Below are 63,049 nucleotides of genomic sequence, written 5' to 3'. Positions count from 1 at the left end.
ATATCTCTCGGTGTTGGACATAAAATTGTTTTGATCTGATTTCTTTTTTTTCTAAAAAACCAGATAATCTTTGGCCTTATCCTGGCTGCCGCTGTGGGAACCGGCGTACCTGCAGCCAGGTACCCCGCTGGAGTCGACCCCAAGACCTGCCCCAACTACCCATACTGCGACAATACGGCCCTGGCTATGGGACACCATGGTGCAGTAGCACCATACGCCGCACCCGTCTACTCCACCTACGGCCACCAAACTGCCAGTGCGCGCGGTGCCGAGTACCCTGCTGGAGTTAGCCCACATTCCTGCCCCAACTACCCCTACTGCGGACCCACGCCGCATCATGCATATGCCGTTGCTACCAAATGGTCCGGATTGTCCCACGGAGTTATGAGACCTGGATTTAATGGTGGCTATGCCGGACCCATCTTTAGACATGGAATCACGGCAGATCATTATAGTGCTGGTGCTCGCTATCCAGCTGGTGTAGACCCTAATTTGTGCCCCAACTATCCCTACTGCCAGCACTGAAAATGATGCTATTTTTTCAATAATTCCACATCCTGAAAACAAATATGCCTAATAACAGTATTATACCTTTGATATCACTGATGAGCTATTCTATCAATCGCCAATAAAATCATAAAGAACGAACAAAGTGTCTCTTTCTAGTTAGTAACACTCTCTTAATATATTCATCAACTTATATGTTTTTTCAAGACTCTTATGTTACCTTTGGTGGCTCAATATAAATAAATGGTGTCACAGCCACCCTTTATAGTGCTTGTTCCCGATTTAAGGTTGGGCAGACCCAGATTCAAGGCCAAATTATTCCCATAGCCACCACTAAAAAGGAGCATGATCTATATCTCTATGAGTTTTATTTTTTGTCTTAACCCTCATATGGATTTACAAAATTAGTTACGTCGTTGGATTCTCGGCGCCGCAGCGGCGCCGCGTCATTTTTTGCTATTATCTTTCAAAGTTAGCTTGAATTTACAAGTTTTTTGATTGATAATGGTAAATACATCTATTATCTTTATTTCTTACCGTGTTTTGCTAGATTTAAACACTTATTGTTGAAGTAATAACAAAAAAAATTGAACGCTGCATTCTTTTCCATTTCTTGCCGTAATGCTCTTTATTTCAGTTCCCTTTGTATGTTATTTTTGAGTGAAAGTTTTAATTTCGTGAGTAATTGTTGTTTGAAATATTTTTATGATATGCAGAGCTCGGCAAACTCCGCTTTTTAATGTTTATATTGTTTATAATTTTATGTATCTAAATGCTAAAAATGATGACCAAATAAAATTCGTTTATGCCCAAATGACATAATTTTGCTTCAATGCGTCCACCCTAATGTTATATCTTTGCAGTGTATATAGAAGGATAAGTTATTAAACGTTAATAATGGAACAGATGTAGGTTAAGTGTGAAGAGACGAATGTAACTTTCGTGATTTTTACAAGATTCTGGCGATCAAGACAAATCTTACGAATATTCTGGGAGCTTATGTCCTGAAATTAAAAAAATCAAGTCTTATGGCTTTTGAAATATAAATAATATGGGATGATAAGCGGCGTGTCAAAGAACTCAACGCTTCTTTGGAGATGGAGCTAGAAGAGTCGGTACTCTTTTCCTACCACGGAGCCCCATTCCCCCACTGGGGACGTGTAGCCCAAGCGAAAGGTTTCCTTAGATATGGACGGGTAAATGTTTTGCGTGGGAGTGCATAAGATTAGGTTTTACTCCTGGATTGGTGGGAAGTCCAAAAAAAAATAAATTCTTAGAAGTATGTGTTATTGGTGGTAGGGGAGAAGGTGCAGCTGCGTGAGAAACTGTTGAAAGAATGCTCTGGGGTGACAAAAATACCCTCACTTTGGAAGGACTTCCCTTACATTTTCTTTCCGTTTCCTTTCTTAGCGTTTCACTGACCCAAACATTGAGACTCTCCATACTTTCCCACTAAGCTCCCTTATTCGTCATTCACCACCTTCTTACCCCCTCCCACAAAACTTGATTGAACTTCTCACCACCCTAATGACCCACCGAGCTGGACCTTCTTGGAATGAAGGGAGGGCCACCGCGGGGCGTTTTGACAAGGCTTTTGTTCCCTGTCCTTCATGCAGCGTTAGAAGGATGAAGAAAAAGCAGGCTTTTGTATCTAATTGCCTCCTTGCACTCCCAACCTTTTTTGCGATAAGGATTTTCTACTCCTACCTGTCCTAACGATCTGGGTATTCCCCGATCCTTGGCAGTCTACACACTACCGCCCCTTCACCTCAAAACAACCTCCTGGCATTCCTTCTCCTTTCTCCTTCTCACTCATCCCTTTACGTTAGTAACACCCCCAATGCATAAAACATCTGTACATTTCAGTACACATAGAAACGAGATATATGTTTACAAATTTTCACCTCATGGTAAATTGTCTTTTCATCTATTCATAATGAAACGATTTTTACCATGTAAAGTCTAAACTCATCGTCAGGAAAGAGAAATTATTTTCTATCACGAAATTAGTTGGGTAGTTATCTTGATTGCACCTCAATGGTAAACTGTCACGTCATCAGTAGCTATATAAACGCCAGCAATTTTGTATATACTATCGTAGCCGCAAAGGGATTTTTTTCGAATGAAAAGTACAAGACATATAACAATAACTGTGCGATGTGTTCTTCAAGGGTAGTCGGTGAAACTTCTGAACCTCTTGGTAAGTTACAGTTACTCATTCAGCGAAAAATATTCACACAACGGTGAGGAAGCATTATTCTACGAATTCGGATAATGCATTGTGTTAAATTTTTCTTAGAATTGCTGCTTGGAGTAATTCTAAACAGAGTCACTCTAGTATTTACCCAAAGCTGACTATCACCACGGCAGTAACGTGGACGCGGAGCGGAGAAGGTGCCCAAGCAAAACTAAGTCGGAAGCCATGGAAAAACAACTTTGAATAGGCATGAGTTTCTATGAATAATTCTCGCAAAAAGATGAAGTTTTGTCAATGAACATTATAACGAAGCAAACGTAATGATTCTTAGCTAAAAGAGAAAGCACAATTGGTATTGTAATATTTTCCTTTTGTTAAACAATTTCACTTGGTTTATAAGTTAAAAATTAAATAATAGGATTAAAATAGATTATAGCATTTCATATGAAACATTATTGCTTTGACATTAGTGTTGAAAGTGCAGACCCTGACGTAACGATGAGGAAATTCTCGGTCCAAGCAAAACTAAGTCGGCGGCCAATGAGAAAACAACTTTGACTAGCCATAGGTTTTTATGAATAATTTTGTAAAAAGATGAAGTTTTGTCAATGAACATCATATTGAGGTAAATATTTTGATTTTTAGCTGTAAGAGAAAGCAAAATAGGTATGGTAAAATTTTCCTTTTGTTTAACAATTTCATTTTGTTTATAATGTTTAAAAATATAAAAAATATGATAATAAATATATTATAGCATTTCATACGAAACATAAATGATTTGACATTAACATTAGGAGTGCAGTCAATGACGTAGCGACGAGGAAATACTGAGCGCCGCAGCGGCGCCGAAAATCCAACGACGTAACTTTTTCCATTAGAGGCCAATAAAATGTAAACTATCGACACTATGCTAACAAAATTTTATACGTAGACGTAAAAGGCAGAAAAAATAGACTACTGAAAATTTCAGAATGATCCATTGGAAAGGAAAATTTTTACACCACTTTTAAAACCACGAGCGCCGCTAAGGCGCAGAGAATCCATATGAGGGTTAAGGAACTCATTCAATAATGGCAGAATTATCTCTTAGTCATCACATCTTACACACCTGTACTACAAGTCATGAAACCAAATAAAAAGAAATGAAATTTTACAAACCAACTTTCTTCTTTTTTCTTCTGGAACACAATAATTTTCCCAACTTTATTACATGAATAAATGCGTTACATATAGGGAGTTCAATTTTATCGCGAGGTAATCTGCGTGATCTTTCAGTTTGCAGTCTGGGAAACACATTGCTCTGAAAACAACGAAACAGTGATTTGGGTGTATACCTCGGTATTGGTGGCTACTTCCATGATCATGAGGACCTGTGTAATGCGGACCTGTGCAATGATTATTTCGATTCGCATATCTATTGGGATGTCTGTGTAATACGACGTAAAATTTGAAATGCGTTATCAATTCCCGTGAATGAATTATTATTATCATCATTATTGCGGTCTTTGGATTCTCGTTCGTTATTAAATAAGTGAAAAGCTTACGTTGATTTATTTGGAAATTGAGGTGATTCAAGGCAAATTAATTGAGAATACCCGTTTACACACGAATACACGTAGGGCGCATTACCGTGGATTAGACACGGCCTGAGACTTTTCTAGCGAAGAATAAAGAGCCATGTTGAAATGAAAAAATGCACCAATTAGGCGAGTAAACTTGCAAATTGCAAATTCTTTAAAATTCATACCTTTTGAATTACGAGCAAAAAGTCGAGAAAGGAATTAAAGTCAGTGCGAAGAATATTGAAATTTTTCTTCTCTCTCAAAAAATTCGAAATGTCGGATCTGTTTTTTTACATTTTCAACTTAAAATGTAGGCAATGAATTTAACAATGCACAAGCTAAACCATGCCTAATTATTATGCATACCATATACAATAAATATTTACTACTTACATTTAAATTATTCTTCATTCATATACTGCGAACCATACATTAGAAAATGAACTTGCTTTAAGTGCTTGTAAACCCAGAATAAACTTCACTATGGTGTTGAATAATACTCGCCACATCATTATCACGCAAATAAAATGTGTGAACAGTTTTGGGCAATGGAATAATAATTCTATAGATAAAAATACTACTCTTTAATTAAAATTCTCTAACAAGTACATGGAGCCATTTCTTATGCATTAAGCCTGTTACGAGATAGGTGAGTTCCATACAGCGGTCGTTCTCATTTGCATGCATCAAGGAACAAATACGTTCAGGAATTGGTGAGACGGAATTTAAAGCAATACATTGCGTCGATACGAGAGAGAGGAAAAGAGGGAAAATTTTCTATACGTGTGATAAAAATCTTTTATTATATGACTGCCAATGGAAGTGTGGCAATTATTTCATGACAGGATGGAATACTTGGGCAGAAGGTATTTTGGTAAAATAGCCGTTGAATAGGAATCTTCACTCATATTCAGCACGAGACATCAAGCTACGGGCATCTATCTCACATCTTAATACTTGAAGTAAATCCCGTAAAATGTCGCCCTCGTTGGTGAGTAAATAGTAGCCATTCAAATCAATCAAAACAAATCATCTTAGAAATACGCTGATTTTTTTGCCAGATACATTGTTTTTTGTGAAGATTTTCGAAAATACCACGGTAGTACTTGTAATTTACTTAAAAAATATTTTTTTAATTTTTTCGAGAGCAATAGCTGAATTTATGATAAAGATTAATGGATTTATTGATACATGCAAAAAAATATGAGACAGCATATCCATTAAAATATTTTTGCACTGCCAAGGGTTCAATTCTATAAATAATCACAGAAATATTCGCTGAGTAGAAATAACATCTTTAGAATTTTCAAATATTCAACAAAAAAGTGGTCTAATTAACTTTTATCAACTTAGTGACTTTTAATAGATCGTGATAATGAACCATGTAATTGCAGTCATTGAATTTCGAGAGGAGTTTTGACTCTGCAACATTTTAAATATTATAGACATAATTTTACAAACAAATCTACCGTTGACAATTTAGTTTTATGTGCTTTAATATTTCTTGGGTAGTCATTCTCGTTGAAGCCGTCCAAAAATTGAAATATTTTCTGTATTGCAAGAAATCCCTCAATAGTGAGCTGATCCACGTTTTTAAATGTACTGCTTAGAAATATTTTTATGAGAATAAAATAAATAAAGCCTCTTTACACTGATAATGTAGGTCCCATCCAGTTGATATAACAAAAAAATAACGGTATTTTCATTATTTTATGATTTTTTTTACCTTCACAGATCGTTCTTAATGTCGTTGCGACAGCAGTTATGGTAACTGGTGTCCCAACTGCCAAATTGAAAGCAAAATTGTATTACGCTACAATGTTGGCGAATACGATGGATACAATATCTCTCACAGAAGAAAATTAATTTAACCTGATATTCTCTTTATTCTACTCTCCAGATTATCTTTGGCCTTTGCCTAGCAGCCGCTGTGGCAACCGAAGGACCAGCAGCGAGATATCCCGCCGGAGTCGTTCCACACGCCTGCCTGTCCCAACTACCCCTACTGCGACCACGCTGCCCTGACTGTGGAACACCATGATGCAGTACCACCATACGCCGCAAATGTCTACTCCACCAACGGACAGCAAGGTGCCTTTGCCCACGGCGATGGTGCCAAGTACCCTGCTGGATTTAGCCGACATTCCTGCCCCAACTACCCATACTGCGGGCCCACGCCAGTTCATGCATACGCTGGTGCTTACAGATGGTGCGGATTGACCCACGGAGTTGTGAGACCTGGATTTTCTGGTGCTCAAGCAGCACCAATCTGGGGATATGGTGTCTCAGCCGCCCACCATGGTGCTGGTGCCCACTACCCCGCTGCTATAGATCCACACTCCTGCCCCAACTGCCCCTACTGCCAACTTTGAATTGAATTACGTGTTATTGCACCCAAAGTATTCATATTTGAAACCAATTTATCCTAGTCTGAGATACTTACTCCAGTTAAAAAAAAACATTTATTTGTGTGTAAATAAGAAAACGTCGATGCTTTGTTTTACAAAGCGCATTATACGAGATTGATTTCTGTATCCTTGACCGCATAAAGCCTTCCAGGGTAAAAGCCTGAGCAAATGTATATTATTTTTAATAATAAATGAAGTTTGTATACTTTAAAAAATCACATCTTTCTTTAATTTCCACATTTCTCACTTCTTGGAACTAGCTTCTTCCCCCACTTCTTGGGATTTGATATCACAGTGGATAGAATTAGATACAATCGATAAATATTTCGCTTTATATAGATTATATAAAATCTACTAAATAGGCTATTAGGCTATTAAGCAGAATAAATAGACTACTAAACCCATTGATTACCACTGCTATTCTAATATCGCTCTTCCAAATTAAAATGGATCACATAGCTCCTACTCATCCAGCCTTCCTCCGTCTGTTCAAAATGTTATCATTAGTAATAAATATTTCATAAAATAAGAGACCGTACAGATGCTGTCCACGTTAATTGGGGTTATTTAAAGTTAACTGTCCCAGAAATATAGCCATAGAACTTTGAAATACTGTTCCACTGGGAAGGAATGGAGAATAATAGCCCTATGGCGCTTTTAACACGTGAAATTACATCAATGTTTAAAAATTGAGGGGCATAAAGCAGGTGACAAAATTCACATTGTTGAAGTCCTCAATAAATTCATGGAAAAAGGAATAGTCAATAGGAAAATGTAAAGTTAGCTCTAGTTCATATCACATAATAACATCACGTCCTATTCTAACAAACTCAATAAAGAAATTTCACGCCCTTACAATGAAAAATAATGTTTATAATGTTTTTTTTTCGGATATGATGGATCGAAAATAAGTTCAGAATGTGAGGGAATGCCCAAAGATTGTTATGAATTATTTTTTAAAATAATGACTATGCATACACTAGAGAATAGAACACTAGATTTCATCAGCGTCACGGTTGGTACACGAACAAGATGTCAACCGTTAAAAATTGAAAAGAAAGTGAAAGAATGGTTATATTATATTATATACTTGTTTGAAACACGGACTGATTAACCAGTTGGAAAATAAGTAAAAACTACCATTCTCAACGCTTGCAGAAAATTTTCATCATGGACTAATGGTCAATAATAACCTCTTCTATGCCGAAGGAGTTTATCCGAACTTTCAATGCTGCTGTCAATAGTGAACAAAGGGTGTGGTTATGCGAAAATAATTTTAATGAAGTTAGGGTAAACAAAGGATTACATGGTACATATTTTGCTGCTATGAAGAACAGATGGTGAATTCTTGGAAGAGCGTAAATGAAAATCTTCCCAAGCACAATCAATAAATACTCAAGTAATAAAATGGGATTTTTCATAACTCATGGCGCAAGTTCATTATTTATACAGTTAATTTAAGAGATATATTGAGTTTAATATACACCTAATTTGAGGTTGAGATGAGGTAGAGACCAAATATAACGCCCGTGTCTAGTGGTGGAGCATGAGTTGGTTTTTTTAATGTCACGGTTTAATTAGCGAAAGTAATAACTACTCAGTACCTTTTCCATACAAGGTAATTCAACCCAAAGTGATTTCAATACTTAGTGTATTACTCTCGAGGGTACAACTTGTGAATGATTCAGTAAGGGCAGAAGGAGGTTGGGTTGAATAAATGTGGCATGGAAAATTAATGTTGTTGTTATATCACGATATCCAAAAAATTTGAGCCAATGACAATCGAATCATTTCGATTTCATCTTTGCAAAGGAAAGAAATTTCAGGATCTTCGGAATAGTCTTAAATCTACTTGCACCTATGATATAAAAATAAATGCTAAGAAAATGAAAGCCTCGTCTTCATAGTAAGAAGTCATAAGGATGATATATGTGTGTATTGCGATTAATTATGCTTCCTTGGCCAAAAAGTAAAATTGTTGAAGTTCAAAATAAAAGAGCCATTCGGAAGGAATTGAGAATAGTAGCCCTAAGGTGCTTTTAACATGTGACATAGCATTACATTTACCGCGGAAATGGAGGGCAAAATTACGTAAGAATTCACATTATTGAGGCCACCGATGAATACATGTAAAACGAAAATGGAAAACTAATTGTCGTTCATTTAAAACGACAAAATGAACGACAACATCACGACCAGGACCATAAAAATATAATCCACTTTGCGGATATAATATTGAAGATTTTATTAGTTCTGGAAAAAAGACCCACTCCCCTTAAGGAAATTTTTTTTTCCTATCGATACATTTCGATTTTACTAATTCAATGAAAACCGATTAAATACATTAAAATAGATCTAGCGGAACAAAAAACTAATGTGGGAACAAGAGACCGTATAGCCTTAAGAGAGGAATTTAATATTGATGTAACACTGATTATTACCCAGCATTACGCGAAAATTGGAAAGGAGATCTTCGGTATAGGATTTCTTCATTCGTGATCAGGATCGCTGATTACGCCCTAGTTTATGGGGAGAGAGAATAATTTTTTTCAAGGATAATAAATAAAATGTGAAATTTTAGTATAAATAGTCGTTGTATGGAAGGAATCAGTAGCATTCAACATCAGATATCAAGAGAGATACTTGGGGCCAGTTCGTGCTCCGGCTATAGAGGTGATTCCTGAAAAATGCCTTCCTCATTGGTGAGTGAATAATTATATGTTATTGCAAATAGTTTTTCGGAAAGTCCACGTTTTTGGTTATTTTTTTTAACTCTCTCAAATTAAGCTTTCTACGAGTGAATTTCTGACTCTATCTTCAAATCAACCTAGTTGCGGTATTTTATTTCATGATGTCATTGAAATTCAAATCGTAATACATATTTATTTGAAAATGAATATCAATCGCCAAAAAAATAATATACCTACTGCAAACAAACTAGTAGCTTTTTCCTAGTCATAAACTCTTTCGCCCTAATTTCCTTCACAATGCGATTTTTCAAGACCGCATTCTGGAAATGACTAGCATTCTGGAAAGGTGAACTATTTTTACAAGTTTATCTTAATAATATTCCTTCTTTAAGTTTATGATCGATTTTCAGGCGTGATTTTTATTCTAATGGCTGTACTTATACAGCTGCGCTTTGGTTGATATATAATTCACATAAGCAGAAATGCCCATGAATGATTGGCAGTCATTATTTTACTATTTGGATCTTCACACTTCTTAGATAATATTCCTCGCCTGCGTGGCAGCCGCTGTGGGAACCGGCGTACCAGCAGCCAGGTACCCCGCCGGAGTTGACCCCAAGTCCTGTCCTAACTACCCTTACTGCGACAACACGGCCCTGGCTGTGGCACACCATGGTGCAGTAGCACCATACGCCGCAAATGTCTACTCTACCTACGGAAACCACGGTGCCATTGCCCACGGTGCTGTTGCCAATTACCCTGCTGGAGTTAGCCCACATTCCTGCCCCAACTACCCCTACTGCGGACCCACGCCACATCATGCATATGACGGTGCTTACAGATGGTCCGGATTGACCCACGGAGTTGTGAGACTTGGATTTTATGGTGCCCATGCGAGACCTATCCTGACTCATGGAATCACTGCTGATCGTTATGGTGCTGGTGCTCGCTATCCAGCTGGTGTGGACCCTCATTCGTGCCCTAACTACCCCTACTGCCACCACTGAAAAGGACACTAATGTTTTTAATATATCCACATTCTGAAGAACACAATGCCTAATTACAGTATTATATCTTTTTTATCAGGACCTAAAAACTGAGATATATTCTCATTCGCCAATAAAATTATAAACAACAAACAAACTGTCTTTTTTTACTCTGAAACCCTCTCGTCCTGTTTTTATTCAATTACAAGATTTCTTCAAGACTCTTGTGGTGTGTACGTTGGTCCAATCCAGATAAACGGTGTCAAAGCCACTCAATATGGCGTACGTTCCAACTATATAATTGGAGTAGACCCGCATTCAGGCCCAAACTATTCCCCTTGCCAGTACCAAAAAAGGTGCGTTATCTAGAAATCTATGAGTTGTATCTTTTTGTCCTTGAGAATGCATTTCCTAATGACTGAATTATATCTCAATCTTTACATCGTACATACTTGCACTGCGTGCCATGAAATCAATAAATAATTAATAAAATATTACAAACCAAATATCTTATATTTTCTTCTTGAAGGCAATAGTTTTTGAGCGGTTGAGTGAAAGTGTATAAAAGAAAAAAAGTATGCAGCATGTGCCATATTAAAATTTAAAATTTCGGATGCATTTGTAAGGGAGAGGGTCGGTAACCTGCGGTAAAATAGTGTCAAATTCAAAATATTTGTTTACAGATATTTAATGTATTATTTGTATTTGAGGAAATAAAAATATCATTATTATCATTATAACTATTTAGTTGTTTTGAAAAAGTATAGGAAGTTGTTGACGCATAAAAAAATTTGTCTTCTTTGCAACTTTTTATTCTAAATGTCTTACGAGGACATCGTTCATAGAATGTTTTACTGCTAATTGATATCTTGGAAAATCATGGTGGGAGACCGTTTGATTACTTTCTAGATTACTCAGAAATATACAAAAATTTACTGCCCTTAGTTGATAGATTACACTACGAAAACTATCTTCTTGAAGATATCGAGAAGATAGCTTTCGTAGAAGAATTTTAGGGAGGGAGGGAGGAATTGCCGTATTAAAAGGCGGTGAATAAAAATCATCACTCATATTGAATACGAATCATTCTACTATCCCATCACATCCTACTACTTGAAGTGAATCCTGTAATATGCCGCCATGATTGGTGAGCTAATCGTAACCATATCTTTGAAATTCATAGTCATGTCGGCCAGCTTATTATTGTTATCATTAAGGTGCTTTAAGTGTTTGACACAAAATCAAAAATTACGCGGAAATCGATGAGCAAAAATCACATAAGAGCATTCAAATTATTGAGGCCAGCAATTAATAAGTACAACAGGAAAAAGTAAAATCAGTGGTTGTCAATTATGGAGGACAAAGTGCATGACAAATTCTCGGCCAGGACATGAATGAATTACATGAATGAAAGCTGCTTTTTGCTATCCAATTTGCGTATATGATGCATCAAAAAATACGTTCTAAATGTGAGGGATTGGTCAATGATTGTTAAGAATCATTTTTCAATAAATAATGTTCATGTGAGAATGAAACACTAGACTTCATATCCGCATACATACTTTGACATTTGAACAAGATGTCAATTATAAAAAAAGGGAACATGTATGGAAGACTGGTTATATCATTAATAGATTTAAACACAGACTGATAACAAGGAATGATTAACCGGTTGGAAAATGAATATAACAAGACGGCTACGGTTCTTAATACTTGTAGAAATTTTTCATATTAGAGGAACGGTCAATAATGTCGTCCTGCAATATCACAGGAGAAGTGTAACTATCGATTTCTGTTTGTTTTATGTGTTACTGACCATAAGGTCAATGTTTTAGATTTGTATTTTTTACAGAGCGTAGCTCAAATCTATTTTTTAACATCAAACCTCTGGCTAGGAAACAGATATGCTGATTTTAATAGTGATCACTGGGGATGGTTATGCATACGAAGGGAACAAACTATGTCAAGATAATTTCAATGTTGTGAAGAAGAACGGGAAGGATTAAAATATTTATGCGGATATACAAGCCTCAGTTTTGAAGCCCACGGTTTCCAATGGAAAACAAGGGTGAAATATTATGATAGAAATTGATCTGATTTCATTGTACTCACAGTATCAGTATCAATAGTATCACAGAGTCAGTATCAATAATATTGGACTGCAATTTATAGGGTGCCACAACATAATTTTTGAAAGTTTTCCTAACCTTTCGTCAGGCGCAATATTGGAATTGCTGAGTTTAGGCGCAATGTAATCATTTTTAGATTTCAGCTTGGCTCAGTAGTCCACCTTTAAATTTTAGAGCACAATTATTAGTGTAGTGGAACTCAGGCTCCTTGCACACACACCGATTTTGGACGGCCGGCAGATATTTTACCGGCGAAGCGATGCTTGCACACACGCCGGATTTTTACCGGTCAAACGACAAGTTGCTATGTTTTTGAGCCGGCGGCGGTGATCCACAGTGACAATGGCCGGCAGCTAACCAGCATTTTGCCGGTGCCGGCGCGTGATCGGTGTGTGCAAGCTCTCACACCCTCCCATTGTTCACTAAAGGAATATGGACAGCCGATATTCAACCGGCCGTCCAAAATCGGTGTGTGTGCAAGGGGCCTTATATGATGTCTTGCATGCTAGGCATAGGGACTTTACATGCCCTCATACGGCTCTGGACCGTTTCAGCAAGGTACGATTGAACGTGCTCTAAAGTCTATAAAGCATTATAATATTTAATGTATTTTAGCATGTGAATTTTATAAGACCAGTGTTATTTTATTTTGCCATCTTACTTATCTAATAATGCCTTAATTATGCTTTAATGCGCCACTCATTTGCATCATTATGCCGAATAATCCGCCATTGATCTGTCGACATAAATGCGAAAAGGGAATGGCTGCATCGAGTACGTCAAAACAAAAAAGCTACATTGAGCGCCAAGGGTCAATGACGCCTAGTGGCACGGAGAAATAAAAAAAACTCGTGCTGTGCCGGTAAGATGCATTACGCCCGACGGAGGGTGAGCGGTTAAAACCTATGAAACCATCCTTGAATATCTTCTAAATTAGTAACTATAGTAAAAATTATACTTTGAGACTTTTCTAGCTATGGCGATAGAGCAAAGGCAAAATGCAAACAATAAAATACCACGGTGATGAAATTTAAAAAGTTACAATATTTTAAAAATTGATATTTATTGAATCACGTGTAAAAATGTCTGTAAAGAATTAAATTAAATTTAATTTGAGGAATTTTGAAAAACATTATTCTCTCTCAAAAATTCAAAATATAGGCTATGTTTAGGCAAAAATACTACTCTGTAATTAAAGTGGTCGAACAACGATATTGAGCGACTTCATGTATGCGTTAAGCCAGCTACGGGGTAAATGAGTTTCATATAGCACAGTGTCTGCCCTTTCATGCACCAACGAAAAATACGCTGAGCCATTGGTGAATAGGAATTTAAAATTAGGGGCACGATTACCCCAGAATTGCGTCGAAACAGGAGAAAGGAACAGGAGGGAAATATTTCTATACGTGATAAAAATCTTTGATTTTGTGACTGCTATTGGAAGTGTGGCAATAATTTCATTATAGGATGGAATGGGAGGGCGGGAAGTATTTGCGTATAAATAGCCGTTGGGTAGGAGTCATCATTCACATTCAACACGAGCCATCAAGAGCCAACGGGCATCCGTCTCACATTCTAATACTTGAAGTGAACCTCGTAGTATGTCTCCCTCATTGGTAAGTAAAACGAAAACTGTTTTATATTATAATTATGTCGAGGAACATTGGTTTTTTGGTCACAAATTTTTGTAAATAATATAAAAGCACTTGTAATTCAGTGAAAAATATTTTTCAACAGGTAACGGCTGAATTTATAATTACGAATTGAGGGATTTTTGATGCAAGGGAACGAATACCAAAGGGAGTGTACATTAATAAAAATTTCAAATATACAAAGGAGATATTTAAAAACATATCATACAATTATTTTAATTACATTAGCAATACCATACGAAAAATTCTCTATTCTTCATCAACACTGTGCGTGTAATTTTATTAGCTAGGAATAGTTAAACGCAATTAATTTTTACTTTTCAATCCAGAGTCATGTTACTGCGAGGGTTGAATTCATTCCGCATATATAAATATTATGAATAGATAAATATTATAGATACAATTTTCAAAACAAATCAACTATTAAAAATACTATACTTTTATCTGCTTAATTGTTTCTTGGGTAGTCAATTATCGTTGGAGCCTTAAAAAAACTGAAATATTTTCCAAATTGTATTTAATCCCTCATGATAAAAATATATAATTCAAAAATAATATTATGAAAAAATGAAATCGGACCACTTAATGCTGATTATTTAAGTTCCATGCAACAGCCATCCAGTTGATGTTGCAAAGAATCACAAAACTTTTCAATATTTTATGAAATTTTTTACCTGTACATATTGTACTTATTGCCTGTGTAGTAGCCGCCGTGAGAACCGGAAACCCATCTATCAAGTACACAAATTAATTCACTCAATAACATTTTAGGCAAAATCGAGGGCTAAAATATCTATCTTCGTCGGAAATTAATATATTAGGCCAAAATGTAGGCGAATACGACGGATGCAATATCTCTCACCGTCGGAAGATTATTTTGACCTGATATTTTTTTTATTCTGCTCTCCAGCTTATCATTGGCCTTTGCTTGGCAGCCGTAATGGGAACCGGCGTACCAGCAGCTAAGTATCCCGCCGGAGTCGATCCACGCGCCTGCCCCAACTACCCCTACTGCGACAACACGGCCCTGGCTGTGGGACACCATGGTGCAGTAGCACCATACGCCGCACCCCTCCACTCCACCTACGGGCACCAAAGTGCCATTGCCCACGGTGCTGATACTGAGTACCCTGCTGGAGTTAGCCCACATTCCTGCCCCAACTACCCATACTGCGGACCCACGCCAGTTCATACATACGCTGGTGCTTACAGATGGTCCGGATTGACCCACGGAGTTGTGAGACCTGGATTTTACGGTGGCTATGCCGGACCCATCCTGAGACATGGAATCACGGCTGATCGTTATGGCGCTGGTGCTCGCTATCCAGCTGGTGTGGACCCTCATTCGTGCCCCAACTATCCCTACTGCCACCACTGAAAAGGACGCTGCGCTTTTCATATTTCCACATCCTGAAGAACACAATGCCTAATTACAGTATTATCTCTACGTTATAACTTGAAAAATAAGCTATTTAATCAATCATCAATAAAATCATACATAAAAACGATACTGTGTTTTTCCTGTCTTAAACACTCTAGTCCTAATTTAATTCATCTGCATGATTTTTATATAATCTAACGCTCTACCCTATCAAGGTGAATAATTTTTTCTCCGTGGAATTTTTGCATAATTTGTGCATAAAACAATCACCATATCTTGTCCCGGTATACTTAAATTTCTATAAAAGGGAACCAATTTTGTAAGATTCTCCGGGTTATTTTATTTCTATCGGTTTTGATTACGTAATTGCTTGTGAAATCGCCATTTTTGTAGAATCTGCGTTTCAAGGAACATTCACGTATATCCATGAAGCCCTAAATGATAATGAATTTGAATTCAAATTCTAAAATAAAATTCAGGCTTGTGATGATGGTGCTGGCACATGCTACTCAGATGGCGAAGTCCTTCACTCATTCTTCAACGACCAATAATGCCATAACAGACAGTATTATGTCATTTCACTCCCGCATTCCACCTTTACAAGTATGACAGGAAAATGATTTGAATATGATGAATATGCTAAACTGCATTTTAGCAGAAAAAGTCCACAATTTTTTGATTGTATAGTTTTGATAGCATGATTGTCTTTTGATATCACTAAAATGTTTAAATTTTATGTTTCGTGAGTAATTAATATTAAAAAATAATGAATTCCACCACCATTTTTTTATTTCAATGGCACAATGGTATCCTCGTTTTCTTTCTCCGTATCCTCGCCATTTTAGTTGATTTTAGTTCAATGCACCGTATAAATTATGGACCTGCATATTCTCTCAATTTATGAAACGTGGAATAAAGTTGTAATATAGGAGTAGGTAATATGTTACAAAATTATCTTTGATTCTGTACTTAAGAGATGCATGCTTGCCGTAAGGACGGCCTCTCACATCTTTAACATTTATTGGTAATTTCCAGTGAGGAAACCCCCAATAAGAAAAGGAAGGATATGTACTACCTTTGAGCATGTGAATTGAAATACGGTAAGGTAATAAGACAAGAAATATCCGTGTTGCACACTACGTAAAGCACTCACATTCACGGTTAAAAAAGTACTTCGCCCGTCGAATCTAGCTTTTCTGTGTGAAACTTCTAAAATCAAATTGATTTTTACTTTTTCCGTTCGGTTTGTAATACGGATACAAAATGTTAAATGATTAACTGCGACAAGGGTTATAATAGAACAGTGACTTATTTATGGCGTGTTCGACCTTCCTTTCCCTCTTCCGCTATTCATCTCGGGTATGATTGGAAATAATAATTACCACCCAATGGAAATATTAACTCTCCTTTGGGATTTTTCAAATCCCAGTGGGGAAGAAGGATTTGTGGAGGGTGTCTGATACTTGCTGGATCGCTGGAGGAATTGTACTACTAAGCACGTCACTCCTTCCACCAGAAGGCACATTAAATCTCTTGTTTTATTACCTCATTTGACGCTTATTCTTCTTTCCCGTCTGCTTCCAGCATTACAAAAATGATCTCAGCAGCTGTCGGCCACAGCTTCCAAAACCAATTCCAGCGAATACACTCTCAGTATCAAAATACTTGTTTTCGCCGAGAAATAGTCTAATTCACAGATTCAAGCCGATGGAAAATATATACTTCTTGGGTAAATTTCACATTGATATTTCGAGGGATACAGAAGTTTTCTGACATTGACAGGAAAATATTTCGCCATCTAGACTCTTAAAGTCATTGGTGAGACAGAATTTGGGGGCTAGGACCATTGAATTGATTTAATAAGTTGAATTCAATATTGAATGAATCAAGGAGTGAATGCTGAGACAGTGATACATATCATTTCCGAAAACGAATGTGCAAAAGCGGTAACCACAACAAATACTTAGTAGCGATATTGAATATAGTAGCGAAGTCGTATCGAAGAGATAGACAACGGAATAATGAATGGAAGGACTATCATAAATGATAGATTAATTCAAAATTAAACGGTTGCATTCCACAGCATTTATTAAAAGACTCAACCGGTTTCCACCTTTTCACATCACTATCAAGAGTTGAAGGTTAGTCCAGAAGACCATGCTAATTACCTGAAATGGTCAAAACTGGGTAGTTATATTCATAAATACTGTGTGTGATACAGCATATTTTAATTTTTAATCTACCATGTCACGAGTGCTGTAAACAGCAAAGTATTGATTTCATACCACCATAAATTCTCTAAATTCTATTTTATGGGCCCAACGTATAGACTGAAAAACTAAAATAAAAGTATTTAAAACAACGACAGAAAGTGTGATAGCATAAGAAGCGGAGGAATGAGACATTGAAGAAAAAAAACAGAAATTGGATTTGACGACAAAGAGAGATTACATGGGAAAGAGTACACTTGATAAAGTTAGAAATGATACAATAATGTAGAAATTGGAATTGGAAAAATATATAGTCTACGAGGTAGATAGGAAGCAACTACTCTGGTTTGGCCATGTTAATAGGATGGATGACACCAGATGACCAAGCAAATAGTAGATTGGAGATCTCCAGGAAAAGTGAAAAATACAGAGAGCAATGGAAACAAGAGGAGTGAGAAGATTGTCATGAAAAAGAGAAATGAAAGCTAATTACAAGAAAACGACGACTGTCGTAAACCACCTGTTACGTATATATTTTTATTATGTACCGGAAGTTTTTTTAATGGCCAACGCTCTTTGGTGTGGAATGACCTGTGATAAAATAATCACTTTCTTTTTCTGAAAGGTAAAGTGCATGAGATCATTGTGGCACAAATGAAATGAGGATTATTTTTAGCAATAAGAATTATTTTGCTATTCAGATACTTGCAACGCATATTGTGTGCGCATATGCAACGAAAAATCGTCGTGCTCCATGCTTATTTCGTTCATGCATTCGCGCAATTCCGCGCCATTTTAGAAATTAATGCAGCTCTAACCTGCGCAATTCCGTGCCCCGTGTAAAACGACCTAGTTGATTGTCCAACAATAAGTAAAAAGCGTTCCGGCCCACATGGCCTTGAAGTAAATAGGTAGATGTCGCCATACTTATCTTGGTAGTGTGTGCAAGAATATAAAAGAATTAATAATTAATATAAACATCAATCCCACTATAGTAAATTATTTAAAGCTCACTATTTTATATTAAAATGTTAAAGGGAGATAGTGAAAGCCAATGTCAGCATTTGACAGTAATAATATTCGAAATTTTCTGCTAGGTATTTTCTCCGATATCAAATTTTGCCAATAGGCAAGTGTAGCAATATTCTCTTTCAAGATTATTGATTAAGCTTGAATATTACAATTGAGGAGCCTCCAGCTATCTATCCGTATCCATCCACCGTACATATAGATAGGCTTACAGAAGTTGCCAATCGCGATGCTGTTGGTAGGGTGACCCGAATTTCGCGGGGAAACAAGCTGTTATTATAATTTTTTACTGAAATTTTTATTCGTGATAGATATTCTAATATATAAAATTCTCGTGTCACGATTTTTTGTTTCCAAACTCCTCCGTAACGGCTGGAACAATTCCTATGAAATTTAGTGTTTGTGTTCAGTGGGACTGAGCATATATTGTAAACTATTTTTCATAAATCTCCAGAGCTCATGAGGCCCTGGAATGGGCCCTGAGTCATTTCCATAAGAAATACATGTGAAGTTCGTTTTTAATGCCTGCAGACCTTTTTCCTTTTGCATATTTAAATTATTGATTACGGTCACATTAAGTTAAGACATATACCATTGGTAAGAAATATAAATGCAAATTCTTATTCTTGCAATCGAATTTAGTTTGCCACGTGATTTACGGTGAATTTAGAAAAACGCATCAAAAAAAAGGTGAAATTTCAGCGTTTTTGGCTTAATGTCCCCTTGGCGACCGTTAGAATTGTTTACGTTGATTGACATCTCTTTGTAACAAAGTTAAGTCACTGCCAGCATTTTGAATGGCAAGTTCCAAGGAGAAGATGTATTAATACCGCGAGTCCCAATTATTCCAACAGATATACTAATTTCATTCACACGGCTTCAATTCCTATTAGATTGGCATTCGCAATGACAATCAATAAGTCACAAGGCCAAACGATGTCTGTTTGTGGCATAGATTTCGGCACACCGTGTTTTTCACACGGACAATTATGTGTGGCATGTTCTCGCGTGGGCAAGCCATCCAGTTTGATTGTGTTGGCTGAAGATGGACTCAAGAAAAATATCGTACATCCCATTGCACCAGGAGAGTGACAATGAGTCTTTTTTAAATTTTCATAATTTGTGATGTATGCAGTTTGAAATTTATTAATAACTATAATGAAAGTCAAATTAATTTTTAAAAATTTTGGCGTTAAATTATTTATACATATCGTCATCGTTCAAAGCCAAAGCGTAAAAGTTCCTCTTTCAGCCGTATACCACATCTCCACACACAAAAAGTTAGTTATTTTTTATCCGACTACCGAAATATTCACTAGAAATAATGTACGGGGCAAAACAGCATTTGCCGGGTCAGCTAGTATATCTCTATTCACAACTTTTCAACATTAAGCCGCCCTGCGCAGCACTCTAATGGTTTAAATGATGAGTCTTTTTTAACGCAAGTATGACGGAACGCACAGAATTACCGGCAGGCATTGCAATTATTTCTCAAAGTTGCGGTGCGGTGTGGAAGTGAAAGTCAAAAGAATAAGAAGGGGTTGCGCTTTGCGGGCGGGGCGCGGGTCACACCCGAGGATATCCACCCGTGCAGTTCGCTCGCTGGGGAGAAAGGTGCACTTGGCCACGTGGGAAAGGTTGGGCGACCCTGGGATCACCTCACGGTGAAGGTTACGCTAAGGGAAGGGTTATCACCAATTGGGCCGTGCACTCTAGTGGTGATTGCTGGTGTAACAGTGTTGCATGAATGGGTGGAGTCACTGGGGGGTGGGGGTCCGCCCATGGGGGTCTAATTGGGGAAGGAGGCGATCGAGATGTGTATAAAAGCTTGTGTGCTCCTGGACTACATTGTCAGCATCACCACGAGGTCTCAGCAGAAGCTCGTCTAGCTCTCCCAGAAGAAAACCAGGAAAAATGGCAGCCCGCTTGGTAAGACTGATTTGACCCACTCACTATCTGCTACATCGCAATATTCCAACCGTGCTACATTACAGCCATTTTAGGATTCATAAGCATCACGATAGAATTGCATTTATACAATTTTGCATAAAATGTTAAGCTCTAACTATTAGATACTTTATCGCAATATCCTAGAAGTTCATTAAACATACCGGGATGCGTTGGCACATGTTAAAAGTTGAGATCTTTGACAATCTGCGTGAATATAAAACCAATACTTTTTTTGATGTTTCTAGAGTAAAATACTAGCAATGAGTATTTTTCGTATGCTTTAACGCAAGTCAATTCTCACTATTATTACCGTGCTCAATTGTAGCCATTATAGGATGCATAAGCATCATATTTTATTTGCATTTATACAATTCCGCATAATACTAATCTTGCGTCATTGGGAACTTTATCCATCATTTTTGAGTCTCTGGTCATTAATAGATAAGTTTTGATCATTCCAAAATGATTTTATCTAATTATACAATTGTCAATAATCGAATTTTTTTACTTCCGAAATGGCGGTTTTGGGGTTGAAAAAATGTTTGAATATTGGTCGTTCATTACTATGGAGGTATGGAGGGAAGTTACAAAGTATAATTATTGATAGTTGATCATTTAATGCTTTTTAAAAAGTTAAATGTGCCTTCACTAATATTCATATCACATATATTTCAATAAATATTTATTCAAATTTCACTGTCTCAAAGCCTACAAATCATTCCGGTATTAGCTCAATAAGGACACCATTAATAGGCACTTTAAATTTTGATCTAGGACACCTGCATGAATATAAAGCCATTTCTTTTTTTTGATATATCTAGAGTAAAGAACAAGCAATAATTGTTAGTCATATGCTTTGATGCAAGTAAATTTTCATAATTCTCGCAACTATGCCCAATGTTGGCAACATAAGACTTTAACGCAGCGTGGTTAATTTTCACGCCAGACCTTTTGTAGTGAGTTGCTTATCCTATTTCGTTTAGATATTTTTAAAATATAATTTTACAGGATATTTTAAATCGAGATAGTTACCCTCAGTCAACTAGCACTAGTCAATACTGGCCTTAAACCAAGAACACCCATCTGATCGCTATAATTTGCTCTTTTAAAAATGCTTATTAACTCATTAAATTCGTGGTCTTCACATTAAATGAATTACTTAACTAATGAAGTCATAACTTTTAGCACAAAAGCATTTGCTGTATTCCAATGCCCAAGGCCTCAAGTTAGTCTCCAACAAGGGCGTGAATAAATTGCTGTGTAATAAGGAAATCATAAATTTTACGCTGCAGAAGGAGAACGATAACATCTCGTTGCGTAGGTTGCCAACAACGACAAATTCACCGTTCAATCAATTAAAACTGCTCTCGGTGTGTGCTCACGTATTCATTTACGTATTCTGCAGCTGCTACCGAATTTTTGAGGAAACAGATAATAACATACTTATTTTCCACTTCATGGAGTATACCACCAATTAAATAATAAACACATTCACAATATACTGGGAAAATAAAAAACCTAAATGCTGAGAAATATACGAAATAGCACCCAAAAGATCTGAATTCCTTTGTTTGAAATTATCGAACGAAATGTGTGGTTTACCGTAATCTCCTCTTCAGGTTTGAGAAAACAACGGTGAGAACAGGGCGTTATTCTACCAAAGTAATACATTTTTTTACTCAGAACTAAAAAATATCCAGCAAATTAGAATATACCGTATAACCACGCGTAAACATTTTCTTGTCGCCTTAATTGACTCTAATGGTGGGAAACCCTATAACCACGCTTTAAAAATTACTTATTCTCCATATATATATATGGCTCATATCCTTGAAAGTATAATGTGCATGGATGTATCAAACTCGTTCACGGGAATGACAAAACTAATTTCCTCAATTATTGTCTACAGATCGTTCTCGCCCTCTGCATGGCACTTGCCGCTGGAACTGGCGTCCCAGCCGCACAGTACCCAGCCGGAGTCAACCCCCACGCCTGCCCCAACTACCCCTACTGCGACAACGTTGCCGTTCACGGAGCTGGACACCATGGTGCCGTTGCACCCTACGCCGCACCCGCCTACGCTGCCTACGGACACCACGGTGCCGCCGTCCACGGTGCTCACGGACCCGTTGCCGCCCAGTACCCCGCCGGAGTCAGCCCCCACACCTGCCCCAACTACCCCTACTGCGATAACGTCGCCCTGGCTGGACATGGTGCTCATGGCTGGGCTGGTGCCGCTCACGGCGCCCACGCTTGGGCCGGTGCCGCTCACGGAGCTGCCGCTCACGGTTGGGCTGGTGCTCACGGTGCTCACGCTGGTGCTTGGGGACACGGTGTCGCCGCCGCTCACCATGGTGCTGCCGGAGCTGGTGCCCACTACCCCGCTGGTGTCGATCCTCACTCCTGCCCCAACTACCCCTACTGCCATTAAGTCAAGTTTTCCTCTGGAAAGCATCGTGCTGGCACCAAAATTTTCTCCCACCTTCCTTGAAGATCCCTCGTGATGGCATTGCTTGAGGAAACTCCTAGATTCTACAGATATTACCTGAGGAGTCTTCCAGATTCTGAGGGTACTGCTTAAAGAATCTTCCAGGTTCCTTTAGGCTTTGCCTGAGGTATCTTCATGCTTCTAACGAGATTAAGTGGTGGAGCAGGCCAGTAGAAGTTCCTTCTATCCTTCAGTACTGAAGAACACGAAGGATGAGTGTAAAAACGTAAGGAATCCACAATATTTCGGTAGAGATGTGGCGATAAATGTCATCGCAATAACCACATTCTCTTACTGGCCTACTGCTTGTAAATATCCATAAAAAAACTCAATTCCTGTTTTTACAAAAATAAAATCCAATTCGTTCACACGAGAAAACCAGCATTTTATTCATACCTAATAATTCCTTTCGTGTCTTCATTCTGCAATAATCTTCTCTCGCTGCGGACAAAAAAAAAAAAAAAACAACGGGCTAGAGTCCCTTAGAAATGTAATCCTGAGGAATTGAAAAAGTTCAGTAATTTCACAGTGCCTTAGCTAAAAGGCTGGTTATCTAGCTCAAAGGCTGGTTATTTAGCTCAAACATATTAAGTCACAGGAACGCGAATTACAGAGATGGGAGCCACTCATATAACTCACCCCGAAACCATTTTTGGAAGGGAATTTTCAAAGGCTTGGGACTGATCACAATGCCCAATGATCAGTAGCCTGAAGCGCTATTCAAGAGTATATCACGATTTTTGCATTAAAGTAGCAAAAATAAATAAAAATAATTCCAATTTACTGGTAATTTTATGAAAAATTAGAAATTCAGCGACTTTTTAATGACGAGAAGTAATAGCAATATTTACTTGGGAACTCTCAGTTAATTTGTTAACCCATATGTTCCAGATAGCCGTAATTTAGTCAATGGAGAATTAGGAATTTAGCGACATTGCAATGACGTGATGCCAAAGCAATATTTTTATTGGAAACTCCCGGTGCTCTCACCTATGTTACCAATAGCCGTTATTTAATCAATTGGTTTGCAAAATTTTTAATTCGTTACTCTTCAAAGTAGTTAGGGGGTGCAAACCAAGTTTGGGAAAAATAAAAAATATCGAATTCATGAACGCTCCGCTGAGGAAGGATATTGTCCAAATTACAAATCTGAGTTATCCCGGATTTTTAATGATACTTGACATTAATCGGATCAGATTCATTGCCTTGGTTAACAAATGCCTCTATATCAGGACATATATTTACCTTTTTTAAAATTATGTTTCCGCATCGATATGATGCGAAGGTTAACCTTTTCTGAGATTTCCATCTTATTCCTGCATGCTGACATTGCTCATATAAATGAACCCATTTCCTTAGGTGTGGCTCTATGTCCGTGTTGATTGCTCAAGTTACACTTCCATCGAACATTAAAATTAGAAAGGCATAACTGGACAAGTCCTTGATAGTCTAATGATATCCTGCCATTTACTCCATGATATGCAGTGTAACTTTTGCTCGGTGTATAGGGGAGAAAAAACTTATGTTTGCAAGGTCGTCAACATGCAATTACCAACTAAATTGCCTCGCTCTCGCAAGGAAGTGCGGTTTGCGGTGGAAAAATCTTAGTAACACTGGGTTAGCACAGTAATTAATTATTAATCAATTACACTTCCGCACAAAAAAATTGGATACTGGGCAACTGCATCCAGCTCATGTGTACTGAGAGATGAAATCGTAATGCATAATGAATATGATTATTGTCTCTCGTGTATATTTTGAAGGGGTCAACTGGGGACAATTCAAATATAATGTAACTGTATAACATATATTCACTTGTTGGAGAGTTAATCTCGTTTTCTTCATTGCATAACAATAAGCTGTTTAGATAGTCCCTAACAAACAGTACACAACATGAACCAATTTCATTAATAAGCTATTTGGTTCCATTCATAGAAAACCAGATTTTATAAGTTTTATTAATTAGCACAAATAAATTATTTCTTGCATTAAGCAAATTAACGTCGAAAGGGAGCATTTTGTTTTTCTTAAAATTACAGAAATTTTCAAATACAAAACATTCCACGATTTCTTGTGGTTATAAAGACGGATGTACGTGAAATTAACTGGTGCTTAGTAAATATGACGAGCAGTGAGTATGCAATTACAATGAGCCGGTGGATAATAAGGTTAATTTTCATCTAGATACCAACTTAGGAAGCCGACTCAATAGGCGTGTGGTGCAATTAAATGGGACAGCAGCCGTTTGTAAGAAAATGCTAAAAAAAATAGGAGCACGTTGTGATATACAGCATAAGGGTTCGTAAAACACTCCCATAACTTAACCCTCGAATTATTTCACCCAGATTATTTTGTGGGTCTTTTGCAGAAAACTTTTCACGATATAAAGTTTCCCTCCTTTTCCGAAAGAGTAAAAAATAGTATTGCAAGACAATGGCGTCAAAAAGAACTACACCTGTTAAGAAGCTCCATCCGGCTGCCACAACATGTCGCGGCATGTCTGACAAATGAAATGCCTAGCACAACTCCTCATGAGACGAGCGGTCGCGACGCGAGATTAAAAATACGAAAAATAGACCCATTGTCACAAAGTCAACCCATTCTACGGCATTTCTTCTCTTTTATATCCTTTATAACATGTCCTATGAAATTAATTCGGGTCCATCACTTACCCTACTTCCCTTCTGCCTGTCCTACTATTATTTTCATTTGGTCATCATGACTCATAATATATTACCAACATAGATGTCAATCTAGATGGATATCAAGTTAACAATCCTGATATTGGTTTGACGCAGCTCTCCATTCCGCTATACTATCTGCTAGCCTTTCCGTAGCGACATATTTCTTCTCTTTTACATATTTTATAACCTCTCCCATGTAACTCATTTTAGGTCCCTTCTTCCCTTCCACTTGTCCATCTATTAATGTTTTTACCAGGCCATCATGACTCATGTAGCCAACTAAGTTGTCCCGTCTTCCAATAAAGATCTTTTAGAAGAATTCTCTTTTCTCCTACTCTTCTTAGCACTTCCTCGTTACTCACTAGGTCGATCCATTTTATCTTCATCATTCTTCGATAGTACCACATTAGGAATGCTTCCACTCTTCATTCCTTTTCAGCTGTTATCATCCAAGCCTCGCTCGTATAGAGTTCTATGCTCCATATGGGTAAATATTATTATGTTTTACGGGCTCAGCACGTGGAGAAGACGGTAGACATATTCAATGTTCATATCAAACCATCATGATGCCGCCAAAACTTCCTGCTAAATCTCAAGTGGCCCACGAAAATAAACTAATCCCATTTCCTGAATATGAGGTATTATTACAACAATGACTAAGTACTCTACGTTCACAAATCCAAACCAAATGTTCTATAAAAGCCCTCGTTGGTAGGGGCTGAAATAAAAAATAAAGACCAGAAACGTAGTTCCCAAAACTTAACAAGACACATTATTCACAATCAGACGGTCTTATTTTCGCGACGAATTACTTCGAAAACTCGTGAAATCATCTTGAAATTTTCAGAGTATACTTTATATTTTAGACCCTTTTTAACATTTGTGTGCCTCAAATTAACTTGGGGCCACAACATATTCTAAGGTGAAAAATTTTAGTATTCGAGATATAAGCATTAAGAAAAGATTTAGAAAGATCTTCGAAATAATTCGAGTTTACTGCTAAATTGAAAAAAAAGGAAATGAGCCACCGAAAACGACAAAATACGACTGGCTAAGTGGATCTGATGTGTCTTTCAACCACTGTGTATGTTATACGGCAAGATTATTACGAACCAACAGTTAAAATTGGGTTGAGATATTTATTAGACGTAACTCTTCCCCCCAGTACCAGAATTTGGTTTTCAGTTTACGCCCTCGCCATTCAGAGCTCGTCAATAATTAATGACAAACTACCATTAAGGGCGCACTCCAAAGATAAAAAAAGTTCATATCTGATAGCCCTAAACAGAGTTAGAATCTAATAATTATTAATGAAAACTTTGATTTAACTCGCTAATACCTTGGAAAGAGTTGTAGATGGCCAACAATTCGTGTTCCAGGTAAGCTTAGTTAGATCCGTCCTACGCCATTTTATTTCAGTTGATTGGTAGGGTAGATTCCTCGGAAAGGATGATTTGTGAAATTTTGGAGACATCATGTTTTCCATGACATAATTTGAAGCCGCCCAACCTATATAGCCCCCAACCGTCACTAATCAACCTATCAATTATGAGTTTAATTTGTAGCCTTGAAAGATTATGCATAAACTTTTTTCTATTCCTTATAGTTACTATGTAAATTAAAAGAGTAAACATTTGTTGAGTTCACTGAAAATATTTAAATCGGCACGGCCCGGGTTTCGTAACATAGTAATATTTTTAAAATGTCAAGTCGGATTGCACAGTAAGGACAACTAACTGTCGGAAAGGAGTGAGATGAGTTATCAGTTAAATTCCAGACCATTCCGACAGTTAGATTTCCTTAATGTCATACCCGACTTGGTATAAAAAGAGATGCATGCATGATCAGCCACCTGAAGATGTAATTATGTTACGGAACCCGGGTCGTGCCAATCAAAATATTATATTATGAACCTAACAAAGTTTTATTCTTTTTCCATAACGGAAAGGTTTCGCATGGTTAGGCCTGAAGTTATCAGTTATATTATAGCTAAATACTATTTTAATGCTTATACACGGAAAAAAAAGATTTGATTAAAACTATCAAACTGGTGTGATAGGGAGTATTTTTGTTAAATATACTTAAACTTTGATGTAAATTATTAAGCAGTTGATATATTTTACCAAACGCTCTTGATATGTTTCATCAAACATTTTGATATTTCATAATTTGGTCAAATGTACGAAAGAGTTTGGTAAAAATAACTGAATTAATTTAATACGATTCTGAGTTTGGTAACTTTCATCGAAGTTATGATTAATTTTACGAAGGTGATTGTTTGATTGGTAAAAGTTATTGAACTCTACATTGTTATGCAAATTTGGTTTAATAGAATTTACTAAAGCCTGAATCACACGATCATTTTTTTTTCGTCGCGAAAGTGATCACTATCGAGATCACTTTTCCCGTCGCGAAAATCAATCGCTCTAGTGATCATTTTTCTGAATCACACGATCACTCCCGCCGTCGCTTTTCGCATTATTTCCAATATCACAGCTCGTTGTCATAGGACCCACATCACGAAATTATATAGCGTGTTTGTTTATTTATGTCGTTCCCACAATTGTCAAACGTTGCGCTGCAATCGCTCCATAGGGGATTGCGTTCCGATTGGCTGATATGGGGTTTTAGTGACTGTTTTAGCGACGGAAAAAGCGACCGGACGAGTGATGAAAAATAGCGATGGGAATCCTCATTGCGATCGCGAAAAACAGTTGCCGGCGACGATCATTTTGCGCAGTGATCGCGATAGTAATCACTTTCGCGACGAAAAAAAATGATCGTGTGATTCAGGCTTAAGCGTTTCGTAATCTATCGAACGGTCAGTCGTTCCTCTTTTGTTTATACCAATACACATTTGCAGTTGAAATATTCTTAAACAGGCCTTACATATAAGATAGGTTGGTATAAATGATTTTGTTTTCATTATTTGTGATGGCGATAACGTTTTAATTTTGTTTACGTTCATTTTTCTGTTTGTTCCTGCTTTAAATTGCAATGTTATCCGTAAGCTGGTGCATCAAAGACAGTGATTGAATAGCGTATTATCATGGTTATTAAAGCTGTAAGGTAGGTAATGTTTGTGTATTTCGACACACCAAAACTTTAATTAGAGGTATTCCTGAGGTATAATCATTCGCGATCATGTTTAATAGCATGTGATGTCATACTAGAACCAATCCATGCTAAGGATATCACCCAGCACGTAAAAGTCATCTCTATATCGATGTAAAAAGCCCGCAAATAAAGTTTTCCTGCGCATCTGCACTAGATATTCATATGGAGTAACTACGTAATGCTGTTATGTGCATCAAGTATTCCTCTTAAGCATACAAATGGAAACTGTAGTCACACCTTATTCACATTTCAAAACAAAGTTTGATTATTTACAATAATAATATATTACGGCGTTTGAGTGAGCAATTATTATGGCAATCGATTTAGACTAGTTGTTAGAGTACGTTGCTACCACGTGGGGACCCACGTTCAATGCTTCATATAGGCGTATTATTTTCCACTTTTTTTTTTATTTCTTTTGCAGAAACTTAAGTTTAACACCTAATTTTATGATTTTCAAGCAGAATAGGTTGTCTGGATTGAAAATCTTTCACCTGTACACGCTAAATCGGTTTTATTATACTTTCGATTTTGATAGTTTTTATCGAACTGCAGTGGCCATTTCGGTAACAATTACCAAATCAGTTTGATAGAATTTATCAAACTGGTTTGGTAATTATTAGTGTGCCATATGAACCCAAAGTTTGATAAATTTCATCAGAATTCGATAATTCTAACTAAACTTTTTTGTCCGTGTATATAACTTAGCATGTAATCCTGAAATTTTCAGAGCATACATTTAAGACCCCAATCAACACTTCTCTCTCAAATTTGAAAATATTGCCTCATTATTTCCTACAACGAAAAGCTTTTATATCCGAGATTTAAGCGTTAGATAAAGTTTTATAATGGCTTTTTATGATTTAAGTTACCTGGTAGTGCTAGTGAAAACTGCAGCGGGTGTATTAGTAATGTCAACAATTTAGAAAAAGCATCATGAAGTTCCTTTTCTCGATGACCAATTGCGATTTTTAAAATAAGAACTGAAATTTTATTTTAATTAAAAATTTCCATATAATTCGTTATAGTGATTACAACAATGGTATATAGAGGAGCCGATATATCGAACCACCGCTCTTTTCGCTCGATACCGAAATACAATATATCGCCCCGCTAACTAACAAGAATAAATTTAATCAATCAAGATTATTGAAATGTAGTGATAATCTTCAGAATAAGATTTGTATACAGTTTTCTTTTTCACGAAAGAATTTAAACTTCCAGGTGGTTCTCTTTGAACAGAAAATCTGGACAAGTGCTATTAAGGGAATTCTTAAGTATATCGATATTTTCTTTTAGCTCATGGAACGCGGCAATATATATTTTCAAATTCTGATAGAGTACTTTTTGGCTAAGAATTGCCATTGCTACTCACAGTGATAGAAATTGTTGTGTCCTTAGATCTTAAAAAATGTTTAAAATATGTAATTGTTTTTTTTCCTAGATTTAAAAAGTAGTTTATGCAAAACCATGAATGCTCTCTCAGTGACAATTTTTTCTAAAATCAGATAAAGACAAATAATTATTAAACGACCTTGAGTTGCTCGCAATTTATTTTCAGCAGACATGTCTCATTTAGTTACCTCATTATAGATTATGCGGAAATAGTGTATGACCTCATGATGGCGGTAACATTTATTTCTTTTTTCAGATCAAGATTAAATACATATTTAGCAAGAAAATGAGGCGTCCTACGTCATTTTTTGAGCAAAAAAGAGTGACTTTGTGGTGACTTCAATTTAGATTTCATGTTAATTTTATTAAATCGGAATCCTAGTATAATACTAACAATAATAATGATAAAGATCATTTTTAATGTCACATAAAAATTAAATTATGTGTGCAGTAAGTTTGATACTCGTCAAAAATTGGCAAAAAAAATCCTCTATTCAATATATCAAAATTTCCAAGTTATTAAGATAACATACCTTTAAAAATACATTTTGGTCATGATAAAATGATTCAGCTTACTGTTATGATGAAAAATCTATTGGACTTTCAAATACATATCTACAATTGCGACTTAGGTGTACTCTACTGACAATACAGAAAATACCCTCATTCTTAGACAAATTCAGTCAAATGCAATAATGGACCCTCAGTACAGAAGTTGATAGCTTATGGTCATTTATTATTAGCATTTTCGGGTAAAATTTTTTCCTATTTTGACCAGACTACTTCGTTGTGAAATGCATGATTCTTTTACCTTCACTGCGGCCCTCATAATGACGTGATTAGCGACGCCAAGGAAGGAATTTCATCCTTGCGCATACCTCACGGTGAAATAGAGAGACTATGCTAATTTGATTATCCTTTCCCCGAAGGAACCTGTCCCGGAACATGCCTTAGCACGAAAATATCACGCGGAGGTATGTGTGGTAATTAAACTGTATCATCGGGAGAAGCAGTAAATCATTGAACACGTTACAGTGGACGGGTTCAATGGGTTTATCCTGCGAAGCACCAAAGGTGATCAAATGTGAAGGGCTCAGATGTAACAGTCACTATTCCAGTATATAATTTGATCAAATGTCAGTATTGAGCAATTTACCCTACTAAAACAAATACCAGCTTTTATTTCAATACCTTCTAGGCATTAAGAGTCCCTTCTTTGTAGAAGTACCTACTGAAAACTATCAATAAAATTTTTGATCATCGATAAACCTAACCATTATGCTATTGCATAAATTATCTAATGAAATTTAGTCGTCCTATTATCATCACAAAAAATCTCCGAGGTGATATGAGACAAATGAGGCAATTTCAAACTTTAATCTCATTTATTGGGGGGAGTACATGGATGCAGAATGTTATAAAACGGTATTAGTTTTGTTATCAAACATTTTTTGAAACTATGTTATTAAATACGCAATAAAAGCAAGTTTATTTTTTATTACTAGTGGGATGAATTTTTTACTGTAATTTATCGAGCCTAAGGGTGGATTTAATTCAATTTTGCAATCTGTCAACTGATTTTACTTATTAATTTTCGGATTCCGTGTAATAAATTTGCTCAAATTGAGCGTGTTATTACTGAAAACTTTATAAAGGCATTTTTTACACCTTTTAGCAATAATGTGACAATTAGAACTGTACATGCAAAGAAAGGGAAATAAAATAACTTAATTGAAATTATAAAAACACATTATCGGACTCGATTACATTATTTTGTAGAGTATTTAGTGACAATACCTTATGGTCATCATATAATTTTGAGGTAAAGAAAGAAAGAGCAGCTTTGGCAAAGCAAAAAATTTAGAAAAATAAGGTTTTATTTTTAAACCTTTACCACACTAGAATTTTAGTGAGGAAAAAGTTCGTAGAAGGCTAGTTTGGAATACATTGTGACATCAATAAGAAACATTGACAATGAGATGCACGGAAAAAATCAAGCTTGAGTGGATAAAAAAACAAAAACAACCTATGGAGATAAAAAATTGAGTCTGCAAGTGCTGGATGAACCAATTATTTTTGAACATGACTTTACAACCCGGTGTTTACTGTCAGAAACATTAAATTTGATGAAGGGCCATTCTAAAAGGCGTGCCTTTTCAGATCTATTATATATAGATCTGAGGTACAAGTCATTTCATATTGCAAAATAAAATGGCATATATGATACTTCCATGGTTATTATAACAGAGTGGAAAAGTAACACATTGAAAAGAATAGGATATTCGAATTTTATTTTTCCCGAAAATAAAGTTGTGCTCCTCAAAACGGTATTGGTAGTACATTAGTAATTTTAACCGAACATGCAATATGACATGATCGATCATGACCAAAAGCATGTAACAGTTATATTCTGGGAAAGAAATCCTGGGATTATCACAGTTAGGAACAATTAAAAGTGTGGATAATTGAACGGTATAACGTTTTACTCACAGCTAAAAGGAAATACGGCTTAAAGTTTACGCGGCTACAAGTACAAGACACAACACACAGAATTTAATGATGACGTAAAAAATACAAGCAAATTACTATTTGAATAAATTTGAATCCATTTAAAATAGTGAAAAGACGAAGAAATAGTTAGCCTCGTACTTCTTTTCTCATTTTTGGTAACTCACAGTAAATTTTCGGTCCAAAGAATAGGTAACTTTGTTCATATAATTCTGTTCTTGGTCTGGGTATGTGAAAAGTATTACAATTTCGGAGATTATGTGATATTGGTGAGTTCTTTTCATCAACTCTAATATAAAATACTCTAAGGACCTTACAAACAAATAAATACCTCAAAGGTAAAATGTTTATTTTTTTGAATAGGGGAAGAGAATGAGTTAAGTTTGATGCCCTCAGCATTACCCTTATCACCATTTTCTGAGATAACAAGAGTGGTTGCAAATTAGTCAAGTGTGCTCCACCCGTGCATAAAATTCCGTATTGTAATCTTGAATTTACTAATGCATAGTGCACCATTCTGAGAACAGACACTGGGCAATTACCTATATCTAAATTTCATAATTATAGATGTCATCTCTGGTCTTATTTACCAATATGCTGTTTCCAGCTAAATCTTTGATCGATGTAGATTCCCAGATATTTAATACAATCGACTCTTTCTGTAGAAGAGAGTTGTTTGTTTTCTGATATCGATGCTGTGATAACGCCTGTCATTTTTCATCCTTCTGAGGTACTTGTTTGAAACAACTCTGATTAATGATAGGCCTAATTTTAGGATGCCATATCGAAGTATCAATCGAATAACGTTTGGCATTTTAAATGATAGATTTCCGTTTTTTACGTGACGTTTTAAACATTCCATTAATTATACTCAATTTTACTTATTATTGAGCAATTATAATTATGAAAATATGGATACGATGCGATTCATTAACTGTATCAGCTGCTAACGAGAGAGGCAATAGTGAATCGGCACGTATACATCTCTTAATGCATTACTTATAGACATTCAAGAATATTCAGAATTTGAGAAAAATAAACTAAGAATTGATTACCATTTTTCTTAGTTCTTTTCTTATAACGGCATTCCTGCGAGTTTATTTTTCTTGGAAATGTTTTATTACTTCCATTACAGGGAAATTCAATCAAGCTCAGTTAGTAACTAGCCGATTTAATTGCTCATTTTATGATCTATACAAGGAACAATCGCTGTTACCAGAAAATTGTATTCTTTGAATTAATGGATGAATAGGCTTTATTGTGTTGTTCATTAGAATTTTCACTAACGTACTGCAAATGAAGTAGAGCATAAATATTAAAGTAATGTTAACGTTACATCATTGCAGGGTAAATTAGATCTGTTAGGGCTTAGAAACCATGCATATTCTTTCTCAATTTTTGGGATTCCATCAAAGGTTCTTGGATAGCAATTTCAGTCAAAAGGATCGTATTAAGGGTGCCAAACTTCACTATCATTAGCAGACTCGATAGGTATTTAGCTAACTTGCTTTGATGGAAATATGTGTACTGAATGAATTTCAGGTTGTTCAATAAATTCCATTCATTTTATAAGCCGAGCAGTAATGGTACAAAAAATACCCCGTGGACACCAAATTAAAATCAGGACACATTAATGATAATATCTATCCTGGGATCTTTTCTGTTCTCCTTATTCCAAAAACAGACTCCTGCATACCTGTACGAATTATTCATCCCCCGCAAAAAGGCTACTTGAATTTCCACCCGCCGTGTTTCTGACCTTCAATTTCCTCAAGCCCGCACCAATATATATTTCAAATATTTTCATCCAACTGCGTCTAGATTCTGGCACTCTTCCGCCAAATATAAAGACGACACAATCACTTCAGTCGTTTAAAAGAAGGCTGTACTCCTATTTGAAGTCTGGGGCTTAATTCAGTCTCCTCAACTCATTAGAGTTATCGTCTTAAAGTTGTGATGTTATCAAAACTCTCTAAATGAATGTGCATATGTATGTGTGTGTTCATTACTGTCTAAGTTAAAACTTATATTTTTGTGTTATTAGTATTGAATATTTCACAGTTTTGTATAAATATCTACTACTTGTTAGCCTAACAATACTCTCCATAATGCCTTATATTTGTCAAAATGCCTTTTATTAAGAGTTGAACATTTCCTGTATTTTCTATTTTTTGCTCTCATAGGTTTTACCTAGAGCATAATAAAAATATTCTATTCTATTTCTTTATCATTCCAGGAAACAATATTACTAGGAGGTATATAAAACCTCACAGATGTTATCAATATTTAAAAATTCCCTATGAAATCTGTATTCATTGAGGTGGCACTAATACTTTTCAAATGAAAATATTAATCGATTTATTAAAGCCACTCATTTGGAAACAATCCAATTTTTCCATGTAAATTAATATGATTAAATCATAATTTGTCTAGAGTAAATAAAAGTCTATGTAACTTTGAAAAACACCCACTGAGAATTAAAATAATTTAGAGTCTACGATGTGGCATCAATGGATTATTTAAATATTTTTAATGTATATGAATATTTTAGAAAGTTGGATCTGAAAGCTGTTAGTATAATTTGTATGAGGGATTTACCGCAGCATGTGTTACTTATTTTGTGTAATAGTTTCATCAAACCTCCTTCTGCAAAAAACGTACATTACGTAATTATAGCAAAAGCACAAAATAATTTATCAATCAGAAAAAAGCGACCAGGTCTCCTTAGATCGAAATGAAGGATAATTTATTCGGGAAATCAATGAAAAAATTCCAGACATAAGTGCTTCCTATTGCGTACAAGCTACTCAGATTATAAAATAGAATTCTCGGCACGATTTAAAATTAGATCTCCACGCTAAGAATGGCCAACTAGATCCCCACCCATGCGATAACACGGGTAACCACGGTGGGAGAGAAAAAATTATCCTATTTAACGAATTATGAGCTCATAAATTACGCTGCCATGAAAGGAATGACAAGCTCGTATTTGTTGACGCGCGACTTTGTCTCTTGCGCGCGCGTGCTTTTGCATTTTAAATGCTTATCTTCGCACTTAGCAAGGGCGTGGGCCAATGGAGAGGGAAAGGAAGAAGGATGTATTTCTAGGGTATCTGAAGGGAATGGAAGGCTTCCAGATCTTTTAGAGGTCGCCATATCATAATGGAGATTCCTCGATAGGGTTACGTGGCCCAAAGGGGAGGGTGTGCCGTAATCGTTGACAATAAGAGGGATGGGAAGGTAGGGGAAGGATGGAGAGGTATAAGTGAGGACTTGACTATATAACGGACAGTATTATCTAATAGCTTGAGCAGCGCAACATAGTCTTCTGACAAAGAATCGGCAGCAGTCACAACAACTCCGTCATGGCCGCTAAGTTGGTAAGAGATCCTTATCATATTTCCCTTTCTCGTGATGGTAATGTTTTATCAACTGCATTTTTCGTTAACTTAGTATTTTATGTAAACTTTCCTTATATTTTTGAAAGCATTTCTCAATATACGTTTCATTTTTATAGAAGTAAAGGATGTTGAAATAAGTACTTGCAATTTTCCACGATTATTGCCGTCATGCCCGCTAAGTTGGTAAGAGTACCTTTTTATCTACGTTTCTCGTGATGGTAATGGTTTGTATGGGGCGACCTCTAAGATTTACCGCGATTATTGTCGTGAAAATTGCGAGAGTTTATTTCAAATATTACGATTTTAACAGTGGAAAATCGCAAGTACTCGCGAATAACTAAAAAAATAAAAATGCTTTAAAAAAACTCGTTATTGCTAATATGAGTCATTGAAATCGGCAGGAAAATTTATTGGATACATAACACATTGAAATTCGCATTTGTGAGCAGAATTAATTCGTCATGGTTAATTAAAACATTTCCCCATTGTAGCTCAATTAATTGGTGATTTCCTTAAGAAAATTGCTTTTCTGTATCTATCAAATAAGGTTGAATTTTGGAATTTCATCTGAGAGCGCGGATGGTAATTTCTAGCCTATTGAACAAAATCTGGAAGAAAAAAAATTAATCTCGCTTTTGTTTTGTACCCGAAAATTTATCCAAAGTAACTTTTGCTATCCATTATTTCTATAACACCTGATTTTCATCGAGAAATATAATTTTTCATTACCGAGTTAGCTATTAAATTCTATCAACTATGAAATGTGGTTAAATTAAATGCAAGAGTTGAATTAGTTTCAAATTATTCTGAGGTATATAATGCGTCACCTTTCCACTGCAGTCTGTCTTTAGGAGATAATAGTTTCTAAAATGCTTACGAGCATGAAATACTATATTTGCTGATAGTCAGAAGAAGTTAGCAAGGAGTTAACTTGTTTTTCGTTCTGTTGTAGTTTATTAAAGTAATTAATTTCATTAGCACTCAAATCAAGCGGCCATCTAAGAGACATTACTTAGGTATTCAGAGAATCGGTGGTTTGAAATGTATATCTTACAGTGGATATAGACACCTTTGGCCCAGATACAGATAGTGGGATCACATAAAGGTACATATTTTAGAGCAGATTGAGTGCGTCTAAGAGAAGGATTTTCACTATCAAACATGTTTTCTTGATGCTTCAAAAATACAATTTTAACTCCAAGTATCAAAGATATTTCATGAAATATCCTCAGCCGAAGTCTCAGAATTTTGTATATCTATCATAAGGACTAAGAAATCATCAAAAGTGCAATATCTTATGTCCAAAGAGTATTAGGACTCATAATAATTAAATGATGTGTCTGAAATTTGTATTCGTATTCTGAGAATTTTCAGTAACCAGTTAATTGATTTTTTGTACAAGTACATTTTCCAGATAAAGTATCTAAGAAATTCTGATAGTGGTATAAGATTTACCAATGCTACGATATAGCTGTAGTACAAATTAGAATAATCAATTTTTCCCCTCAAATTTATCTTTCATTGTTCATCTAAAATTGCATGGTTCTAATCGTTAAGTGAAAGAATGCTAGGTCATTTATTTACTCAATGATTACCCAACCCAAGGGTTGGAGAGGAAAGATGATGGTAGTGATCACCCTGAACTAAACCACCGACGAGTGAATGTCACACATTCAGGGTAGGGAAAGTAGGGTGCATAATCCTTTGTTGTTTGGGAGTACCCGAAGGCTTCACCGGAGATTCGAACACGAAACCCCTCCATAAGCGGTCAAACACTCTTCTTTCTAGGCTATCACGCTCCCGTGAAAATTCATTACAGTCTGTTATTATAATATCATGAGATAATATTTCATTTATAAAAGCAAATTTGAATGAAGAATTATCGATGATTGAAGTATTGCCATCGCAAGACAGTGATACATCCAACTATTTCCTATAAAATTGTATCGTAATGAATAGATTGTTATTGGAGACACTGATATTGGACAGTTATACTCAAGTATTCTACCGATTAAGGTAGCCTTCCTTGGAGTATCCGTTTTACAAATATTTCAGCTTACGTAGGCAACAAATATTCTTATTCAACATGGCCCTCCATATTTTCACGGCCCACCTAATACGAGTAACTTACATTTTGCCTCAACTATTAATTTCATTTTTTAAATGTATCTTTCATGCAATTTCCAGATCGCCCTTGCCCTTTGCGTGGCAGCCGCCATGGGGACTGACGTCCCAGCGGCCAAATACCCCGCCGGAGTGAGCCCTCACGCCTGCCCCAACTACCCCTACTGCGACAACGTAGCCCTGGCCGTTGGTGCCGTAGCACCGTACGCAGCTCACGCCTACGCCGCATATGGAAACCACGGTGGTGCCCTCTACCCTGCCGGAGTCGACCCTCACACCTGCCCTAACTATCCTTACTGCGACAACGTTGCCCTCGCAGCCCACGGAGCTCACGGTTGGGCCGGCTGGCACGGTTGGGCTGGGCACGCCCCCGCCTGGGCTCACTGGGGAGTTCCAGGAGTCTATGGTTCTGGAGCTGGAGCCAAGTACCCCGCTGGAGTTGACCCACACACCTGCCCCAACTACCCCTACTGCCATTACTAAGAGGAGACACCGCTGCGGTAGCGAGGCCAGTATGTCCCCGCTACTACGAAAAGCCTGATCCCACCTCGACTTCAGGATTGTTCTTCGTTCTATCATCTGTGGGATACCTGAGTCGACCGACCTGCATCCTTCCGAAAAGAGTCCTCTCGGTTCGTAAAATTAACGTGCTCGATGTCCTGTGTGTCAAGATGCATCAATCACTGACATTCTCCCAGATTTGCTCAATTTTTGATACGCTCCAGGCTGTAAATACCTATCAGCTTTTCCGGTTGTCAACAGAGAAATAAATGCATTTTTTATAACTGTTATTTCATTTATCAAGTTTCTACTACCAAGTTCCTCACCAAGCATTGGGCCAATGGTCTATACAAGTTAATTCAGTTCCTTGGAGTGTAGGTCTTGAATAATTTAAGTGCAAATTTTGACAAAGTTTCGGCGTATTTATACTCCTTCATCTTAGCTATGAATGATTGTAAGGGCATAATTTTGGCGCATTTAAGGTACGTAAGGTTATAACAATGTTTTTTATAATAACGGAATAAAATTAATGAAGGATTCAGTAGCAAATTAATCAAAAAAGCTTAATTAATATTAGCTTATTTGCTATCAATAAACAATTCCAATTAACTATAAAAAGTTTTGTTACAATTCTAGTTCCTTCTTTTTATTCATTAAGAGCACATTGCTTTCACAGATGAATGTGCATAAATATACTAAAACTTTAGTAAAAATTTACATTCAAAATTCATTAAGACCCATGCTCCAAGATACTAATCAGCGTTACTCATCGAAGCCAAAGCAAAGAAAAAAATTCGATCTATAAAGTCTAATAAGCGTTATATTTATTTAATTTCTCCAGTTTTTAAAAAGGGAAATGGTTTTACGGTTGACATCTTAGAAAGAAATGCATTGTTTTTGCAATTGACTTTCTTTCTTTTTGAAATACAAACTGTCTGTTCATAATAATGATCCAAGTCTGACTGTCTGTTCCAAGGCTGACTTGAGGTTTTTTTAATTCCTTCAAATGATTAACTAACGTCGTCGGCATGCGGTGACGCCGGCTGACATCAACGGCTACTGCGTAGGTATTAATTAAAAAATATTCAGATTATTCCATTATTTCAATGAAATGAAAACTAAGAGTGCTAATTTATCACTTAAGTACTTTGCTTAATTAATTCGATAACTATTATTTTACAGTCAGAATTGAGTTTCAGGAATAGTTTATTTATTGAATGAGCTGCATCAGCTCATATACGAGTCACATAATAACCAAATATTTAGACAGAAAATTGATTCATAAATGAGGCCTGCCAAACAGTTAAGGCATATTTTACATATTTAAGTAAATGAAAGGTCGTAGCACTTTTCCACAAGACTTTTTTATTCGTACAACGCGTTTCGGCTCACTGAGCCATCATCTGGTACAAGACGCATTTAAAAAAATCTTGTGGAAAAGTGCTACGACCTTTCATTTACTTAAATATGTCTAACTTCCACCAATTGAAGCCTGAATCTGTTGAACATATTTTACAGTTCGAGAGAGTCTTAGAACGAGTTAATTAGGAACAAAAAGCATTAATTTTATAAGGAAAGAGTCTGATTCCAGAGGGATTAGGCCGATCATTAATTTCTACTCGTACTATCTCATTCTTTTCTTTAATTTTTATTTCCTTGAAAAATATATAAGTTCTTTGACAAAAAATTGAAATGATTTTGGGATAAATTTCAAAAGAAACAGCTAAAGACCAAGCCTAATAAGTCACTGGATTTTTCTGAAAACGAGTCGGTATTTTTTGTCTAGTCATGGGTATTGGTGAGAATGAGAACTTTCTGCTTGCTGCATTTTCATTGCCCATGACTTTGTAACAGTTTAGATTTTTACGATAACATCCAAATTTTCGTATATAAACATGACTAAATGATGCTGATCGCTGTTTTTGATTGGGATTGTTTTAATGTTTTTTGGAGATATTCTAAAACAATTGCTAAAACCAAGCCTAATATAACCACTGGATTTTGTTTTTAAAACGAGCCGGTATTTTGGGAGATATTTTTTGTCTATTCATGAGATTTGGAAGTGATTTTTTGCTGAAATGATGACAATAGTGTTTAATTTCCTGTTTGCGGCATTTTCATTTCCATTGATTTTATATCTGTTTATTTTTTTAAATTTTTTTATTTTCATAATTTAAACCAAATGCCTGTGCTAGCGAAATAAAGACACGTAGCTAAATGTTGTTGGTTGCTCTCCTTGTTTACTACGTAAATCGTTTTCTTAGTATATTTGAGCTAGATGAAGAATACCTTTGAGAAACTATATTCACCTCTCGGACTATAGACTGAACATTTCCATTCAGGTTTCCACGGGGCATAAATTCCAATCCTCGGCCTTCCCAGAAAGTTTGACATGAACATTTTTCCGCCCTAATTGAAGAGGATGTTGGAATCCGGAAGGTTTGGTTCGTCTTGTCACAGCAATCAGCTCACTTCTTCAAATCGTGCATCACTCATCCTCACGCCTTCGTTGCCCTTGCATCAACAAACGTGCTGACCTTCACAACCACGTTGTCGTGCTAAAGCGCCCAAGGAAATCCCGTCAATATCTTTCTCAACCTACACATCTTCATCCACTAATCGATTGGAGTCTTTTAATTCTTCCTTAGGACCTTTCTACACTTGCGATATTCTTTTAACTAAATTCGTTATCGATGAACCATTTATCGTAGATAATCTAAAAAAATTCTTCATTATCTATCTGAATTTTCTGTCGTGCTGTAGCGTAAGAAATATTGAGTATACCAAGTGTAAGCTATGATAAACCTTTATTCGAACACCTGTGATTATTAGCCTTTTTCTTCGAATAATTTGACGTTTCAATCGACTTGAATGTTCACTATATTGCTCTGAGGAAAAAATAACAACATTTTAGGGAAAAAGAGCATACAGAATATTTCTGATGAGATAGGTATACCATTTTAATATTATGACTTGTCTAGCTACTCAAAAGCTACATAGCTACTACATAGCTAATTTTGACTTGGATGGAAGGGAAAAAAATTTCAGAAAAGTTGTAAAAAAGACAGACGTGTAGAATAGGAGATAAAATATTGAATTCACTATCATGGAATGGATTAAATCAATCCAGATCCATCTGAAAAAATGTACTTCAGGAATTATTTTAAAAATAAACTAATAAGTGGATTAATTGAAATCAACCTCTAACAATATATTTGTGACAATATTACCACAAAAAAGTGTGCGTTTTATGATCAAGTGCCTCTCTGCACGTATGGGTGTATCACTCGGCTACGGAGAGCGGAAATGGGTTAAGTATTTCTTCATCCAAAGAATGGAGAGAGAAAAAGAGCCAAATTTTTGAAGATTTCTGCGAGGATACTAAATTAACAGCAAATGGTCGTATCTTTATTGACAAAAGTAAGTAAACAGATACCACTCTGATACAACCAAACTAATATTTAATTAAAAAATTCAGTTTAGAATACAAATTTTACACAAGAAAGGGGTCAAAATTTGTCATACGTTAGCAGCGGTATAACTTAGAGAAATTCATGCAGAAGTAAGTGAGAGATAAAAAGATTTAATTTCTGCTAGTAAAGCTTTATAACGAATAACGAAATAGTAACTTTTCGGCTCTAATCATGAATAATTCGCTCTTTAGTTTCAGTGAAGCCAAAATCCGACCGAGTAAAAGTCTTTAATATAAAACACAGATAGGCGGGAGTTGTGATGGAGAAGTATAGCCACTTCCAAGTAATGATACTCCCAAATAATGGCTTTAAATTGGGGTACTGGTTCCATGACAATTTTCTTTCAACGCTTCGGAATCAAGGAAATACCCATGGACCGTGGGCGTGTGGAGAAATTCTAAGCGTGGGAACACTGAGCGGTAATAAATAAAGAGATTCTAATTCTAACCGTGTCGTCCGCGGATACAACCTCTCAGATAGCAATAGTTTTCAGTGTCGAACATTGTAACAGCGGGATCCCATCTGATAGAGATGTTCAAGTTCATAAAAATGCTAACTTAGTGTCTCATCCACTCAGCAGCTTTGGTGGCTAACGATTAACGTCAACGCGTGGGTTAAAGTATGCCCAGGGAGTGGCAGAGACCGTCCCTGGGAAGGCGACCGGTATAAGCCATTCATCCAAATTAGCTCCATACAGATATTTTCCTCTGGTAAAATGAATAAGCAGATGATATTTAATATAAAATATACTTCTTCGTTGGTGCTCTTTACCATAAACTATTTCAATGACCCATATCAAAAAAAATATATTTTTTTACTGCAAATAAATAAGTATTATAATTAGCATTCTGAATAAGCGATTTCAAGTAGTCTTTTGAAATACAATATAAATATTTTAATATTAGCTCTTGAGGTTTCTATACTTTATAAAAAAACAAGAGTTCATACTCAAATATAAACAGTAGGTCAATAAATATTATACAATGAAAATATTAATTGAATTAACTCGTATACGGTGGTAAAAAAATACGCCATAGAGTATGGTTATTAGGTCTAAAACCTGTGTATTAATAACAAGGTTTTGAAGGCGAATTACTCATTACTAGAAACCAACCAGAGAAATAGAATAGCAATGAATGCAGTTGTATAAATGGGTGTGATTTCCGACAAAGTCGCGCGAGCTCATTCACACATGCTCAATTCCACAATCTCTAAATTAAATATTTAGTCATTTAGTGAGTGTATTTTTTGCTATGAATTTCAAAATTACCATCAGTACAAGACAGTATGCTTAAGATTCAATCCCTGCGAAGGGCATTCTCCACAGTTGCGATTCAAACCCTAACGTAAATAGAGAATTGTACCGGATATTTCAAAATGAATAGTGGAATTTCAACCCTTTATAATATTTATTACACTTAACTTTGCAGCTTTAAACCATGCATCAAATGAATGAGCAATTCAACCAGTTTTTTTAATGTCAATAATGCGTATGTGCATCCAATATTTCCGTCGCCATCCGTTAAAGGACGATAGTTGCAAAGATGTTGACTAGTAAATGGAGAGTTTTTTGTATTTTTCAGTTTTGCAAAGACGGAACCATATGGTCTTGACGTGTGACAAATGGTGCTTACATTGACACTTGTAGGCTATTATGCTGAACTGTTTTAGTTGCTCTCACATTTTTTGTATCAGTTGTAGCTGTAATTTTAGTATATTGAATATTAGGATGTGTTAAAACCCAGCTATTCATTTTGAAATATCCAGTAAAATTATGCTTTCAAACTTATAAACGGATGTATCATTGCTACTGCATGTATCATTGTATCATTACACCTGTCTTCGTAATGAAATATTCATTTAGAAGAATGCAATTAATTTATATTCTTACTCACTCAAATATTCAACCAGAAGGTTGGTTTGGTTAGGTAAGGCTAGAGATTACCATATATTAGGCTACAGGCGTGTGAATTTAAAAATTTAAGGGTAGGGGGCAGTTACTTTCCCAGGTACATCTTAGTCATCGAGAATCATCGTTTGGTGAAGTCCGAAGGTCTCACCAGGGATTTGAACCCGGCACTCCTCGCTCAGAAGCCAAACGCTCTACCCGTTGGGATATCAAGCTCCCCTATTAAAGCCATTACATTCAGTCGCCAATACTCCGGACAGGTATCTAGCTTGGAACAAAAGGGGACTTTACACTTTTTGGTTGGCTTCCATGATTGAAGCAGAGTGAGAGCTCAGAGTGGTATCTATTGTTGCACAATAATACTGCACTCGCAGATTAGTGCTGTTTTATCAGATTTTGTTCTTAAGTTAATGATAATGAAATACTCCCGTTAATTTTTGTTAGTGTTCAATGTAAATAAAAATTCTGGTACATTGTTACTAGTGAGAGTGTTTTAGTTTTAACACGGTATAGGCATTAGAAAAGAAAGGTGCCCAAAGCAAGGGGGAGGTATCCCTATATTGGGAGAACACAAAAAATAAAAAAAAAGAATGGTGGGTTAACGTTTTCTTATTTTCAAAATTCAAGGGCTCGTCAGATTTTTTATTATATTTTATATCTTGTGGTTATTCTTATGGTATTTATATTTAACACTTCTTGGACCGATGCCCTTTGCATTTGACTAGCATCGGAGGCCTGCCATTTTTTAATTTTACCCAGAAGCTACAAGTATACCATTAAAATCACACAACTCGAAAACTTAGGCATTTTTTGGCATAAACATATTCACGTTTTTGTGATGAACATATATTTTTTATGCATACGTTTTTAATTAGTATTCTATGCAAGAACAGTAACTTGTTCAAACAGTCCAAAATAATTCCGTAGAGGGGATTGACGAATCATAATACAAAAGCACGCAAAAATACGTGACCGGACCACTACCGCTGGACGAGGAAACGTGAACGGGCCACAATGTGTTAAGCTGGAACTTAAAATCTCTCCTGACTATGGGCTACTGACTATATATTACGGAAAATATTTCCTCTTTAACCCTTTATCTGCGGGAGTACATGATTTTTATTACCATCCTGTGCGTGAGACACTGGCAGATACATATGGGGGACACAGGATCCCCCTTTGCGGGGCCGCCCGCATTGCCTAAAATTGCAGAACTACAATTTTAACTCTTTTATATTATAATATAGAATTATCTTATAATGTGTATAATCATTTTAAATAAAATTTCCCTAAACGTTGCATGTGACTTGATTATAGAGTGGTTTCCTATTTTTTTATTGCCTAAATCGAAATTTTATTACTCCTGGAGTACGTATTTCACGCTTTAAGATTTTTAAATGACGATATTTTTTTGCGATTAAATGAAAAGTGAAAATTTTTAAGCGCGCGAAAACGCAACGGCAAAGTATGGAAGCTGGGAAAGCCCGTGTCACGTCATTCTGGTTCCGGCTGCCGCTGTGTGAGGCTACCTTGGAGCGAGTCTATGAGCGCCGCTACGATGCAGGCTGCTAGCAGGTAGCAGAGTACCCTGGTAGCAGGTAGCGCTTGGCTTAAATAAGGATTATTAATACCCTATCAAACGAAGGAAACTTTCCGACCTTAGGCAATTTTAATATGTGATTATTAAGAGATGTTTCCCTGAGCTCTGTGCCACATGCATGCATTGGTAATCGCAGACGATGCAAAACTCCTATATACTCGTAAAGAAACTAGGACCCTGTGACATAACGTGGAGTGGCATCGCATGGGTGCCAATCTGGCCTTTTCCAAATGGGGTTAAAATTGACCATCAACATTCGTCTAAATTATGATTTCTAAAACCAAATAATTTGTATTTAATGAATACACTAATGGTGGATAACGAATCGCAATCAATGCCTTTCGTTTCCTTTGATGATGGAAACTACCCTATTTTTTATTACGATGCAGGTATAGGTAGCTCTAGATACCTTTTTCGACCCTCCTTTGATTTTTTCTGTATCTGCTACTGGCGGGAGAGAACCACGAAATATTCTTCCCTACAGCATGGCCGAGTGTATCGTAAGGAGTGAACCTTATGGTCTGGGCAAACCCTTCTCTCTTTCTTACCAAGGGATGGACCTACATTTGTGCACTTTTCGTAGGCATATTAACAGTGTGGAGCGGGAGGGAAATACACAATATGAAACGGGCAGTACGATAGGAAATTTCATGAATTGCCATGAGAAAAATTTCCTCTGCACCGGGAATCGAACCACGGACATTCCGCTTTCTGGGCTATCGCGCAGACCACCACGCTATCCAGAAACCTAATTACCCATGGCAATTGCACTAAGGCTCATGGTACTAGATATTGGGCCCTTGCGGTCCATCTAGGATGGCAACGCGAGGGAGAAAGCACTGCCAAGAAGCCACAACCGGTTAAGAGCCTCAAACCTGCGCTTAAGCCGCACAAAGCGGTACCTAAGTGTAATATTTCAAATCCTGCAGCGAGAACTGCGATGAAATATTCACGAATTGCCATTTAATACATAAAATCATTCGAGGATTTGAAACATTTAATTTACTTTATTCCCGAACTACCGAATACAGCTCATATCGACCATTTTATATCGGAAAATTCAAGAAAATTTACAATAGAGCGTACACGAATAACCATGCCAGCCCAGGCGGGGGGAAACCAGCCCAGGCGGGACTCGAACCCGCGAACTCTTATTTGACAGGCGAGGAATCTACCCCACCGCCTCCCCGAGGCTTGCGAATCGTAAAATTTACTCACATAAAAAAAGCATGTCTATCTGTGGGATAACAAAGTCCGTGGTTCGATTCCCGGTCCAGGGGAATTTTTCTCATTGTAATTCATGAATATTTCACCTCCGTTCACGCGGCAGGATTTGAAATATTACACGATAGCAAATGCCTTGATGCACCCCATGCAGTAAGGGATATCCGGGGAGAATTAAGCCGCTTTAGCTATTCGTAGAGTGAGGGAAAGGGCACTTGAGCTTTATCCGAGTAGCAATAAAAATTCTGGGTAACTGCTCAAGTTAGTCGAGCATTAGTCAAACGTTTAAAACATTTTTTCCCGCACTCAGCTTGCAACACGTTTAAAAAGCTTCCCGTAGTCTAAGGATTAACACTGGAATTTCTCAGCTGGGTCAACTTGACCCAAAAGAGAATATTTACGTTGATTATTTTGAAAGAAAGAAAAATTTTAGACTCATATTTCATGGCTTTGAATTATTTATCTTGGTTTACCACCGTGAAAAAGTTAGGCCTGATATTATTATTTTTTTCTGTTTTTTTTTCTCATCACTTATACCTGCCATTCCCGGATGGCTTATTTTGACCCAGACTATCAAATCCATTTGGATCCTTTCTACTGTTCCTTGGTATTCATGTGTCTATTACTGATTTTTTGACAAAATGTCACTGTATTTTTTTAACCTGATGTCATTGAAATCCATTGTACCTCCCAAATTCATCAGAAGATAAGTGATAGGCATTCACAAATTTGTGGAAGCTAGTTTCCCATACCACCATACAAATTGATGAAAAACTTAAATTTTAATATTTTTCGTCTAATTAAATTTTCTACTACCCTCTCAAATGCTTTACAAACAATATTAATGAATAAACTGGGAAGGAGTTAAGTATTATGAGTAAAATATGCAAAATTGGTCATATGGCATAATAGGGTGTAAGGATTGGTCGGGCACACTAGTGTTATAGTAAATTTAGAATCGTGCAATTTTCAATGACTAACGGAACGGGAAAAAAGTAGCGTTTTTTGCCAATTGATGTCATGCCAGCTATTGAGGGTTCCGAGCCATGAGCATCAGTTCATCAAAATAAGGCGCGAATTGGCGCATAAACTCGCATCAATCATACTTTGACAGCTGGCTGAATATTTCGGTCAAGTTAGCCCTCAAAAATTCGTTGACGTAGCCGAAATCGTAACACTAAAAATGGCTTGGACGTTAGGTAACTGCTTCAATTTTTTTTCGCCGTTGAGAATTCCGGGAGGGAGAGTTGAGGAAAAAGTGCGAACATTTCCCAAGGAAGCTTTCCCTACAGGGAGACACTTGATCTCGAATCCAAGATCGATACGACGGTGCACCGCGGTACGCATTGCAAAATCTATTTGGAGAGAAACTCCCTTAACATACTTACCACCTCTTGAGGTGAGTGGGTGGGATAAAAAGAGTACGGGAATAGAATTCCACGAGAATAATCACGCGTGAAAGGTAAAAAAAGAAACCATTATTAGTAGTAAATAGGCTGAAATAGATTTAGATCCTTGGAAATGAGTCTTGTTAACCACCAGAAAATTTTAACTGGATAGGGTTTTCAAATCCATTTAATACAGAATCAATTGAGGATTTAAAACATTTTATTTCATTCCAAAACCACTGAATACAGGTTTTATCAACCATTTTAAATCGGGGTATTCAACAAAATTAACAATTGCACGTACATGAAAAACCATGCCAGGGATAGGGGAAACCTGGACAGGCGGGACTCGAACCCGCGACCTCCTGTTTGCCAGGCAAGGATACCCCCAACGCCTCCAAGGCTTGCGAATCGTAAAATTTGCTCACATAAAGCATGTATCTCTATGGGATAACAAAATCTTAAAGAGGGTAGGGAATGTTTTTCCTAGGAAACGGAATAACCAAAGGTGCTAAGAAGTCAAGAATTGTAGCATTGGAAATGTGGTGCTACCGAAGAATGATGAAGATAAAATGAATCGCCCCAGTATGTAATGTGGAATTAATAATAGAAGATTGGGAGAAAAGAGGCGTCTTATATAAACCTAAATTACTTATATATCCAGAATGACCCGTAGCCGTGTGGCTACATTGGTGGTAACGAGGTCTGATCTAATGTTGCTCAATTTCTGTGAGTGACCTTGATAGAAAGTGATAATTGAAAATGAAAAACCTTGTGCATGTCCACAGTATTTATTGTTGTACTATGTGTTTCAGCGAATCACCTTCGCCACCATCAGGTACAAATCCATTACATTTGTACCTGATGATTGCGAAGGAGATTCGCTGAAACGCGTAGTAAAACAATAAATACTGTGGGCATACACAAAGTTTTTTTATTTTCAATCATCATCGTAAAATGTTCCAAAACATCTCGCCGAACACCGTTGAATATATCGATAGAAAGGATGAACCTTCAGGGAAATTATCTTTGTCGATGAACGAAAGTCAAAATAATCCATGCAATGCCAAGCTTTCTTTACTTTTATGATGCCTGCACGCAGTGGCAGAACCAGGATAGGGACAAGGAGTGTGCTATGATTACGATTCCATCTAGCGTAAGTTGAATACGGGGGCTATACCTCCCAGCCCCTCTCTGTATCTACTACTGTATTTTAACATACCAAAAGGGTATAAAATAGGTCCTAAGTTTAGAGCTAATTTGTATTTCAATTTATTAAAGAAGGTAAATGTGTAGGAAAATATAACTAAACACTTTTGTAAAAAGTGGTAACCCCCAAATACTTCTATTTTATCTAGTGTGTGTTTCGACCCAGTGGGGGGCTATAGCCACCTCTCCCCCCCCACCCCATATATCCACCACTGCCTGCACGTAATTTTCAGACAATAGGTGACCATTATTGAATTTCCGTTTCCCACTCGCCTTTCAATGTCATTGGACTTATTTTGCTTCAAAAATAAACAAATAATTGGATTAAGTTGCTTCAAGCTTCAAAAACATAATTGTGACGATTCAACGGCGGAAAGGAGTGGGGATTTTTTTCAAGAGCCTTAAAAGCTAAAAATGATAGGATGCAGCTACATGGCTGTGGTGGCCGAAATGGGTTAAGTTGGTTCTATTCCCGGTCCTGGGGAATTTGCACCCTTGGAATTTTTATAAATTTCACTGTCGTCAACACGACAGGTAAGAAATATACCGCAGTGGAAACGATTGGTGAGAGTCTTGAAATTTCAATGAAGTTTACCATATGTGGCTTGTGGGTGCGCTAAGAGTTGTTCACTCAGTAAGCTTCAACTTTAGGGTCAAATTGGAAAGGTTGATGCCATATGTCACTCCTGATTTAGTCGCGAATTTATCATACATTCGGGGCAAAAATCCAGTTATTCCTCGGACTTGGAGCATTTATTTTTGGGGCTGTCACAAGATTTCGCACAGGATTTGAACATTGGACCCATCAACCTGTAAGCAACTTCAATTTGAACGAGAGTTTTAGCATTATTGTAAATTATGATTTTCTCATTTGGAATGCCACATAATCTGAGTGCCAGAGACTGAATTAGAATGCAAAACAGGTATAAAAATCTTTGATAGGCCATTAAAATTTCAATCAAAGAAATTGCAGATTTTCAATATATAATCCTATTAACTGAAAATATTTTGCGGTAGGGTACTAACAATTATTTTTCTTTAATTTTTCTGAAGTGATGAGGTTGATTAATGAATATTCGGATATTGGTGCGAATCAGGAAATCATATCATGCAAATACTACCACTGATACTTGAAAATATGCTGGATGCAATTGTAAATATGCTTGCTTTACATTTGGTTGTAAATGCATGGTTTGGGCGCAATAATGAACTCCTCCTTTGGTTCAGTAATTTTAAATACGTAAACCGCATGAATTTTTCCAGCTTTAATAAATCGAAATTCCGCCGGTCTCAGTGGCGACGAGGTAGAGTCCTCGCATACAAAATCGAAGGTAGCGTATTCGAGTCCCGCCTGGATAGGTTGCCTAATTCCAGGGAATGGGTGGCTGCAGTTGCCCTACGTTGCACACCATCGAATGTCCATATTCAAATACTTGACCCGAGACTGCATCCTTTTTCCCCTCGTGATTTCCAACATAACTCACCGCCTTGTATTATCTGATTTGAGTTCGTGCATTGAATCTTCAGCGGTACTCTGTAGACCAACGAAATTGTCCCTCTTTTCCGTTTTCATGCTCCTCCTTACCTCCTCCGTAATAATTCTCTGCTTTACATGCCGCGATTCTGTCTTTCAATCTCTCAACGCTCCCTTTTCTACCAAACTCCCTCCTTGTTTAACTCCCTGGCTTCAAAATATCTTTCCCTCGACCTCTTTCCCTCGACCACTATTTTCAAATGCTCCCTAAATGCCATATAAATAAATCACCAAAGTCTAACCCATAATCCCCCTTCTCATGATCAAACATTTTTTTATGGCTGTTTTTTATTTATTGTATTTTCTCTAAGCTGTTATTTATTTATTTATTAAGACCAGGCAATTTAAAAGCCTTGTTTAAGTATGCCGGGACTATCCACGGTGATAACTTTAACTGAGTCACCCGCGGGTGATTCCGTAATAGTTATCACCGTGGCTAGTCCCGGTATACTTAAAAAAGTCTAGAGCGAACACCTCTTCGTGTTCAAAGTTCGGGCTTTGCTCTCCGGCTGTGGCGCCGTGCGCACGACCTGGACTGCTAGTCGCATAATATGCTCAGCAGTCCATACCACCTTGTCCGGTATTGTCCACAAATTTCCACAGAGGAGAATGACTGGGGTTAACTGGCTAAAGCATTCGGCCGCAAATTGAGAGATCCGGGTTCGAATCCCGGTCAAGATGAATGATTTTTTCCTCTGTGGAATTTTCGCACAATTTATATGCCTTTGTGCCATTTTTTTGGCGGTGAAATAAATAAATAAAAATAATTTAACCCGCTGTAAAGGTCTAGAATGTACTTTTCTTAGGGCGTTGAAGCTAAATAAGAGACAGAAAAAATGAAATTAAAATTATTTCTCCCACCATATTAGAACGTTACATTCGTCAATACCCTCTCCCATGATTCATTAAAATGATTCAGATTGCTGTACTTAATATTTTTCAATATATTCCCCACTCCGGGAATTCTGGGCACCCCCCCCCCCCCCCCCTTTAACAGTCGTCCCTGATATTGGGGTCGAAGGAACCGATTGCACGCATTCCAGGATCTCTTGACGTGGAAATTTTTCGGGAAAGCAGGAACTCGGAAATTTTTCGGCTGAAATGGGAGGGAAAGCGGAAAATGTGTCGTCGTTCACGCAACTCATTGAATAATATGAGCGACGCGACGAGTCTTCACGTCTTTGAATAATCAAGTGGATCCATTGCAAAATATTTTAGGGACTAGGAAATAGTTTTTCAAAAGAGAGATTGGTTTCCGGATGGACTTGAAAAATACCTTATTACCTATCGATGCTCAAGCGCTCATAGGTAAATCTTAAAAAAGTATCGACCGAGAAAATAATGAGGAAAGATCACGATGAGAATGAGAAAAGATAAGTCTTCTAAAATCTTTAAGGACAAGACATCTTAACTAAGTTGGCTAAATTGTGAGGCATGATGGCCTGATAAAAACAATCGTAGGACAAGTGGAAACTGGTACCTTCGTAGGTAACACTGTTCTGCAAAAAAATAGTTCAAAAAATGCCTGGCTACAATTTAGGGTGTTTCTGGCTAATTTTGGGTCACTGAATCCGAAAATGACCTCCGTTTTTTCTATCACCCTCCATTTTTACGAGCATCCCCTAAATTGGGGAAAACAACCCCTTATCTAAACTTATCGCGTTTCAAGGGGCTTTTACTAACGTTATCTACTTCTGATTGAAAAAAACTGACGTTTTAAGGCTATCAGGGTCAAGAGAGAGAAAAACTTCACTGGAGTTGAAAAGATTTAGGGAGTGAAAATTGAAAAAAAAAAACTTTAAAAAACATTGAAATAACCAATTTCTTCGCTTTTTATGACATATGATATGGTATCTAATGGAAAAGTTTTAAGGGATGAATACACTGTTCACCCCCCTATTTTGTAAAGGATTAATATAACATAAAATATAAGAGGGGAAGGGAAAGGAGTTGTATAGGAAGTGGTATAAGAAGATCTAAGGTTTTCCCGGGTCCAAGGTTTTTTTTACTTAAAGCTGATAATCTATATATCATAAAGTCCCCTAACGACCACTCATTCATTCATTCATTCATTCATTCACTCACTCATACAAATGTTTGGGGTGAACGAGACGAGATACGGCAAAAAGTCTGATGAAGACCCCCTCTAAAATTGTCTGAAACCCCAGGAAAAATTATGAAAACTATAAATTTCCAATTATTTCTCTGTATATTCATATAAAATTGAGTATGGGGATTAGTTCAAAAAATGGCCACCAAATTCAAATGGCGGCGCGGCTGTCATACAAAAGAACAATCATAGCAACAAACAAACAAGCAAAACAAGCAACAACAAATATGCAAACAAGAGGAGCTAAATTGGGAAAGAAGATAAAGGAATTAAAACGAAAAACTGATAAATATAAGGAAGGAAATTAAGAAAGTAATATTTGCAGTGTCTATTTCTTTGCGTCTTCTCTCCGCAAGAACAAACATCTGTTTAAATCAAAGCGCATTCAAATGAAAGCGGAGAAGTATAAGGTAGGAAATTAGTTGTTGTTTTTGGTATACTACATCGAAAGTGTGGTGGTTATTAATTTCAAAGTTAACAAGTGCACTAAATGCCATTTTAGAAATATGATTCGTGCTGTTGACTATAGTTCGTATCTTGTTGGCGATCCTTGATTGTAGTAGAAAGACTTTCAAACAAGTCTTACATAATATAGGTAGGTAAAAATGACTTTATTTTCATTTTTTGTGATGGTGATAACTTTTTATTTTTGTTTACGTTCTTTTTTCCGTTACTGTCCTTTTTAATGTACAATGTTATCCGTGAGCTGCAGGAGTGAATAGGCAGTGAATAATACAATATGGAAGATAAGTGCAAATAAAGGCATTTCTTATTCAATTATTTGTCTTGCGAAAATCACGTTTCCTTGAGTGACTAAGTTATTTATATTCCATTCTGTTCTTATATATATGTTTATATATACATATTTCTTTAAATTATATTGTATTAAAAAAACCCAATTGTTCCTTTTTTATGTATAAATATTGTTTATCGTCTTATTCTCTGTATTTTATATTGTTTCACACTTTTTCTAACATAGCCCTGAAGATGATTTAAGAAAATAAATCGAAACGTTGGCTGCTAACTTTTGTATAAATGACCTATACTCCAGGAAATACCATATTATATATTAAATAAGGTCAAGAAAAGGAAAAAAAATAAGTTATTCAACTGTGAAAATTATCGAAATCTTGACATTCACAATGTCTTGTACACCAAAGGCTGTGATCCGTTACTCACCAGATTTATTGCGCATTGCGTTGGATATTACAGCTGAGATATTTGTGTATCCCGATTCATTTAAACTTTAAATAGAGGTATTTCTGAAGTGAAATCATTCGCGATCACGATAAACAATATTTCGATAAAATTCGTTATACTAGCCCCAATTCATGCTAAGGCGCATTTGTTTCTAGATATTGATATTCAGTCCCTACGTAATTCGCTTACGAAAGGGAATAGCTGTTACATCTTATTCGTATATCAAGAATTTGGTTGAGTTTTGTGGAAAATAATCAATAAACGTGTTTTTCATTGTAATTCGTAAAGTCGTTATGTTATGATATTACGTATGCATTGGGTGTTACAGTGGAACGTGGTCTCAACGTTTTTTGTATTTGAATTGAATAAGTTTGAGAAACTCGTAGAAATTTATTTAACTTTTTTAGCCCCTCAGAAAAACGTTTCTCTTTATGAATATTTACATTCATATTGTAGCCTACGTACCATGCGCTCGTTTTACGTGAAAGTGGAAATATTGCTTATACCTAAGCTAGCCAGCTTAAAAGTAAACGAGCCTTAAGTAACAAGTAGCAAACAAAAAGTGTAAGACCTCCCACAGTGAGCATAACAGGCCGCAGGCCTTTTTCGGGGGGGCCTAGGGGGGGCAGAGCCCCCCCAGCGAGCAAAGCGAGTAATAGCATAGAAGTGAGAAGACAATTCATCAAATGCTACATATGGAGCATGTTTCTCTATGGAAGCGAAGCGTTGACGTTGACATCAGCAGAGAAGTCAAAGGTGGAAGCATTCGAAATGTGGTGCTACTGAAGAATTATGAAGATAAATGGATCGACAGAGTAAGAGATGAGGAAGTGCTGAGAAGAGTGAGAGAAAAGAGAAATTTTCCGAAAGCCTTAAAGAGAAGACGGGATAACTTGATCAGGCACATCATGAGGCGTGATGGCCAACAATCGTAAAAGGACCGGCGGAAGGGAAGAAGGACAAGGGACGTCCCCGAATGAGTTACATAGCATGCATCATCGGTCTCGGTGGCGGCGAGGATAAGTCCTCACCTCCCATAACGAAGGTCGCGGGTTCGAGCCCCGCCTGGATGGGTTGCCCCTTCCAGAACATGGATGTATGTGGTCGTCTGTTATTGATTGCTAAAAACTCCCGATTTAACACTAGGAGGACGGGAGTTTCGCGCTACCTAGAAGGACGGCTAGGGGTCATTTGACCACTAAAATGTATTTTGGAATAAAACGCCTAATTTTCAACCAATAATCAGTTTAATCGTATTAATTGTTGAATCAGTTCATTAAAAACACTATTTAACATTATTAAATATTATTTCCATCGTCAAAAGTTAATAACAATTATTTTAAAGAATCATGAATAAAACCGTATGTAGTAGTCGATTGCAAATCAAATAATGAAAATACATACACTCAATACAGAAGTTGTGTTACATTTTTAAACAATAGGGGTACTGGGTTTACAAAATTTGCATTAAAATTTTTAAAACTTATTACTTTGTTGTAAATTTCAGACAGACAGTATTTTTTCAGCGCTGTTTCCACAAAATATTTTTTGCGCTGAATGCCTTCATTGGACGATTTATTCATCTACATCTAAATCTACACACTAACCCGCAAGCCGCTTAAAAGCGTGTGGCAGGGGGTGTTAGGACACCACCCATTTGCACATGAAAAGGAATTTGGAAAATGGAAAGGAAATTGGTGCAATAGATTCAATTTGATGGTATTTGGCACCTTTTTCTTTTTTGTGCCCGTGGAGATATGGCTGTTGGATTTGGAGACGTGTTAATAAATTGATACATGCTATCCATCATATCTACTCCCGCTTTGTTTTTATTATAAAATAGGATGGTCTCTGGTATTCTTTTATTCGTTTCGGAAATAGTGTCGTCTGAGATCATGCTGCTGAGTGAAAGTTCATTATTATTCTAGTTTGCCTGATTCTACGTAAGAGTATGGCCTAAGGTATTTTTGAACACTCGCGTTGAATGGATTACATGGCTATTTTAGGGGTCATGGATATTTGTGCGTCACGCCTGTTTTTTTCAGATCGTCCATGCAAGAGAAGTTTTCCATTTTTTTATGACTTCCTGCCAGCTGGATGGATGGAAAATAATTGTTACAAGTTACATTTATTCCTGAATTCTTATGTTACGGTCACTTTAGTAACTATTTATTTCCCCAACGCTTGATTTGATGGCCAATCATCATCTTTGCCACAATATGGACATTTATTTAGGCCGTATTTTCATTTCACATCTGTCAAAACCCAGTAATCGATTCCAAATTTGTCTGGTTTATTTGGAATTTACCTCATAAAAGGACAGCTGCATTTTGCTATCACGCCAAAGTCACCATCGGATTCACTATCTTGGACGTCGTCGCTTCCATCACACGCAGATGTTGATGGATTGGTCAAAATGTCCTTGAACTGATGTTTACGATTCACTTCCAGACTGATCTTCAATATTCCCTACAGCTATTTGAATCGCGACGATTCTCTTCTCTTCATATATTTCTCAACTTCTTACTTTCTTCCTCAACTCGCTACTGATATGCATGCAAAAAAATCTACAAACGAAAGCGCATTATGGTAGAATCTTCTCTAGTTGCATTGGAGGTATAGAGAGCTGGAGAGCATTAGAAATTCATACAAAAGGACAACATTTTCAGAAGTAACGCTAATTGCCGTTCGAAAGGCAGGGACTCAACCGCCAACCGTATCCTGATTCGTATCTTCCAGGAACTTGCAGTAATGCTTCTTCTCCGACCTAAGTGCGGATTCCTAGGGTAGGATTTACAGTAGAATATTACAGTCCATCCAATTCCTCTGCTCTCTCAAAAAAAAATACAGGATTTTTCCCCAGGACGCAGCGTGCAGTCAACCCGCCCCAAACCCCGATGGGGTCAGGCGGCACTAATGCTGGACACACGGCAAAGGGGCTAGGTCAAGTGACAGTGCCGTCAGGCCAGAAAAATGAAAGTTATTCGTAAACCTGATGATTCGATATTGAAAATAATGTCTCTAAGAGCTCTGAATCTTGGACGACGGAAAACAATTCTTGGGATAAGTGACGATTTTTCGGTGTGGGTAGTACAATAATCATTGAACAATAAATAAAACAAAATTAAAATATCATAATTACATGAATTTACGCAAATCAAGGATTGAAAAGGTTTTATTTCCCTTTGCTGCCCAAAAAATATCGAAAGATTGTGCACAACAAGTCGCTATGCCTAGGTTTTCGAATACAGATAGGAGCCCTTGGGACGAAACTGGCATTGAACCGGGTACTTCCAGATTCAAAATAAAGCAAATCATCTACCACACCAGCCTCTTGCTGATTATATGATATACATGGCACTGAAGTGCCCACGGGCAAGAAAATAGCGCGAAAACCAGTTGTGGATCAAATGACCCCTAGCCGTCCTTCTAGGTATAACACGTCATAAAAATTTAAAACAAAGCATTATTGTTGAGTTTTCACTAATTTATCAAAATATAGACCAAAATGAACAAAGTCAAAAAGTTTCAAAATTTAAAAAAATATTTTAAAAAGAGAAAAATAAATTTGAATTCTGAAAATGGGTCAAATGACCCCTGCCTTCCTTCTAGTGTTAAAGGCCTCACTGTGCTGTTTTCGAGGGCAGTTGAAATAAATTAATAAATAGGACAGGCTATAAAGGATATAAAAGAGAAAAAGTACACCACTATGAAAAGGCTAGCGGATAGTAAAGGATAACTTTCATTAGAACTCTTCTTGAAAATATTATATTATTGTAATCATCGTTAAATAACTCGGAAAATATGGGGGTAATTTTTTACGGGACTCCATTGCTAAAAATACTATTTCCATGATAAATTAAAATATAGTTTTAATTGGAAAATAGTTAAAAATTAATTTGTATCTGGAAAAGTAAGAATTTTATGTGTCATGCATAGGATACGCACAATACTTTTTTTCTTCTCCCGATTTAAAGTTTATCCGTTAAAATAGCGGCTTCTTCTTCTGTTCATGTAATAAATGCAATACATCAATATCCATGTATATCACTAGTTAGCAATCGTAAGTATTATCAATAACAGAGACTTTGTTGCTTCCACAATAGAAACTTTTTAAATATATTGCGGAAGTAACAAAGTGTCTGCTATTGATTATATGGAATCCTTCCTACACGTACAAGTTCCAAGTTTAACAGCAATCCTAAGATTGGTTTGTCGCAGCTCTCCACTCAATTCTCCTGTCAGCTAACAAATAGGACAGGTTATAAAGGATGTAAAAGAGAAGAAGTATGCCACCATGAAAAGGCTAGGGCGTTAAAGAGTGGAATAAAGAGCTGGGTCAAACCAATCATAGGATTATTAACGCATGATGGCGCTGATAGCCATCCGAAAGTTTGAGAATTTTGCTACTCATGTCTACTAACTTCTATTACTTACTCTACTACTCAACATCCTGGAAGTGTTCTGTCTATAATGCCTTGCCATTAAGGATTTTAACCATACTTATCTACTCTTAGAGAAACTTTCATTAGAACTCTTCAAAAGAACTCTCAAAAGAAAAATATTATATTAATGTAATCATCGTTAAATAACTCGGAAAATATGGGAGGCAATTTTTAACGGGACTATATTGTTAAAATACCATTTTCATAATGAACTAAAATATAATTTTAATTGAAAAGTAGTTAAAAATTAATTTGTATCTGGAAAAGTAAGAATTTTATGTGTCATGCATAGGAAACGCACAATATTTCTTTTTTTCTCCCGATCCTAATCATTTGTGTGCGCCTGTTTACGTTCTCGAACACATTGCATATTTTCACACTTCATCTTAAAACAGTGAATTTATATCCACCTGAATTTCAGTTTATCCGTCAAAACTATAGGAATATTATTTTTTGGTTTCCACGATCGATATATTTTCACTGAATAAAAATGTATCATCGTCCAGGCAGACTTTAACCCGCCGCCACCGAGGCCGACAAATCATTAAAATATATATCAAATAGATATAAAAATAAATATCTGTAAATGTAATAAATATAATAAATAAGTATCAATATATATCACTAGTCAGCAATCCTAAGTATTTTCAATAACATACACTTTCTTACTTCCACAATATAAATTTTGTAAATATATTGTGGAAGTATCAAAGTGTCTGTTATGGATAATATGGAGCCCTTCCACAACGTACAAGCTTCAAGTTTCGATTTTTTAATAGCATTCCTAAGATTGGTTTGACGCAGCTCTCCACTCAATTCTCCTATCATCAAATCTTTTCACACCTACGTATTTTCTCTCTTGCACGTCCTTCTTTACACGTACCATATATTTTGTTCGAGGTCTTCCTTTTTCATTCTTACCACCTACTTGTCTCTCGAGGATTGTATTCATCAAGTCATCATGTTTCAAGATGTGCCCTTTAAGGTTGTTCCCTCTTATTATTAAGGTTTTTCATGAGGTTTCTCTTCTCTCCTACTCTTCTTAGCACTCCCTCATTACTCACACGGTTGTTCCTTTTAATTTTTCTGAAGTATCTCTAACGAAAGCTGGATTTCCTCATGAAATACTTTGTCGATCCATTTCATCCTTATAATTCTTCTCCAGCCCTTGAACTCTTCGCTGCAATTTTTGCCTAAATTGCGACTACGTGGGCTGTAAGAAAATGGAACCCAATTCCTGGTTATTGGGAATAGGAGTAAATGATTGAATGCCCCTCAGAAGCGTGACTTTCGTTCGAATTTGAATAACTTTAGGCAAGAGAGATATACACCCTTAACGTAGTATGTATCACATTGAAGGCGTTGAAAGGATTTTTTGTACGTCAACGGAGGGTGTTACAATAATTCACTATGATAGCTCTTTGACTTCGGTTTCGAAACTGAAATTTTGTCTGAATAATTTTGGCACATGGGTAAATGTTATGTATAGCATGAATAAAATAAGGGAAAATTAATGTAAATTTAAAAAATAGTTAATAAACAAAATAGAGATTGTTCTTATCACTAATCAAAGAGTAATAATACATGAGATAATGGATTATAATTTTATATGAAACAAGGCTTCGTGTAGAATTGAAGCTTCATTTTCTACGTAGCCAAGACGGTTAAATCATAGAAGACTGTAGCTTTGCGTTTTATTTATTTGTCCAGTCGTTTAATTTTAGACACCCTGTTCAAGTAGTAAATTTAGATTTAAAACCAAAAGAAATAGATATTCCCGATTCAGTACCCTAAGTAATATATGAAGCCGTTTTCACAATCGCGAAATATATTGGCCACCTGCCACGTTAATTTTTCTAGAAGATGTTGCAATGAGGGCACTTTTGCATATGATGCTCTGTTAGGAATGATTGAGGTGGCAAGATGGGGATAATTATTGTGCGATTTGAGTAGGCATAAGGCGTCTGGAAATTTCATGCAGTAATCATTCGAGGAATAGCAATGGTTATGACTAAGCCTTGAAATAATTTGAGGTGTTCTGGTAGTTGACGCATTAGAAAGAAATGTACCCATTAAACGGGCATTGCAGTACGACATGAACTCACGGGATACCAAAAAAAAAAAAGAGACTGATGAATGAGGAATGAATTGTCTGCTTGTACAATACACAAAAAAATTATCGTGGCTGAACGAGGAACACCTTGCACGTCCGTTTACTAACTTCCGTCAATTTTCCACCCGGCTTTATAAACATTAGACTCGATAAAATGAAGCACAGACTTGCAATTTAGGAATTTTAAAATGAAGTTCTCATCCATAATATAACATAAAACACATAGAATAATTTCCAAACTTAAATATACAACCATGGGCGTACTCAGCGAGGGGCAGGGGGGGGGGGGGGCAGCTAAAGAAGCAAAAATCGCAAAATTCTTGAAGAAAAATCAGTATTGAATGGAATCGAAAGTATTCAACAACTTTTCTTAAAATCCACGAAAAATAATATGCATTGTTGGTGGTGGTTCTCGGGTATTGGTGAATAAAAACCTGGACTTATTATTCAAGAGATAACGCTCCAAGTAGGAGGAGTGAAACGTTGAGTAAAAATGTTACCTACACAGCAATACCCGAGAACCATCACCAACATTGATAAAAGAAGCTGTGAAAATCTTCATACGAAGAATAATATGCATTACTGTAAGATATGTAACTGCAATAAAATTATTTTTTCAAGGAAATAATCTCATAAACTAATGTCACAACTTGGCTTGCCTCCCCCTAGACCATGGCTTGCCCCCCCCCTAGACCATGGCTTGCCCCCTCCTAGACCATGGCTTGCCCCCCCTCTAGTTATGATCCTAGGTACGCCCTTGTATAGAACTCCATTACCGACCATAGTTTTGACACTCTTGTGTCGTTCTCAAAGGCACTTTTCGTACATTATCACGCTTTAATCATGGTTATATCATATTTTTACCGTGTTAAGCCTGAAAATGTTTCATACGTAACGTTCTTAAATTTAAGTCCCTCCGACTTTCGTATCATAAAAGCATTTTCTTATCTTACAACAACAGTTTAAGGCGTCTGTATCAAGGTAGACTGCTTATTGACCGATTGTATTAAAAAAGATGTTCGATGTATTGCGGTGAGTTTGTTTAAGGTAAACCCAACACCTCAAGTATCAGTCTTTGAATTCAGATTAATATTCCAGGTTTTTATTCACCAATATTACGTACCAATAATTTATAATTTTCTTGGGGCTGCGTGGTTTTTATATTCTCATTGCCTTTTGCGCCTAGTAGCGCATTTATCATATTTATTCTGAGATCTTATCATACTCTTAATTAATAAGTAGCATAATAGGAAATTTGACGCTATTTTGAATGATAAGTACAACGTTAATATCTTTCTATTTAGAGATTTTTCCTAGAATGCTCATTAAATATATACTGAACATAAGCAGTAGTCAATGATAAAAATTACTTTTACCTAAGCACCTTCCCCATCATACTATAGCGAAAAAAAAATGTTTCCAAGGGCTCTGTGAAGAATATAGAATATACCCGTCATCGAAAGGGAGAATGCATGTGACTGTGCTGATCAAAGATTTATTGGGCATTGCTGTAACTGAAGTAAAAGACGGTATCTGAATGGCAATGTCAATACCAGTGGCCTGAATCGCCTTCAAAAGGGTTAACTGATAAATGTATGCATAATCACACCATAAATGTTTATTATCCAAAATATTCTGCCTTTAAAAATAATATATTTATAATTTATGTGAAATTAAGTAATTAAGCATGAACTTCATACCACTTTGTCATGATGAAACTCCATTAACATCTGATATAACTACTGCACTCAAGTTATTATCCGAAAAGCAAAAGTTAACTCATTACACGCAACGAAAGTTTAACAGATGTACCCATGAAGCATAAAAAGATGTTCCTTCCGAGATTTGTGTCAAGGACAAGATTGATTACTTTCATTTATTGCAGGTTAATTATGCTCCTCCAAAGAAAAAACATATATAACTGA

At 36.6% G+C, this 63,049-nt stretch overlaps 5 protein-coding genes across 5 annotated transcripts; all 5 read left to right on the top strand.

Annotated features, from left to right (window-relative positions):
• The first annotated feature begins 5,242 nt into the window (after positions 1-5,242).
• On the top strand, positions 5,243-6,638 carry LOC124168720 (cuticle protein 1-like). The gene is made up of 2 exons (XM_046546985.1): positions 5,243-5,257; positions 6,192-6,638. The coding sequence occupies exons 1-2, from the start codon at positions 5,243-5,245 to the stop codon at positions 6,636-6,638; spliced, it is 462 nt and encodes a 153-aa protein (XP_046402941.1).
• Positions 6,639-9,310: 2,672 nt separating this feature from the next.
• On the top strand, positions 9,311-10,481 carry LOC124169775 (cuticle protein 1-like). The gene is made up of 2 exons (XM_046548508.1): positions 9,311-9,376; positions 9,904-10,481. The coding sequence occupies exons 1-2, from the start codon at positions 9,362-9,364 to the stop codon at positions 10,369-10,371; spliced, it is 483 nt and encodes a 160-aa protein (XP_046404464.1). The 5' UTR covers positions 9,311-9,361; the 3' UTR covers positions 10,372-10,481.
• A 3,554-nt stretch (positions 10,482-14,035) lies between these two features.
• On the top strand, positions 14,036-15,639 carry LOC124169535 (cuticle protein 1-like). The gene is made up of 2 exons (XM_046548171.1): positions 14,036-14,095; positions 15,042-15,639. The coding sequence occupies exons 1-2, from the start codon at positions 14,081-14,083 to the stop codon at positions 15,507-15,509; spliced, it is 483 nt and encodes a 160-aa protein (XP_046404127.1). The 5' UTR covers positions 14,036-14,080; the 3' UTR covers positions 15,510-15,639.
• A 4,940-nt stretch (positions 15,640-20,579) lies between these two features.
• On the top strand, positions 20,580-23,523 carry LOC124169516 (histidine-rich protein PFHRP-II-like). Its single transcript, XM_046548149.1, has 2 exons — positions 20,580-20,680; positions 22,611-23,523. Exons 1-2 carry the CDS (start codon positions 20,666-20,668, stop codon positions 23,130-23,132), a joined length of 537 nt encoding a protein of 178 aa, XP_046404105.1. The 5' UTR covers positions 20,580-20,665; the 3' UTR covers positions 23,133-23,523.
• A 12,645-nt stretch (positions 23,524-36,168) lies between these two features.
• LOC124169048 (cuticle protein 1-like) lies at positions 36,169-39,203 on the top strand. Its single transcript, XM_046547518.1, has 2 exons — positions 36,169-36,273; positions 38,482-39,203. The coding sequence occupies exons 1-2, from the start codon at positions 36,259-36,261 to the stop codon at positions 38,899-38,901; spliced, it is 435 nt and encodes a 144-aa protein (XP_046403474.1). The 5' UTR covers positions 36,169-36,258; the 3' UTR covers positions 38,902-39,203.
• The last annotated feature ends 23,846 nt before the right edge of the window (positions 39,204-63,049 follow it).

The sequence above is a fragment of the Ischnura elegans genome, chromosome 12 (assembly GCF_921293095.1).
Source record: "Ischnura elegans chromosome 12, ioIscEleg1.1, whole genome shotgun sequence".
In the NCBI taxonomy this organism is placed as follows: domain Eukaryota; kingdom Metazoa; phylum Arthropoda; class Insecta; order Odonata; family Coenagrionidae; genus Ischnura; species Ischnura elegans.
Note: the sequence above shows the minus strand (reverse complement) of the source record. Positions and strands in the feature narration are given on the sequence as shown.